Raw genomic sequence first — 72,089 nt, forward strand, 5'->3', positions numbered from 1 at the left:
TTCACAGAAAATAAAATATACATATGATGGCTCAATAGTAATGACATGATTATTATAGTGGTTCACAAAGGTATTTCTAAACACTTGCTATTCCTTGCCAGTTTGTCTTTGCCATTGAGGGATCTGCTATGCTGTTATTTAATGCATTTGACAGAGGATTATAGTAGAATTAAATGCTAGTAGAAAACAAAGTTCTGTTAATGGCTCTGAATAATCTAAATGTAGAAATTATTCTAGTTCAATGGAGGATAAAATTACAGGATGTTGAATTCTTTCCAACAAGATGAATTGGGAAGATGAGATATGGAGATTAAGTGCAAAGTACTGTACAGAATTATACTGTAACACCGGAAAGAAAATTATGCAGGGAGGGTGTGAAAGAAAGGCAGAATTCTAGAACACTGAAAAGGGAATTCCAGTTCATTAACTATAGGGCTGTCATGGAGCTCACAGACTTTGTGACAGTATAGTAAAGATAAATAGTTGTAAAGACTCCTCCTATTCAGTGAGAAAATTCCTAACTACTGAAAAAGATTTTTGCATTTGTGGATGAATGGTCCTGGCTGAATACAGCTTAAATGATGGCATGCCAGTTCATTTCATCTGCTGTGAGTGTTTTTTAAAGAAAAATGGTAGACTGGTGCTACATTGTTTTCTTAAAAAGTGTGATTTGAAATCTCGAAATGTTTTCTCTATTGAATATCCATAACTACTAAAGCATTGTTATGCATTCAAATTTCACTGATTAATAAAGATCAGTATTAAATTTCTAAACCAATTGTCGGCTGATAAATTGCATGTTGAATAAAGTTTGAATAGCCACTCACTATACAGCCCCATGAATGTACTGATTATGTAAAGCACAATTAAAGATTTTCTCTATTCTAAACAAAATACACTCTATTCCATCAGTGATATAAACATATATATTACTATAGCACTGTCCTAATCAAATTTGGGGGATAAAGGGAGGCAATTTTGAGACAAAAGCTTTGTTGATGGTTTGGGGTAGATGCTCCATGGACAATTTGGTATTGTGTAACATGAGTGGCACAAGGAGGTACTATAATAGGCATAAAGACATGGTAGGGTAGGGAAGCATAATGGATCTGAAGTGCTACTGAATGTGGAAGGTCATGGGGAAAGGATACCAGACATGAAATTTTAGTAGGACATGAGTCCTACCCAGGATAAAGGGTCCAGCATGTCAAACTACCATAGTTTTTATGATCTTATAATGATGGTCACTACGCCATACTATCAGCCATGTAAGTTATGCTATGGTGTTACAGAAAACATCATGTGCTTATGATCACAGATATTATTTTTCCTATCATAAAACATACTCAGTTCAGGTCATTCACTATCCTGGTTTATTGTCATATTTTCTTTGTCATATTTTCCAGACCCATGAACCAACCTGTTTCAATGCTAGTCATCCTGGTGCATCTATTCTTAATACTCTTCAGCAGAAATGACACGCAACTTTTCTCTCAGGTTGACGTCGCCAATGTACACCCCATAGACATTCAGGATTTCCTGAAGGAAAGGACACCATGCTAAGGAAAATGGATCACAGACACAGGGTTGTTTACATCTGAATAAGAGAGGATGGCAGAATAGATCAAATAGCTAAATTCAGAAATCAGAGATTGGAGATTTAAAGTTTATTTCTATGGTTCTGATGAGAGAATCGGACATCATCATTGAATAGAACTGAAAGAAAAAAATGTGTCTTATTTGAGGTGGCAAATATTTCTGGGATTTTCTCTTCAATATTTTTGGGCCATGGTTGACCACTTGAAACTGAAACCATGAAAAACACAACTGAGAATAAGGGAGACTACGGTACTTACTATATATGAGGCTATATAGTAAAAATCATCCAGGAGTCAGATTTACTTGGTTTCCTGTAATTGTTTCACTACCAAACAAACATTATGAACAATAGTAACATTACAATGATGTGAGCATTAAATGAAATCATGTATCATTACAGTCCTATAATGGATAATGGAGTATAGCATAGAAATCAGTAGGTTTATACATGCTCTGTAAATACAGTATACTACCAAACACTAGAGTTTAATTAATTTAAGGAGAATAGGCGAGGATAAAGCATTTATTGTTTTAATCTGGCCATTTTTATTTGTACTGACTGTATATAACATGACTTAGAGATGATTATAGATCATAATTCCACAATAGAAAAGTACTCATGGTTTAAGCAATCACAATATGCACACAGATATTTCTAGAAACATTGTGAGAAAATTTTAATGAACAGACATCATGTCAATTATTTTTCAAAATTCCAAAAATGTAAGTTACCAAGAACTTTCAAAATGTATACATTACAATTTTGTATTATTTCTAGTACTACATTACCCTTAAATGATCATTATTATTCTAAAAGATTTTTATGAGGCATAGCTGAGACACTAATTCATTAAGAAAAAAAAATTAGCCATTGTAATTAGAATTCCCCTAGGCAGAAATCCAGAATTGCACTATATTTCTCAACAACAAGTTTTGATGTATAATATAAATGTTCTTTCCCAACATTGATCACAATAAAATGAAGTGTGCTAGCACTCTACTTTGCCCTGTGACTTGGTCATTCCAGGTAATAGAAGCTACATAGAATTTCCCTTGTTTTGAATGGAAACAGAAGCATCATTAGCCTCAAAAACTTTGTGAAATTCCTTCTTTTTCTTTTTTTTTTAAAGCAAGTTATTATTCTTAGTATTCAAAACCTCATCCATCTCTTTTAAACAAAAAGAAAGAAGAGAAGGCAGGGAGCTTATTTGGCAAAAAGTACAATAATTGCTCAAACTGCTTTAAAAAAAGAAATCTGCTCTGAGTCATCTGTTGATCTATCTCCACTATTTCCTCCCCTGTGGTATAGCTATTCTTTGTTTCTTTCTGTCCTGTTCCAGTGGAACAAGCTGATCCCAACATATTTAATGAGGCAAAATGTATTCTTCTAGCCATCAGATTTTCAGCTGAATAGCTTACTCCACAACAGAGACCAAATCTGTCACTTTGTAGACCCAGGAAAGTACAGAAGGCCAAGGATAATTTCTACAGGATTGAACCCTCAGGGGGCTGAGTAGATAATTTTGTATTTTTGCTGGTCGGAAATGAAAAATTTTGGCATTCTCAATTCTTTTTTCACCTGTTTTAAAAATATTATAATTCATATATTGAGTTATTTTGCCTACAATAAGCAGTTGCTATACATTTTAGCAATATCTTATAAAATTAGGAGGTACAGGAAAATTTATGAAATTTCTTTCTCAGTATTCTCCTAAGAAAGTAAAATTATTCCATAATATTCCAACCATGTTGTCCTGGACTTAGGAATGGATGTGCCATGACCTTGCTGTTTGTAATCCAAAAATTTAAAATATTGTGGGAATAATTTTACATCTGGGTAGCAGGATGACAATGTAGTTCAGATACAAATTTTCTTTCAAGTTTGTTCTTTTTCAAGGGCTTCATAATCTGTCAAGATATAGTTTTACTTTAGTTTGAAACATCTCCCATAAGTTAAAAGAAAAAATAAAAGCTAATAAAATTCTAGTGGTACCATGTTTCAATAAAATTAGTATTTTATAAGTGCAGATTTCAGTTCTTCATTTCTTACTTTGTTCAATAAAGACTCTACTTAATTGTTCAACAAATGATTTGTACATATTTTTTGCACAGAGACTTTTTTTAAAGAAATGATTTCTCTTTGTATTTCACATGGAATTAGATAAGCATCTGCAAAAAAAGCATCTAACAAAAAAAGCATCTAACAAAAAAAATAAAAATAAAATGGCATGCAAAGCAGTGACAGAAACAAAAACTAAATTCCAAACGTGCCTTCATTTTTATTCAAAATAATTAATTATTTCAAAACTTCTAAGGACCCAGGTTATCTACAACTATGCATGCAAATATGCAGTCAGTCCTTAGTGTATGACAAAAATAAAACTCTAAAATTTACCTACTTAAAAAATTTGGGGCAAATTTATCTTTTAGGTTTCTTAGAAATTTGGAATGATTTAGAATTAGATTGTAAATAAAACCCTCTAGGCTTAAAGATCTTACACTCTATAAAAGAATAGTCAGCTATATTTCCCTAGTATTATCAATTTTCAATGGCTGTTTTAAGGGATTGAAGTATCTGAACTGAATACTTAGCTGATTTAGTAAAACGGATTTGGGGATGCATCATCTGTTCCCCCTCATTTTGTAGTTTATAAACAGACTTATCTATCCTATAACCCTCTGCTTACCATCTGCCCAAAGCCCACACACTGTGACTCTATAAACATTGCTAAGAAAAGAAGTGACATTATTTAGACCTTCACATGTATCTAATTTATAATTTAAATCTGTGTGTTTGTGTGTGTGTGCACACACACGTGTGGAGAGAGAGAATATACATTCAGGTTATTAAATGAATTATTACTAGCCTAGCAACATATCTACACTTCGGAAATCCATGAGTTTTGTATATGTGTCTGTGTTTAAATGTACACACTTAGAATACTTTTGCAAAAGGATTAATAATTCCTTATACTATATACTCCGTTTTTATATACTGTCCCTATTCCCCCCATGCAAAATAGACAAGTCCTAAAAATATAACAAACAAGAAATACTTCTCAGTTGTGTTTGATTCAGTGTGATATTGTTTATGTAAATATTGATTCTGGCAGTTGATAGCTGTAAAAATCAAAAATACTATTCCTAAATTCATAATAAAGTCCCAACTAAAAACAAAAAGGGGGAAATAGTGCAATGGCACTGAGTTAAGGAAAAAGATAAAATAACAAAACAAGACAATAAGCAACGACAGTGTAGCTCAGCCTATTGAACACTACTGTGATATTCAGTGAAACCACATTGTTTTCAGGACAATCTCTAGCCTACAAGATGATCACTCCATGAGTTTATCTTTGGCAAATGATATTTCAACAAAGAAAATTCATCCACTTACACGGGCTATAAAATCAGAAGCTGATATTTGACTCCTTCCCATCACTACTAATTATGTGACTTAATCAAGTTTATGAATCAGTAGATTCCCATTCACTTATCTGTAGGGATAATAATACATGGTTTTCTCCAACAGTAAGAATGAGTGATCAGATAAGGTCTACATAGAATGATAGCAAATAAAAACAAATAGCATAAATGACTTTACAAAGTGAAGGGCACATAGAATATTGATAAAACCTATTAAGTAAGAGAAAGGTTTTTGCATATTTATTTGCTATATAATAGACTAAGAGAAAGGACAAGGTTGGATTTTTATACATAGATAATTCCTGATAAGTGATAGGCACTCAGTAAGTTTTTTCTTGGGTAAATTTTACAGCCTACTTCATCGAACTCATCTTCTATTACAATTTCTTTCTTTGTTATTTCAACGAGATCCACTAGGTTTTATGCTATTCTAAAGCACATTAAACTCAACCCTATATCAGGTCTTTATATTTTATATTTCCTAGACCTAAATCATTCTTTCTCCCATATATCCAAATAGATTGTTCTTCTCTTCAGTGAATTCTTTACACAAGAGGACCTTATGTTCTCAGGAGAACCTGCCCAAATCTCAACATCCAAAACAAAGTACCATAATGACACTCTGCTCAGTACATACAGTCACATGATGATTCAATGATTTTTTTTTTCTTAGTCAGTTTGACCTGCTAAAACAAAATACTACATGCTGAGTAGCTTAAAACAACAGGAATTCATTTATTACACTTTTAGGGTCTTAAAAACCAAAACCTAACTCATCAAGTCATTGTCAGAATTAGTATCTCACGAGGGACAACCTTCTGGTTTATGTGTGGTGTCTTACAGGTTTGTCCTTGTTTTCGTCAGCTTTTCCTCTGCTGTGGCCCAAGATCTGACAAGATCAATTGGAAGAGAAAAAGTTTATTTTGGTTCTTACAGTTTCAGAGGTCTCAATCCATAGACAGCCACTTCCATTCCTTGGGCTTTAGGTGAGGCAGAACATCATGGCAGAAGCATGGAGAAAAGCAGCTTGGGACTGGCCCCAGGAAACAGACAGAGATCTCTGCTGGATAAGATAAAATGTCTACCCCAAGGGATGTCCCCAGGCTCCCACCTCTTTTAGCCATACCCTACCTGCCTACAGTTGCCACCAAGCTAATACCTATCAGGGGTTTAGTGCAATGATTAGGTTAAACTTGCTAGAACACAATCATTTCTCCTCTAAACCTTCTTGTGTTGTCTTGCAAATGAACCTTTGGGGAAACCCTAATATCTAAACATAAAAGTCCTAAAATAATTGAAGAGGCAAATAACCTCGCTTGGGCTGTTGTAAGAGCTTAATTCCATTTATAAGGTGTCTACCTTCATAATCTAATCACTTCCCAATGGATTATCTCCTAATATTATCAAATTGGTGATTATATTTCAACATTAGGATTTTGAAGGACTCAAATATTTAGACTATAGAATATGAGAAGAAAAATTCCATAAACTAAAAGACTTGATCTACTTGCTTTGTCTTTTATTTTTGGCTGTATTTGCTGATTAGCATGACCAATAAACACGTTTTAAATGTTTGGTACTATTAATGAACTAGAAAATGAAAATCAATATTATAATGCAATGCTAGGTAACTAAGGGAATAATATAATGTATCAGGTTTGTTAGCTTACTCAGGACATGAACTTAATTATTATTCTCACTTCTTTGCTATTTTTGATTTTCTGATCAATAATCAAGCTCTGTCTATTAAGATTCTACCATAACTCATGAAAGTTTTCACCCTTCTTCATGTTCAATGGCATCATTGAAATCCACCCCATCATTACCTTTTTGCATGAATTGGTGGGAAAAAAAAATCACCTCCTCTTAAATCACCCTCCACTGTGTTACTTAGCCCAAATTAGATGGTTTGGGTCTTATGTTCAGTTTACTTGTCTCATCATCTGCCTGTTCCCAATGTGTAAAGAAGATTTGAATGTAAACATTTCTATTACATGAGTTTTCCATTTCAGAACATTTCACATTTTATAGATCATAATCATCATTCCTCTTCTTCAAAAGCTCATTGAATGAACAATCACCACTTCGCCCTTTGTGTGGCATCCAATCCACTTGAACCATGGATTTTAGATCCCAGCCCACCATCTTACTTAGACCATACTTGGCTCTGAGTATTCTCTTACCCTTTTAAAGAAAGGATTATTCTTCCCATTTGTTTGCATCAAACTTCTCTTCTGCCATGAAACCATATCACATACACTGCCTTTTGACTTAAGAGTATTCTTTATTAATGAGTAATCTCAAGAACAGCATCATGAAGCTTAAAGTACATGCCTAATAATAGGAAACTTCTCTTGTTTGTGATTATATTTCTGATTTGGGGCATGGCTTCTGACATACAGAGGTTCTTCTGGACATATGTTTAATCAATTAACAAAGAAAAAGAGGTTTGAATCATGTACAATTAATAAACTTTCATATTTGCATGTGGGTAAAGCAAAAAGCTGTTTGTAACTAAACCTCTTCAATGAATATTTGAACACCTCTTTGGAGTACTTTCACTATTTCTATTCCTATTTGACTCATTGCATAGTAATTTTTGTTATTCAGCTGTTTTTTGCCTTTTAATCATATTTATTCTTTTTTATTTGTGCTTTTTAGATGTACATGACAATAGAATGTATTTTGACATATTACACATACATGGAGTATAACTTTTGATGCTGTTTGTGAACCTGGTTTTTAAATTTTCAAATAATTTTGAATAATTGAAAGACTGGAAAAAGCCTCTAGGTAATGTTCCATAATGCCAACCAAAAGTGATAATTGATAAAATGTCTATATGTATCTGTTTTATGAATATATACAAATATTTTGCAAACTGCAACCAATTATGTAACATAAAGATATATATACTCAAAACATACTCATTGTTATGACTATCAAATATTTTTTTACAAAATTAAAAGTTTTGTGCAAGTATGTGAGATAGAAGAAGTATGAGTAAGAAAATATTTAGATAATTTAGTTTTGGGTCTAGACACTAATAGTTTCAAGAAGAAATGAATATATTTTTATCTTTAAACTAACCTGAAGAAGGTATAGTTTGCATGCCCAGAAATAAAGGTGTTTAGGGCAATTCATGTGTCAGAGAGCATTCTATTAAGCAAATGCATTGAAAAAAAAAGTCTTTAAATGCCTTGTTTCACAATCATGGTGCCAAATTTTTTAGTGGTAATGGTTGACAAAATCTACCATCCACTCCCTTTTAATTTAATACTCACTAAAAGGCAATGTGGATAGAGTTTAAGAATTATATAATTTGCTTTGAGTCTCTGTGTACCCAGGAAGAGCACAGATAGCTTTTGTTTTGGGGTACAAACTGATCAATGTTTTCCAGTGAACAAACTCAAAAAAAGGAAAGCAAGTTTTGTCATTGTGCATTTGGCCTGTATATTTTATACAGAATTTGAAAACATTTATTAATGTTTATTAAAATGTACAGATGTATATATGAATTACTCTCCCACATTAACAGTATGCTATGAGAAGGTTTTTTACTTTGTTTAACACTGAATTGATAGTGCAAGTATGCTGTAGGTGATCAGTAATTTTATATTGTATAAAGTCAATGATTTAAAAAATCAAACTAGTCATTTTGTATATACCTATTACATTGAAAAAATAATATCTACATATACTTTGTGTACCTTCACACACACACACACACACACACATCTCCATTAACACTTGAGATTGAATACAGGCCTTCATGAGTGCTAAGCATATTCTCTGCTTTAGACTGAAACCCCCAGTTTATGCATTTCTTATATAGTAATTAGCCCAAGAGACTTGCCCATACTGTGGAAAGAGACTAGAAAAAGGGTTAGAAGTGAAATTTAGCTGCAGAAATAAAATGAGTGGAGATAGTAATCTCAGAGAATGTGAACCAAGAGTTCTCCAGAAAGTTAGAGTAGACTATGTTATTTTAATGAATGGATATAAGCATCCATTTAATTCAAAATTTTATTTACTTATTATAAATCAGTGGAAGAAAATAATAAATATGAACTCAGTAAAATAGATTTTATATAGTACCCTTTTTCATTATTTTATTATAACTCATGCAATGTATGCTAAACTTCACAGATGATATAGTGGAGAAAATGGCAACAATTCAGAAATGCCTGGGGATGAGCAAGGCCATAAGGAATAAATTGGCAACCCAATGAGGCTATTTATTAAGAGGAATTTGAGTATTCAAAAATAATCCATGATTCACATGGATTGGGTACCACACAATAGCCAAAGAAATTCAGTTTAGACCAAGAATACAGTTACTTGTGCACAGATGGTAGGAATGTTTAGCACTGAGTGAAAAAGGCAGTCATTCTAAAAAATTACTAAGGGACACAGCCAGTCAGTGATTGCTTGGTGTTCAGGGAGGTGCAGTCCCTTAGGACAGCAAGGAGGGAGGCAGGACTGATGCTTAAAGAGGGCTATAGATGTTATAATTAAGAGGGCCTTAAACAGCTAAACCAGGTAGACTAGGCCTAGACCAGAATGTATGCCAGGAACACTATGCTCTGAATGTAGAATTAGTGAAGTAAATTAAGTACAAAAATATCAGAGGTACTAAAGATCCTAAAATATGGTCTACATGGACTGACAAAAATTAGTTCAGATTCTGCATAGTCACAGTTACATTTGTAAATTTTCAACTGGAGGACTATTTATTTACTTTTAACTTGAAAATAAACTGATCTCCTGCCAAAAGGACTCTGTAATAAAGCTACAAGATCATTTGGCACTTATAGTACATGGTAGATATGGGTATAGAAAGACAAATGAATAGATTTATGCCTTAGGTAACGTTATGTAAATTAGAAAGCTATAGAAGTTGCCACAGCTTTTCCCAAACTGGAAATATCTTTTAATTAATTGATTAGTTTTCACTCATTCATTCACAACTGCTAGACAGTCAATGATTTAAAAAATCAAACTATTTATTTTGTATATTCCTATTACATTGAAAAATTAATATCTCCACATACTTTGTGTACCCTCACACACACACATCTCCATTAGCACTTGAGATTGAATAGAGGCCTTCCCGAGTGCTAAGCACATTCTCTACTTTAGAGTTATACCCCCAGTTTATGCATTTCTTATATAGTAATTAGCCCAAGTGGTTTGCCCATGCTGTGGAAATAGACTAGAAAAAGTGTTAGAAGTGAAATTTAGCTGCAGAAAGAAAATGAGTAGAGATAGTAATCTCAGAGAATGTGAACCAAGAGTTCTCCAGACTGTTAGAGTAGGCTATGTTATTTGAACAAAGATATCTGAGAAGGATTCAGATGACAGTTCAAAACCAGAAGCATGGGTAAGAAAAAGATTATGAATAATAAAAAAGGCAGAACTTAAACATTTTGAACACATCATATAGAAAGCATTACGTATAATCTATAATCCAGGAAATCATAAGGCGACATTTTAAATATAATCAATTGCAGGTTTTAATAACAACAACAACAAAAAAAGAGACTCACTTGACTAATCCCTACATATTTTGGGGTGTTTGGGATTAGGGCATATGTTTGGTTATAAATATATTAAAACAATTGATAAAGAAGGTTTTAACAATATGTGAATAAGGAAGAAAGTTTATTAATTAGAACCAAGTTAGAATTAATAAACTATTGACAAATTTGATAATATGTAAGTAAAGCTTTTTTAAAAATAAATTCATCTAAAGCAAGATATCAGAGGAATATGAGAGAAATTCTAAAATAAAATGAAATAAAAACAAATAATGGAGGGATAAGAATAGACTTGTTTTAGCAAATAAAATATACAATGGAAACTTAATATAAGACCTGGAAAGTTTAACCAGGATTTAGCCAGAGAATTCAGAGAACCCCAGCAGGTGGATAGAGATTAGTTCACTTACAGAACACAGAGCAACACGACAAAACTATCCAGTGAGACATTCATCTTAAATACTAGAAGAAAGAGATTTTGTAACAGAAACTAAATATTGAGGCCCCAAATTATTGGGTAACTGTGTATGCCAATACAAATGAGGTCTGTCAGCTGACCTTGGCACAGAGGGGTTTTGCACAGATCATATCCAGTGATCACTGATAGGCAGCAGAGGCAGAGATGGGGTCTTTCAGAGAATGTAACATTACTGAGGAAAGGTAACCATGTTTATAGAAGACTCCCTGGTCTTAGTGTAGAGGTTTAGGGTTGCATTCCAGTATTATTACATTAGCTAAGAAAAGTTGCGTAAGTACTTTGTGTTTGAGATGGAGGGAGTGTTGATGCAGATGGAAATATTTTATTTGTCAAAACTGATAAAGAAACAAACAAAAAAGGTAAAAGTGTTCCTCTATTAGTAGAATTCAGAGTCCTTCATACCTCCATGTACACTACTGAACTTCAAAAGTAAAATATCCCGTTTAGTGTACAGTAAATTTAATTGACCATAGAGTTATTTTTTATTTCCATTTTTGTAGAATGTATTGCAGAGCAATCATTTTGTAAAACATATTTTGGGAAATGCTGAGTTAGGAGTTATGTAAACTCTTCATCATTTGGAAAGTATTACTTTAAGTGAGTTAAATGTCAAAATATGGAATTATAGTATAAAATAAGTAAATATCTTAGCAAAGCAGATTGGTTCAGAATCAGTCATTTTACATCTACTCAATTATTAAATTCTTTATATTCTAATATTGTCCTGGGCATTATAATGATAAATATAATTAGACATTGTCTATTCTGTCAAAAGGTTTAATTAACAATAAAATTACGAATAGATATGCTTGTTAGTTTTCTATTCCAATATCTATTTAGATTTAATTTTCACAATAATTCTGCGAGGCAGGAATCATTACTCTTATTTATAATTGAAGAACCTATCATTAAATGACATACCTAAGATTCTGTATCTAGTACATAATAATGACATCGGTAAAATGTTACTTAATAATGTAAGGCAATATATGACTAAATGCTAGCCAACATGATATTTAAAGTAAAAGTAATTGAAGCAGGTAAATAATGAGAACAAACTAATATGCTCTGGGTTTCTAATGGGATCCAGTTATTTTTTGACACACATTCATTTGTTTCAACCTAAACCTTTCAGTGCATACTACCAGACCAATTTTCCAGAGTTGAAAATTCAGGCTAAAGATATTTAATAGTAAGACTCCACTGATGGTAATAAATACAGTTAGTAGACCTGTGTACATAACCAGATCCCCAGATCCACTGGAGTTCACACATTTAGTTTTTTCTGTTGCTCCACATACATGACTAAGTCAGGAAAAGTGGTATGATTTTGAACAGTAAAAATTAAAAGGAAGAAAAAATTGTGATCGTTTTTATAGTGCAGAAACAAAAATTGCCATATGAGAGAAATCCGAAGTGTGCAACAAATTTGTCTCTGTTTTTTAATTAGGACTAGTCCAAGAGAGGGCCCAGTGTCTCCCAGCCATTGCTCTGTCACTAATCTCCCTTCCTCAACTTTCCACTCCATAGAAAGATGTTGTTATCTAATTGGTAGAGAACAGACAGATGTGAGTGGTGAGAACATGAGGTTAAAATGAGCCCCCTGTGCTGACCCCCACATGCTTTCATCTTTAAACAGCAATTTACCTGCAGCCCTGTCTGATTTAAGTGGATAAGACATGTTACATTCCTCAGCAAACTGCCTGTTATCTGCAGGAGAAATACAGGTCCTAAATAATTATTATAAAAGGAACACATTTTATTCTGAAGAAGGACTTTTGTGACCCTTTGATAGACCAGATTTTAGAACTTATGGAGATAAAGAGAATTCCTCCTAACCATAAAATCCCTGTGACCAGGTTCCAATTAGAATCAGTCAGCATGGGAACTAGAGTGGTTATGGTAGCAGTGACTTGAAAGTCTGATATCATCCTGCAGTCAGTCAAATGTCAGGTGGTAGATCTGGGCAGGACTCTAGAAACCCAGTAAAACTGTTGGGCAGGAGAGCCATACTGTTCCTTTCCTCATGGACAAGAACCACTCTCTCCATTAAGCATTATCCCAAAGAGTGGGCCCAATTAAGTGCACATGCCATATTAATCATACCTCATAATTTTCTATTCTAATTTGGTGTTGAATTCATATGAAATAGCTGTGTATTGATTATGTGGACTGAATTTTATAACAAAGACAAGAAAATAATTAAAGTATTAAAATTTTATTTTTGCTCAGGAAGAACTTTCTGGGTTATTCCAAGATTCAATTTTCTTTAACCCATTGGATCTTCTGTTTCCTTGAATCTTGTTATCTTCCAAAGGATTTCCTACATTTGGCCAGTATACCACACTTTCCTGGATAACCTTCAAGGAAGATTGAAAAAAAAATACAGATTTTCTCTGTGTGTGCTTATGAGCAAAAGGAGAATAGTTTGGTGAGCATTAGGCAGAGGCTGCTAAGTTCCACCTTTCTTGACACAAAGTGTCTTTTTCTCTCTTCCTACACACATATAATAGACATTCATTGCCTGGGAGATGTATTAATCAAGGATGATCAGGAAATCAAAACCTCTTCAGAATTTAGAAAAGGAAGTGATTTAATACGGAAAATTATATGCTTTAAAGAAAGCATTTAAAGATCTAGAGGATCAAACATCAGGGAGAATTATTGCTCCCTTTGGCAAAATCAGAAAGTGTGTGAGTTTCAAGGAGGTTTTTTCATGATTGCAGTTGCCTGTAACAGTAGTGATTTGTGTGGGCTAACTCAAAAGCTTCTCAAAACTCATGTCTGCTCTTTCCACACACATCTCTCTTTCACCCAAAAAGTTTTATTATTAGCAGAATTTAAACCAGATCTCATTGTTGGGCAGGGTGAGAACTATAATTTCTAAATGCTTTGCTTTTATGTTACAGAAACTAGATGAAAGAGGCATAGAATCCTGTAAGTTATCAAAAGACAGTAGCTGGTACTGCAAAAGAATAAAAAAGCAACAGCCAATATATAGGGAAACATAAAAGAAAAAGAAAGCCCCCCCAATAGAATAACTGTGACCTTTTCAAAGTCTAACATTCTATGGATATCAGTAACATACTGATTGATACTTTGGGCTTGGCATATGGACTAAAAGTGTAAATTATCTCTCTCCATCCATCGGCTTCTCAATCATGCACACAACTTAGAATGTTCTCAAACTCCAATTTGAAAAGAGGAAGAATGGGAAACACAGAGCTTATGTGGATCCTCAGGAACTCTGGGATCCTGCTGGGTTTGGAATGGAAAAGCGCTCTAATTGCCACTAACAACCTGGCCCTGCTGTCTACTGGGAACCCCTCTCTTCATTGTCCTCCAAGGCCTGTGGCTTCACCTTTGCACATCATGCAGAAGCAGGCCTTGTGAAGTAAACTTTCCAGTGGTCCCACAATGCAGTGACACCACTTCCTGCTGGAGCAGATTCTCAAACAAAGCATTTTTAGGTATGTTCTGGTGGTGGTTCCTGAGGCAATAGGAGCAGCTCACAAATTTAGTGTGGCATTGAAATTAGTTGTTTCTAATCAGTTCAATGTGCTTGTCACTAAACTTTGAAAGTGGTCTGCTTTTCCCTTAAATTTATTTCCAAGATTGATTTATTCCTTTTTAGCATGCCTCTTAAGACATGTTTGTAGCTATAGGATATAGTTTAAGGTTATCTGACATATCTTGGGACTATATGGAGGTTATCTAAAATGGGCTCTAGTGGGAAGGTCACACTCCTAATCTGATCTTTGATCCAAAACTGAATCTTAATACACATTTCTTTATCACTGGAAACCATTTTCAGTCTTATCTCTTACTGCTTGCAGTCTATAAGTAATCTGTTTTGTAATCTTCCATGGGGCCACTTGCTATGACTTGTATTTCTCTCTAGTCACTTTCATTTATGTTTCCCAATTGGTCAATTCCTGTTTCAACCGATCTCTGTGTAATTATACTAGTGACATACCTAGCAATCAACACGCATTCTAACATTCTGATTTCTATCCTCTGCTCTTAGAATCCCAATAGAAATATGGTCTGACATCCAAGTCACTGTAGGTGCATTTCACATATACTTTAGTGTGTTTTTATTTGATTAAGGGTCACGTTAGTAGTCAGCTCTGTTGTAGTCAAAATATTTTCAATACTATAATAAACAGTTCCACATTGTCAGTGACTTCACTCCATACTATCTTACTTCAGTCCAGTCTATGTGGACAGGTCTCTAAAACAGTTCTTCTGCAAGCAATCATTAAGAGAACTAAGTTTGGAAATGATGGAATTTCTGCTTTGGGCTTAGAATCTGTAGGGTTTTCTGTAGAAGAAATATGTGTAGAGGAGAGATTAAACAGAACATTGTGAGAGATCTATATTTCTCACATGGTGGATTGTGATTACTTGACCTTTCCACTTAAAGAAAATGGGATATGTAGTTTATTCATATTAACAAAAGAAAAGAGAAAACTCTTAAAAATTATCCCATTTCTGCAACAAATTCTGTTCAAATTCTCAGAATGAAATGATGTATATTTTATATGAAGAATAGCTAAGAATGATAAGGCTACATTTTTTTAAAGGAGTATACATATGAATGAATGTGATCCACAAAAAATTATCATCATGAGAGATATATATTCATTTTTAAATTACAGAACTATAAAAATTATTTGAGATTTTCATTATAATTTTTACCTTTTGGGGTATCTTACAAAATCACATAAATAAATTTTATTACTATGTGATAGATAATACCTCAAAACCATCAGCATTTCCCTTTTTTGCATAAACAGATTTTTATTGGTAGATTAAACACTTTCCAACAAGATGAAAAATTGAATGTTTAACAAAAAAATATTATTTTCATTAACAATTCTTCATGAGTTTTTGTTACTGGTTTTCTTTTTCAGTAAAATAATGCATAAATAAAAATTATGTAAAAGGAATAAAATTTGGAAGTAAACTATTCAAAAAGTTAGCTGAGCTTTTACCATTAAATCAGTCTACTTGAATAAATGAAAGTGTTTTGAATTGGTGGTTCCCACATCTACTTAATAATGAGCCTGAATGAGATTAATATTTTTAGGTTGCCAAATAAAATAACAGATAATTCCAAATTTAGTAACTGAGAATTATCACTGACTATATGTTTGCTGTAAAACCTTACTTCAAACTTGCAAAATTTATTTTATTTCTAAACTCCTCTGTAGTATTAAATAGGATATATAAGAGTCACTAAACTCAGAAATGTAAAGAACAGCATTAGAGGGCTGGAGATGTAGCTCAAGGGGTAGCGCTTTCTCCTGGCATGCACGGGGCTCTGGGTTTGATCCTCAGCACAACATAAAAAATAAAATAAAGATGTTATGTCCTCTAAAAACTAAAAAAAAATATTAAAAAATTCTCTCTCTCTCAAAAAAAAAAAAAAAAGAATCGCATTAGAATTCTTAATTTGGCCTTTTTATTTTGCTGGAAATAAAAAACAGTTTAAAATGCCATTATTCGTTTGAAGAAAATGGATAACTTCCAAGGAAGAAAAAAAGAAAATAACTATTCAAACAATTTTGAATGAAAACAGAAGTTTATCAAAGTAAGATATGGAATACAATAATTTGAATCTAAATGCTACAACTTAGAGATTTTATAAAATCCTTGAAAGAATTCTGAACTAAGATTGAAGCCAGAAAGACTAATTTTGAAGGTATTGCAGTCCAGTGAGACAATAAAGAGGCCTGGATTCAAATCTAGACCATGTGCAAAAGAGACCAATGTGAAATGTATGTAATGTTATGTCCCTGTAGGGTTTAGGCATGAAAAGTAATGAAGGCAAGACATTTTGAGTGCCTTTGTCCCCATATACTTGTTTGAGCAACTGCATGAAGGGACTTGCTATCTATCAAAGTGGAGCAGATAAGTTGTAAGTACAAATATTAGGGATAATTTCATGGTAAGTTTTGGGAAACTGTGCTTGAATATCTCATTGTGAACATGGGAGAATAGCTTGATAGAAGATAAGGACGTGAGGAGGATAGTGTATGCACTTGGATGCTGTTAAATTCAGACTATGATTAGGTTTCCCAATCAGCATCTCTAGAGAGAGAAGGGAATCAGATAATGTATCCTTCATGAAAAACTACCACCCTGTAAGGATTGTCTCATAAAAAAGAGCAGAATAAAGAAGCAGTGCAAGAAATAATGGACAAGCAGATGGAGGAAAAGTATTAAGTGATCATATGGAGGTCAAGAAGAGTGCATTTCAGGAACATCTTCAGGATTAAGTTCTTTTGAGAAATTATAGAACAAAAGGATTGCAAAATGTCTCCTTCAGGTAAAAATAAAGAGTTTATGAGAAGTCGTGCATTTATAAAACCATTTAAATAGCTGGCTATAAAAATATGCTTATTTAATGAGAGAAGAAAATAAAAGTTTGTGCTGCTTTTCCTCTTAAAAAGAACAAAACTCGTTTATTTATATAATCATTTAATGTGAATTTACAAAGTGTGGATCAGTGAACATTTTGTCAATAGATTATCAGAAACTTAATCCTTTCATTTTGAATGATTAGTGAGTCCCATGGATCCCACGTCAAACCAAGACAACTATAAATAAAAGGCCAACAGAGAAGAATATCAAGCGCATTTATTTTCTAAAAATTCCTCATATATATATATATATATATAACATGAATTTATTTGCATCACTCTCCTGCTAAAATATTCTCATCAATTGAGTTTTATTTGATCATTTGAAGATTTTTAAAAAATCTTTCTGGTAACAAATTTATTTATTTTTTCCTTGGGATAATCATAGTAACTTCAATCCATCAAGGATTCACTTTACGTGGTAAAATGTAAAGTACTCATTTTAGTTATTTAAATTCTAGTAATTCCAAAATTATAAATGGGCCATATCCCCCAAATAAATTTACATTTGTGTCCATAGCCATTTTTAGAAAAAAAATTACAAAGGTTGTTTAGTTTCCTAAATTATCCTATATAATACCTAGGGATGACAGTAAATGCAAATCATTATTAACATTTATTGAATCTTAACATGTTAAATGCTTTAAATATAAAGGTACTTTTTTATTAATAGCAATTCCATTGTATGAGAACTGTTACTATCATTTCAATGTTATGTAGTGCAAAATAGAGAAGTGATCACCTTTTCTAGCATCACATAACTTGCAAGAGTTGATGTAAGAACTGGGCATGGTGACACACACCTGTAATCCTAGCTGCTAGGGAGGCTGAGACAGGTATCATGAGTTAAAAGCCAGCCTTAGCAACTGCAAGGTGCTAAGCAACTTAATGAGTAACTGTCTCTAAATAAAAATACAGGCTAGGGCTGGGGTTGTGGCACAGTGAGTTCATCCCCAGTACCCGCCTCCCCCTGCAAAAAAATAAAAAATAAATACACAAATAAATAAATAAACAAATAAATAAAGGAGTTGATGTAAGAGTAAAAATCTTGGATCTTTTTCCAAAGAAGATATTTTATGTCATTAAATATCTAATTGTGAATAAATTTTTAAATTTAAAAAGTATAAATAAAATTATAATTAACTTCCATATAGCCATATTTTAACTTCAAAACAGATTTCATCTTATGACCAATGTTCTTTCATCTGTATCTCCAAGAAACCTCTGCCTTCATCATATAATTTCATCTTAACATTTCAGTATGTATCTGAAAATATGTTTGCTTTATTTTGGCATATTTGTTATGATATTGTAACACCTAAATGAAAATAAACAGTGATTCCTTAATATCATTTCATATCTAATAATTAAATTATCCAAATTTCCTTAATTATCTCAGATAAAATTCATAGATGATTTATTGAAATCAATATTCAAATAAGAGTAACATATGCTATTTGGTTGGCATGTGTTTTCTAATATTCATAATCACAAACCCTCCCTTGTTCTACTTTTATTCTTGCCATTTACTCACTAATTTTTTTTCATATATTTTAGAGATTTTCAATGTTTTAGGTTTGCTGACTGTATCATAGAATTGTTTTAACTATTCCCTGTATTACCTTCAAACTGATAGTTGATTTCGGAAGCCTCAAAATCTCATCTTTATACTTCTATTTAACCTTACTTACAAATAGATTAAATATATTTCTCAATACTCAGTAAAGGATTACTTCAAAGAAAAAGTATATCAGTAACTAGGTAAGCTATATATTTAGCTACGTGTAAAGCTCTGAGCCAAAATAAATCTGAAGTACATTAAGCTTATATCTCATGTGAATATCAAGCTGCATGTAGGAAGAAAAGGAGAAATAGTTGCTGTGCTCCACAAGTTCATCTTGGTGTCCAGGATATAGATATCTTTGCTGTCTACCATTTCTAAACTGTTGCCATTCTCATAAACCATTATGGCTCAAGACTAGGTACTTATTACTACCAACAGGAAAGACAAAAGACGAACTTAGATTTTCTTTTCAAGAGCTAATCAGGAAATTGTCCACTGTACTTCAACACATCCAGAATTAGTAATATAAAATACATATTCCAATGGAAGAAGGAGATTCATTTTGCCAGCTAAATATTTAACATCTCTTAAGGGGTAAGCTAATAATTTCTTGCCAACAATCTGAAGCTCTACACATTCTAAGTCAATAAAAATGAAAGTACACCATTATAATTTTATTCACAAGTTCTCATTATTTCACAGTTGTGATTAAATACTAGGCTAGAGAGGCTGAAATCCGAGTCTAAGTTTAAGGGGTAGCCAGAGCAGGGGTGCAGACTAGGTAAGACCTCAATTTCTTTACGTTGAAAGTTACACAAAAATAAAAACACAATTAACAAAGTACAGAGATATAAAAATTGTGTGGTGATACTAATTTTTAATGTTTGTATATGCATTGTATGTTTTACCTATCTACTCATATGTCATAAATATGTATATGTGTGAATATATATGTGTGCCCAAATATATGTATATGTATGTGAATTCCTATTCTAAACTCTATAGCTTTTTTAGTTTTGCTATTGTTTTCTTCCCAAAAGAGAATTTTCATCCTTGCAGGTGATTTGTAATGTGTCAAAGCATGCACCAAACAGGCACAGGAATAGGAGGACTCAAAGTAGTATTATGGATATTTTAGAGTTGGTGATATTTATTTTCTACTTAACTTTTATTAATTTGAAAGGATTAAAATTCCAAGATCAAATGTTTCAAATGTTAGCTTGCTCAAGTCTTATCTTCTTGATTCCTGTACATTCCTGCTTTATTTACTGGGAAGAGGATGTAGTAGAGTTGGAATATAAGTTACCAGGACATGGAAATATTGGGAACATTTTAAAAATAACCATGTGAGTGCTAAGTGAACATTTTGGGGTACTATTACTTGCTACATTAGATACTTAGCGAATAGATTTCATATACATAATATTTTGAGCGATGTATCATTAACCACCTTTCACATTTATGAAAACCGTGATTGAAAGAAATAACATTTCTTCTTTTTTATATTGCTCAAGGAATTGATAGTCCAGAATATGGATCTAGAACTGTAATATGCCAAATTGCATTGCATTTCAAACATGCTTTAAAATACACATAGTCCCTGGCTTGCCATAAAGCAGTTTGATACTTAAAGATAAAATATATAAATCTATAGAAGGGTTTCACAGAGTGAAAATATTCTTCCTGACATCATGATATAAATACAGTCACGTCTAATTACCTTGATCAAATAAGTTGACAAAATTCTGGTTTCATGTAATTTAAGTATATTTATTTTAGAATATCTCAGCATCTTTATAAATAAAATTATCTAATATTATCCAGCCTTTAAAAAGAGAGATCTTGCCACTTGTGCTAACATGGATGAATTTGGAAGACATTAGGCAAAGTAAAATAAGACATATACAGAAAGAAAAATATTTCATGATCTTAGAAGTGGAATCTAATAATAACAAAGGCAAACATATAGAGATAACCAATAAAACAGTGTTTAACAGAGGTGTGGTGTGTGTGGAGTGAGGATATATCTGCTACTGTATCACCAAGCAGACATGTACAATGAAGAAGTCTATGTCTCTATTATACAACAAGAGGACTGTAGTTAGTAATATTGTGTTTTATTAGAAAATATTGCTAAATAAGTAGATTTAAGCTACTCTTGCCACCAAAAAGAGTAAATAATTTAGATGATGAATATATTAATTTGCTTCACTATAGTAAATATCTTAATATCCGTATTTATCACTTCACAATAAAATTCATTAAAATAAAACAATGGAAAGCCTTCTCCATCACAAAATATTTATATACTCTTGTGGGAAAGCACTCATTATTTTTCATATACATTTGGTATATCACATTGTGTATATTTCAAAGCTAATTGAGCAGGCCCAAACTGACATTACAACTTTTAACACATTTACAGACAAATTTCATGCAAGATTCAAATTTGCAACAACCAAATTTAACAGACTTCAACACAGTGGTCTCTCAAAAAATGATCAATTTGTGAACGAATTTACTGTTACTTAAAGCACTTATCTACAATTAACGAATTGAATATTGTGATTATTGAACTTTATTCCATGAAGAGACTGGGTATATAAAACATTTCATTGCTTAGCCAAGTCTTTTGGAAAAGACTACCTGAGAAATTACCTTTTCTTAGATATATTAGTTCTTTGTTGTGCCTCAGGAGAGGCAATTTACCTTTCAAGTATGAAGAACTTGCTTTGAGAATGTATTTTACTCATTCTGACTCTCTGGAAGATTGGGCCAGATTTAAGGAAATTACATTTTATTTTTAGCCTGTGAGGGTCAAATGTGAAGGATATCATACAGCTTTTGCCAGGATCACCTGTTTTATCTAATTCATCTTACTTCATGTGCAGTTTCTACATCTCTGCCATGACATGAAACTCATAATTAATCCCAAGAATTTATGCCATTAATTTGGACTGAACACATACAGTAATGAGTTGTTAACCCATTTCCATTTGGGACAGTCATTGACCACATAAGTTCAAAAGTATATACCATTCTTAGATATCCCATAGTTATAAAGTAGCTTTATAGACATTTATCTCATTTTCATTAGTGACAGATCTTTGAATTAAGACTGGACTGAAAAGAAGTGATATTTTCCAAGGTCATCTGAGTATCAGAGTCACATTTTGAAATCAGGAATTCTAAGTTTAGATTAGTGTTGTTTTGAAAAGATTACAAAGCTTTTGACCAAATATTTAAATGTTAGGAGAAAGGAGATCAAAAGAATAACTGCAATTAATTGCAATGCTTTCAATATTTTTAAACAGAACAATCTTAAACTAGTTTGGAATGGAAATTATCTTTCAGAAGTATGAGATCACACTAAACATTTTCCTTTTTGATTAAATCTATCTTCATCTATTCACTTAGAGAATGTGTCTTCCTTTAAAACACATAATCAATTAAGTTTTCATACACCCCCATTGGATATTTTGGTTGCTCAATTTTGATCAACCATGATAGGGAAATGCAACTTGTGTCATTATACTATTAAAACAGCTCCAACAATTGCATAAACAAGGGAAATAAAACAGTTTAGGTAGTTGGTCTTAAAATTTAGATTGGTTAATTAAATCAAAAAGAAACAAATTATTAAAATATGTATTTACATTCTTTCACAAAGTCCTTCATTGGTATCCAAATTTTGGATTTGATATATGTCTTCCAAAGGGTCACAAAAATGCTTGAAAACATATCATCTTCCTCGCTGTCCATGAGCTCACAGTCTATGCACAATTTCTTGTTCCTGTGTAACTCCATCTCTGTGGAGATAGGTTGTAGGAGGAGTTGATTTTTTAAATATATCTATACATATAATATTACTCAAGAACTTATTGAGTACACATTTCATCTACTTAATTTATTAGCAAAAATAAGAGAAAACTTTGAAAAGATAAAGGAAGTAAATATTCTGATAATTCTGAAACACATTCATGAATGGTTTAATCATTTTTTGTATTTTCCATTTTGCTTGCTAAGTGAATTTGGTGGTGTTATTTGAAAATAATCAAAGCATGATTTCACTGAGGAAAAACTGTCTGGAGCCACAGGAAAATACTAATTCATATGGTATAGCTTTTAAGAGCTAAATTACTAAAATGTTAAAATCAAATTACTGTAGAATGTAAATGCAGTGATATTTTGAAATTATAGTTTTTATATTTTATTTTAAATATCACACTCTATTTTCAATTATGATTCTATAAATGGAGATGATAAACATAAGAATGTCTATATGAAAACAATAAATGGGTAAAATGCAACACTAATTTTTAAATATTAATTAAATGATAAAACAAAAATCCAGGCACAATTTATGAGGCAAGAAATGAAAAATGAATGGTAAATAAATGGTGATGTAGAGATGGCTGGCATACACCACCCTCCTCCTTACCAGAGGAGAAAGCACTGTGTGATAGAAATCCCATAGCACTCCTAAGGGTGCTCACAGTTGGTTTTACAATTCTGTGTCTTAGTTGCACTTTTTCAGCAATACAACAATCATATTTGTTCACAATAACCAAAAAAAAAAACACAAGAACTATGATCACTCTGTTGTGATTAAATTGAATACATAATCATCACTTTTCAAATCATGCCAAAATATCTGTGTTGAATACTACAGGTCATTCTTTGCATTCCAAGGGTTAACAGCCTAGAAACTCCATTGTCCAGCTCTTTTTACCAGGAGACTTAATATATGAGGTCAGTGAGAGCCATTAATGTGAGATTTGGAACTTACACTTAGAAACAAATCATTATTCTCAGGTGATAGCTGCAAACAGGTATGTGGACTGCAGACTTGTGGAGAAATAGCCAAGCTATGGAGCTGGAATGGAAGCTGGGATGTCCTTAAACTGACCTGGGACTAATTTGTGGATACGTGATTTTTACACAAGGAACCAAAATTTAAAGAGTAGAAAGTCTGAGGAATTATTTACAAGATTGTACTGTTTTAATATTTAATTACAGGTACACAGTGACACATTCACTCCTTTAGCAGGTTAAAAACTGTTGTTTAGTGACTACTCATAATTATGTTTCAATTCCCTCCATGCTGTAAAATCTAATCCCTTACAACTGTGAACTCCTATGCACATTACCAAGGTGATTTTCACATTGCCACTGGCACTTGATGACTAGTTCACCCTCTGGCTTAAAGGGTAGCTTCAGGATGACAGTCACATATTCTCTAAGTCCCATCTGTAAACAACCAAACACTGTGCCACATAGACTGGAATTAACCTAGTGTAGGCTTAGAATGTGTAAGCACTGGAGCTTTTTGTATTTTACAATTCAATTTTAAGCTTATCTCAGTCAGTTTTTCCCCCCTCTTCATTATTTTCCCTAAATATCTTCCACTCCTTGGTTCTCACTCCACAGCTTTCTTTCCGCCCATATTCCTTTGGCTTAGTGAAATGCCCAGGGTTTCTTATTGGATTTTCTGCATTTACTCATATATTTGGGGGGAATTCTGAGATGTTGATTTTGATGGATTTTTCTTCCTTATTGTGAAGTTTCTTTTTTAATCCTTTCTCTGCTATGGTTTCAATTATCACTGATCTGTCTAGGATATTAAATAATAGCCACCCAAAGGTAACAAGTTCTCATCCCTTGCATTTATAATACCTTATTGATAGAAAGGACCTTTGCAGATGTAATTGAATTAAAGATCTGGGATAAAATTAATCTGGATTATCTGGATGGTCCCTAAATATCATTACAAGTGTTCTTTATTGGAGAGAGGCAAAGGGAAATAGCAGACCATCTATTCTGGATATTTAGAAATACTAAGATTTCTAATAAAATGCATTTTGATTATGCTTTCTTTGATTATGCTTTTCTTCTCTTCAGGAATTACATGGTTGGTTTTTCTCACTGAGGAACTTCTATTTATTTGTCAAAGTTGAACTTCAAAATCTGTTCTCTTCAGTAGGCCCCTATATTTTCTCACAAGCCTGCAATAAGTTCTTATATTGTTTTTATCCTACATTTGTTTTTTGGGCAAGAGATGTGCCTTAGCCATTTTAGTATTTTTAAAATTTCTGCTTACTACATATCAGGCATCTAAAAGCAGAGTATCAAGTGGTGGTGTGCTGATAGATGTTTAACAACTGTGTTTTTTTAAATTGTGTTTTTCTACGGAGTAAAGATCCTGAAAGCCAATTTCAAGCCATCAGTATGATATCACTGAAAGTGAAAGCACAGTTGGTAAAAGTTTTATGCTGTGGCACACCCATAGGTATTATTTCTACCATGCAACATAAACTAAGTGTAAATAACCTCATGGCCAAATATAATGATGAGACATAGAAAAAAATTTAATAGGAAAATGATGAGTTTTGCAAATTTATTTATTTATTATTTTTATGTTATATATTTAGGAGTAAGTTTATATAATTAATTTTAATAATGGCTGTGTTTAATAACCAATGACAAATTTCTGAAAAATGAATAATAGGTCCTTGTGAGCCAGTATGAGCTGGCTTCAGCACATTATTGAATTTATGATACAATACACTGGTCCACTCAATGTAAACTCTTGTTTACATTTCAGAACCATCCTCAATATATTGAATCAAGAAAAAAATGTCTACTGCTCCTGGTGCTTACCATTGTATTAGATTTTTGTTGTTGTTGTTTTTGTAGACAAATAAATGGAATAAATACAATGCAGGATTCTTTTTAAAAGCAAACATATAAAACATGCAAAATCATGGTAGACATTTTCTAATTGAAAATATTTCCTGCAAAATAAAAACGCATTTTTTAAAATATTTGGTAATAAGGTAGAAATAAAATTTTGAAAATGTTTCTAATAACTCTACAAAACCAACCATGATCCAGAGAACTTTCTCATTTGATATTACCTAATATGCTTCTAAAATGACTTTAAGATAGTAATATCAGTAAAATGTCAGTAAAACTTGTATAATTCACACTTAAAAGTGATTAAAAAATTAAAAAACATTAAAATGTATTTTGTGTCAATATTCATTTATTTCAATGTCATTTAATGTTGATATTCTCTCCTCTTCTGCAGTTTTTTTAAATTCTTTTAACACTGTCCTTTGAACAACAGATTTTGATTTTGAAGTTCACTTACTTTTTTTTGGAGGGGTGGTACCAGAGATTGAACTCAGGGACACTGAACCACTGAGCGCACACCCCTAGCCCTATTGTATATTACTAGACTATATTTCAAATATTTTTTAACTCCCTCATTGCTACTAAAAACTGGTATGATGGGCTGGGGATAAGGCTCAAGCGGTAATGCGCTTGCCTGGCATGCGTGGGGCGCTGGGTTCCGTCCTCAGCACCACATACAAATAAAATAAAGATGTTGTGTCCACTGAAAACTAAATAATAAATAATTTTTTTAAAAAAATTATCTCTTTCTTTGTTTTAAAAAAAAAACTGGTATGATTTTTATTTTAGTATGGCATAATTATAAAATAGAACAGATTATTTAAAATTATTAAGGTTATTGATTATAACTGGACAGTTCCCAGGAGTGGTTAAGGCTACCTTCAATAGTTTCTAAAAATGTGGGTTAATGTTTCTGTGTACAGTTAAATGAAACAGCTTCTTCTAAACCTGGGGGAATAGTGTAAAGATGGATGGATTATGTTCTATTTGTTGCTGTGCCATCTTCTCTTTCTCCATTTTATGGGACAATGAATGTTTCTAGGAACATGTGAACATTTCATAAAGTTTTTCTCATCTTTTCCCCTTTAGCTTGTATTTTCTAGAATATTAAATAAATTGGATGATATAGTTTGCAGGAATTTGTGTCTGGCTTTTTTTCATTTACTATAATATTTTTGAGATTTAGTCATGCTTTTGCATTTTTTAGCCATTTGGTCATTCACATTGCTTATCAAAATTCCATTTTATAGATGCATACCTCATTTTTATGATAGTTCATTCATGATGGATTTGGAGTGATTTACATGTTTGGTGAATATAACTAAACTCTTGAAAATATTTGTTTATAACTCTTTGGAAGGGCATTAGTTTTGCTTTCTCTCAGCTAATACCTAGGGATAGGTTTACTTGGTGTTATGATGAGTTTATATGTTTAATTTTATGACCCTACTGAAATCTTTCCAAAGTGGTTGTAGCAATTTACATTTCCATAAAAATGTCAAAATTTACAACTTATTACATACCTTTGCCAGCACAAGTCAGTGCCAGTGCTAGTAGAAGTCCTTTTGTTTTAATTTCATTGTTTGCCAATCTAGCATGAGTAAATTAATAAGCAATTAATTCACACATTGTTTATTGTTTGCTGTGTTAGTCAATTTTCTGTTACTATAACAAATACCTGAGCTAAACTTACACAGAGGTAATTTTACTTTATAGTTTTGAAGGTTTCTGGCCCTTCCTTATTGGGTAGAACTCATTGCTCTTGGCCCTCTGATAAGAGGGTAGTACATCATGGCAGGAGGACATGGCATAACAAAACCACTCACTTCATGGTGGGAAAGTGAAAAGGGAGATTGAAGAAGCAGTCTGTGGGTGCCAGAATCCCTCTTAAGGTAATTCCCCCAATGTACTAAAGCCTTCCACTAAATTAAATTAGATTAGGTTAAATTGTATTGTTTTCTTATTATTAAAACTTGAGAAGTCATCATATATATTGGATTAAATTCTAACAGATATATGCTTTGCAGGTATTCTATTTGGCAGGGTTTTTTTTTTTAAATTCTTTTAACATTGTCCTTTGAACAACAGATATTAATTTTGAAGTTCACTTACTTTTTTTTTTGGGGGGGGGGCTATACCAGGGATTGAACTCAGGGGTACTGGACCACTGAGCCACATCCTTAGCCCTAATTTGTATTTTATTGAGAGACAGGGTCTCACTCACTTGCTTCGCGCCTCCCAGTTGCTAAAGCTGGCTTTGAACTTGTGATGCTTCTGCCTCAGCCTCCAAGCCACTGGGATTACAGGTATGCACCACTGCACCCAGGAATTTACCATTTAAAATTATATTATTAGTGCTTTTTTGAAATCCAAAAGATCACAAAAATTTACTTATTTACTTCTAAACAATTTATGGTTTTAGATCCATGGTCCATTTTAAGTTATCTTCTTTTTCAAGTGATATGATTTAAAACCTACTTTATTTTTATTGTTGTTATTTAATGCATATTAGTACCTAATGTTTCAGGCCTATATGTTGGAAAGATCATCTTTTCTGTGCTAGGCATTAACTGACTAATCATTCAATCCCATTCTATTACCATGTTAGTATGTTTGGAATATTGTACTTTCATAGGAAGATCAATCAGGATGAGCTGTCCAACATAAACATGTTAGGATGTTGTCCAACATTATTTCTTATTCCAAAATTGATTTTTGAGGCCAGGTAATCCCAGCGACTCAGGAGGCAGGAGAATTGCAAGTTCAAAGCCAACTTTAGCAACTTAGTGAGGCCCTGTCACAAAATAAAACATAAAAATGCCTCAGGATGTAGCTCAATGGTTAAATGCCCCTAGGTTTAGTCTCTGATAAAAAAATAAATAATAATAATAATTGATTTTTGACTCTGCTAGATCCTTGATTTTGATGTATATTTTAGAAACATTTTAGAAATTTCTACAAAAAAAAAAAACTTTCTGTGATTTTGGTTGAACCTGCATGGAATATATGGATACTTAGAGAAAAATGAGAATATTACAGGAGAGATTATGAAATGACTTTAATCTTATTGACTTTAAAATTCATGTACAAGTTGTATCTCTCCAATTTTTTATATTCATTTTTATTTCTCACCTTACTATTGTATGGTTTGCAAATCACAAAACATGCCCTGATTTTGTAAGATGTATCCGAAATATTGTTTGCTTTAATGCCATGATATGGTGCCATTTTAGATTTTAGTTACTTTTTTATCACTAATATAGAATAATGTAATACAATTCTGTTCTGTGTATGTACATGCATGCACAAATACATATATACACACAATGCAACTCTTTCGAGGATATTTTACTTTTTAAAAATTTTTTGAGTTGTAGTTGGACAAAATATCTTTATTTTATTTATCTATTTTATGTGGTGCTGCGGATTGAACACAGTGCCTCCCTCACATGTGCTAGGTGAGCGCTGTACCACTGAACCACAACCCAGCCAGTAGGATGTTTTACTTCTTAATTTAATTCTGTTGTTTCCTTGCATCCTCAACCCATTGATGGTTAAAAAGAAAGACAAAAAAAAATCTATGAATGTGTTGTTATGTAGCTCATTTCTGTTTTTAGGATAAAGATAACAACCTCTTTATCTTTTCTATATCAGAATTAGAAGAAAATACACCACTTTTATATTATATCAATGTCTTAAAATGAAGTTTATAAATTTATATTTAACCACATAACTCTTTGCTCATGTAGTGGCTTTCTAACACTTTTTCTCCATCTAATTATAAATTTGGCAATAAACCCTCATTAATAATTTTATCAAATGTATTGTTGAAAATTTAAAAAAATAAATAACTGCATGATATAATTTGTCAAACAATTGATTGAGTGTATAAAATTAAATATTGTCAGATCCATGTTGTTTTTTTCCCTTTTACATAGTATTTATATTAAATACCATGCATATGTACAATACCCCATATACTAACTTACTAATCATTTCTTCACTGAAAACGATTTGACCATAAGGCCATAATGTGATTGACAGTCACTGCTAAAATTCAGATAATGATATTTAAGGAAAGGAATATTCAGATTAGGAAGGCTTACTCTGATTATGTTGATGATAGGTTTATACTTTGGGGAATAATAAGCAAGAATTTTGAGATAAAGTCCTAAGACAAATTCTCTTCCTAATGATGAATTGTAAGTAAAAATATACAGTAATTTGTGTAATAAAACCAATATGTTTGTAATTGTTGATAATTCATTTATATACTGTTTACTTAAATTATCATTTTACTAAAAATAGATATTTACTAAAATGGTGGTTTAAAAATGTACCACCAACAGCTTTTTAATTTATTACTATGTGTATATCAGCAGAAGATTATTAATATTAATTGTAGATGCCCAGAATAGATAATATTAGGACAATTCCATAAACTGGTAAAGAATTCTCCATGATATGTAGGCTCTATGGCACATAGGAATATAGTTATGTTCATGCATATATGTATGTATAGGTGTAAGATATATAGAAATGTAGTCCAGCTTAAGAACAAAAACAATGGAATAGAAATAATGCTTCAGAGACTTGCTGAACTGCTGTTGTATTCTGAATTTCAAGTTGTAATGATCAAAAGAAATCACTCAAACGTCTTGCTCCTATAGGACACAATGCTACAATGTAAAACCTCACTTTCTTTTCTAGCTCCAAGGCAGAGGAGATCTATTACAAGGAGAACTGAGGCCAGAAGTTTTATTTCTATTATTCATTTGGGCCAGTTAAGATGGTAAAATGATTTTTACTTGGTTACAACACAGAAGATACTCTTTGGAGTATACAAAATTTATGCTTAGTATCTGTTTTAGTTTAGTTGCCTTCTCTCATTCTCCTATCACCATCCTTTTGGTGATGGGAAATTCCTGTCCATGTTACCTTAATGTATGTAACTCGTGGCTATTCATCATGGCCTCAGTGGTGACTCCTAGCCACAATTAGCTCTTGACAGCATTTGAATAAACGTCTATGGCCTCTTGTTTCTATCCTTACATTTTATTCTGTTTTTTTTTCCCCTCTGGAGTTTTCATTCCCATTCTACCCTTTAAAGATAAACAGAGTAGTTTCGCCCACTTCTTAAGTCTCCAAAGCATAGGCCAGTGCATACCAAGTAGTGAAAACCCAATAAATATTTGTTGAATGGAATAAAAAAACTGGTTCTGGTGGGTGTTGATGAACACACACAATCATGGAATTGAAAACTCCCATCAATTTCTGCTTCTCATTTATACCCTAAAAATTTTAAAAAGCAGCTTTTCAATTACACCAACCACAAAACTAGCTAATTTTTCAGTGTTTGTAGTTTCCAGCTAGAGAATCAATAAATGTAACATGCCAAGAGAAATTATTCATATTTAAAATCTCAGAGAATGGCAATAAATTCCTCTCTCTCATTGGTCACAGCGAAATACTTCCTTTACCATTCATATTTTATAACAAAAAGACAAGTGGCATTCATGGTATGTCTCCTTAAGGATGGAACTCTGTCTTTTTCAACTGGTGTATTTTTTGTAAGAATTAAGCCTTAATGTCCTAAAGTATCAATCATATATAATGACTTACTAACTTATCTCCTACATTTAGTGTGATATTAGTTAGGAATCAACTATAAAACAATTGGGAAACTAATCATTCGATTTCTTATCTTTCTTTTCTGCCATTCAAAAAAGAAATTCCGGTTGAGAAGAACCAAGTGGAAGTGATAAATTGTCATGTCATATCAACACTTATGACACTTTATTCAGCCTACTAGGTGAGCTCTATAAAACCTTCCAACATAGGCTATCAGTTTTAAAGTTTAATTGGCATTTTACTGCTGAACACCATCAGCCATTATCATATAGAGCTACCTTTCTGTTTTCCTTTACCTTTTAAAGACCGTTTTTCGTTTCCTTTCTCAGTCAAGCACATTGTACTGAAAAGATCCTAAGTATTTAAACCCCCTGTAGACTTGCAGAAGCTCTGCAATTTATACTTGGCATAAAATTGCTCTCTTGCATGAGAATCACACCAATATATATTTTCAAAAACTCTATGAAAATTTTATCACCACAAATATTATTCCTTAATTCACTTTTACAAAATTTCCCTTTTCTATATGCCACTTTTTAACAAGTCTCTGGAGAAGACAAATGCTCAGTTTGGGTAGCTAGCACAATTGCCCTCTGAAACTGTGTGTCAAAAGGAATGAAAATTTTCACAGCATGCATTCTGTGATTATTTAAAAATTGGTAAATCAATGTAGTTCAAACTCCCTTGTTACTTGTGTCAGTAAGCATCCTGATATAAAAGGCTTAGAACTGTACTTATGGCTTTTCTGGGGAAAAAAAGACAGAATTTATTTGGTGACTTACAAAGGAATATATCCAAATATATGTGTGTTCCATGAAACACATACACATATTCACATTCTTATTTTCTCAGAATTATTCAGCTTTCAGTAATTACACTATAATTAATAATTAATCACAGGACAGAACTTTTGTCTCTTCTCTCATGAATGTACATGGCTAAAGAATAAATCAAAGGACGGTTCTTTTAAGTTTTAATAGACAAAGTATTTTAATTAATACAAATGCATGAGAACAAAGATCCTTAACCCAGTATAAAAACAAAACAAAACAAAAATGTGTAAATCAACAAGGCATGCAACATAATTCTTTAGAGAAGTTTCATCTAATTAGCGAAGGGATTGGTCGTCATCTATGAATTAGACAATTTCAAAAAATTTTGTAGCTTGTTTTGTTTTGTTTAAGCCCCAGTATGTTTTGATCATGCAAAGTGGGTGGCTTATGAGTGAGTCATCTTCTGGATGTTCTTTGGCCCAGACTGCTTTCACAAAAGCTAATTTTCTTATTTATCATCCATTCCCAAATACTTGTTCCTTTGAAATACCCTTTTCCACTTTACTCACAATGCTAGCAGATTTAGAACCTTAATATCATAGTTCAACTGCCTAACCACATAAAAACAGGGAACCCAGAGAAAACTGCACTCTTTCTTATTCTTTTGATGCTGAAAAAATGGTCATGTCATTCCAACTTAGAATACAAAAGACAGAAACCTAAACAAACAAGAATGTAGGTTGGACCTATGCCCTCTAGTCCACTTCTCTGGTTTTCCAATCACAAACATTAGGTTACCTTGAGGTTTTCGTGATAGCTGTAAAACCAAATATGTATGTGTGTGTGTGTGTGTGTGTGTGTGTGTGTGTGTGTGTATATATATATATACACACAATTTAATTCCAACAGAGAATAAAGACAATTCTAAACAGAGGGCTGAAATGAACAAAATGTTCATGTAATGAAGACCTTCTCTAATGTGTTGGAAAGATATCTGGTGTTAGATATATTACATAATCAGCATTCACATCAGTTACTTTTGTGTATAGCAATGAGTTACTGTCTTAATTTTGTTTTCCATGACTTAGAAGTTTAATAGTAACAATGATTTGGCAAAATTTTTGTGTTGCTTTGTTAATTTGATTAAGCATTGTATGCCAATAAACAACTGTATAATATGCTGTGCAATAATATACAATGTTATATTAGTTAAGAAGTATAAAATCAAATCCCACATTATTTTAAACATGTCATTAAAGAAAATATTTTAAAAAGTAAAAATGTAAGCATTTCCAAATAGAATTTCATTTTTTCTTGCTTTGTTCAAAATATTAAGTAATATGCAGAGCACATTTTTGGAGACACATTGTTCACTTCAGAAAATATGTGATCCTTTTTATTCTCATAATGCTATTTTTCATTTTATTCTCACATTTTTACTGTGATTTAAAAATAAGGTTACCTAATGTATAATAAAACTGTGTTCTGTTGGCGTCAATGTGATTATTCTATATTATGAAATGCCTGCTCCAACCAGATACCATGAAAAGAACATCTTGTCCTTTGTACCTTACCCCTAGATGCTTGTTGTTTAAGTGTGTATATTAAATATCCATTAACTATTTTAGCAGTAGATATAAAGGTAATAAAGTAGCATTTCAATACTCACTTTCATTCAAATCCTTTCTAATGAGATTAAATAATGAGTAATTTAATATTTACTATTCGAATAGTTGAGACATTTTTCATTAAAATGGTTTTGTCTTACAATTTTAAAAGCCAGGAAATAGAAAAGTAGAATGACAAAAAGAATCCCATTCTTTAAGTCAGTCATTTCCTTGGTTATAATGGTTGTACTTCAATCACAGAATGAAGTGAATGCTCTATTCCACAGGATTTTCATATTCATGTAAAACTGACAATTCTTTCCAGAGGCAAATGTGCTATATATACACTATTTGCTACATATCCCATTGAATCTTTGAACCAAAATATTGTCAAGCTCCTGAGTGCTTTTTTAACAGTTAAAATATTAAATGTATTAAGTGTTACAACATTGTGACAAAAGTACAATTTCTTTTCTCTGGATTTCGATTTCTGTTTTCACCGGTAGAAAACACTTCATCAAGCTTGAGATTCCCAAATGGGAGGTAATCTCTGGATATTATTGACAATAAGGAGAAAAATCCTCTTCTATTGAGCTGCCTTGTTGAAAGATCGGGTATCTATCTCTACTGCCATTCCTATCCCAGGTGTCATCAGTAGCAGTGGGTATTGAATATACTAGATGTGGCAGCATACTTAAATGGTCCCTACTGGCTAAGAGGATGCTGGCATGCTTTAAGACTGATGCATGATTTTCACATTTTTTTTCTTTGGTATTCTCTCTTCAGATTTTTTAATTTTACCTACAGTTAAGTTTTAATTTTACCTACAGTTAAGTTTTATTTTCTATTTATGTGATAACATGGCTGTTTTATATGAATATAGAAATAAAATGAAATATGCTGTTAGATAAATAATAATTTAAAAAGCCCCTTAATTCCAAAAATGATTTCTTGGATCATCTTTTTTTTTAATAACTACTAGAGTGGAGTTGCTGATTTATTTTATTGTATATTTCATTTAAGTCCACACTCACATATCCCTGTCTGCTACAAACCTTTCCAGCTCTTTTGTATGTATGGTCTCATTTGATCTTTACGGCAGCCTGTAAAGGAGGTAGCCTATTAGAAATTCTATATTGTAGATGAGAAAGGTAGTTAGTATGGGCTGAATTGCACACTCCAAAAATTTATATGTAGAAGCCCTAAAGCCTAATGTGGTATAATCTGGAGACGGGATCTTTGCAAGATAATTAGGTTTAGATAAAATGATGAATTTGGGTCCTCACAATGGAATTAGGATCAGAGTCTCTGCCACCCAAGGAGATTGCAAGAAGGATTTTACCTTTGTTCTCACCAAAACCTGTGAATACTGATACCTGATCTCAGATACCCAATTTATAAAACTATGAGAAAGCAAATCTTTGTTCATTACGCCACTCAGTTTATAGTATTTTTAATGGCAGCTTATGTTAATAGCAGTGCTGAACAACAACAGCAAAATGACTTGCACAGAGTTACACAGCCAACAATGCAGTCAGGTTGGGTCCAAAATATTTTCAATTAATCACTTTGATGACAAGTTCAAAGTAATATCAGAAAACAAATTGGGAAGTTTTTAAAAAATTCCATAAAATCAAATATATATTACATGGTAATTAAACTGATCCTATGAAAAATCCTAGCACATATCTTAGTTCTTGTTGTGCTTTTCTTTGCTACAACAATTTTTCTTTCAATTGAATGTTGGTTCAATGTATTTCACCCCACCTCCACCCCATTTTCCTTAGAAGTAAAGCATTTCAGTAAGCTATACTACGCTATTGTTACACCAGAACTTTTATATATATATATATATATATATATATATATATATATATATATTATATATATATGATTTTTTTTTAGTATGTTTTGAGATAAGTGTTCACCAAGTGGCCTATGCTGACTTCTAGCTTGTGATCCTCTGGCCTCAGCCTTCAAACTAGCTAGGATTATAGGTGTGTGCCACTACTCCAAGCTAAGCAATTTTAAATATTTGCTGATTTAGTTCCAAACCTAATTCTATCTTAACATTTGTATTAACTTTATGTACTGTTCTATTTCTGATCCTAACATTAACCCACCCAGGCTCAATTTCTTTCTGATAATCTTTATTCTTTTGATGTCTCCTCTCAAATTTTCATGTAGGAACTTGAGCTTGTTCTCTATATCACCAATTTGTGCTTTTACATAATTCATTCTGTTTCTTATAAGTTTTAAGCATTTTGGATATTTTTGCTGTAGTTTTTAGTTTTATTAAATCACTATCTTATTTCATATATTTATAAAGTTCTTTTCATTGTGCCATAGATTTAATACTTCTTTTATTTTACTTATAGCACAGGTAAGAAACTCTTTGACTTTTGTTTCTGACAATATATTCTTTTCCAATAGTATTATTTTTTCAAGGGCCTAATTGTCTAACTTTGGTGTCATAGCATTTCAAAACGTACAGTTTAATTTTCATTTTCCTATTATTTTACTTTGATGAAATTTTTACCTGAACTTCATATTTTCCACAAAGGCAAAGCAAGTATCTTCTTAATTCCTGCCACTCCATTTACATTTCATTATTGTTCTATAAAATCTTAAGCCATCAGCTGATTATCAGTTAAAAAGAGATTACAGTTGTAAAAAAGTGCTTAAAAAGAACTTGAACTACCACAATTCAGTACATAAAGCAAAACCTTTTTTTTTTTTCAATGATTGACTCTCCACCCTTAATTTGAGCCATATTGAACAACTTGCCATTTTCATGAAGAGTCAGGCTCTTTAGCAAATCAGTCTCTGTGCACTTACTTTTGCTCTCACTAAAAGTACACTGCCATCTTTCAGCAATCAGTTAACTCCCACTCAACATTTAAAGGCAATTTTAAGCGTTAACTTTTGCAGAATTGTTCTGTAATGTCTATGTCTGAATCAGATGATTCAAATCTCAAAAAATTCCATGGCAACTTTGTGTGCTTCTGTCATGTACTGTGCCATAAAGCACTTACCACTATATATCTCCAAATAGAACATATTTGATTTGCTAAATCTTATGAGCTTTTGATTAATATTATAACAGTTCCATAAATGTATTCAAATGAAAACACATGAACAATTTCACATTGAATTTCAGCAGTCTTATACATTTTCTAATATACACCTGTATACCACCTAACATTCCGAGTACTTACACAAATATTCCAGGTGTCATGCTTGTTGCTACAGTGCACCATGCAGGAATGCCCTGGGAGAACATGCTTTATTTAGCCATGAAATGAAACTAAAGAAATTTCATCCAGACTGGGGTGGCTTCCAGACATGCAGCTCTGGAGGGCCTCAGACAGAGAAATACCCTCTTGGATATCAGAAACAGACAACATCTTTGTGTCTTTTTCTTTTTACAGACATCCAGGTCCACTGACACTTAAATATAACTTGGTATCTGTGAGTTTGCTTTCTTACAGGGAGGAGAAGAAGAGTCAAACAGCAGGAAACAGACCTTGATACCTCTCTAAGTCTTCTGTTGTCTAGTGCTCTGAAATGAGGATCCTTATGATGGTGCATAGATACTGCAACAGTCTTTCTGTTAGAATCTTTCTATTAGAATCTCTTCCAAAGGATTCTATGGTTTCAATATCAGGTCATAAAAGACAATGACTTATATTTTGAATAGGGAGTTTTCAAATGAATTAGTTTCGTAGCACTAGGTTATGGCCTAGTTGGGCAGAATTAAATAGCCTTTGTCATTTGGTTGTCCTTAACAAAAATATCAAAGGATGTAATGTTTCTTATTGCTTTTTACCCACATTACAGTATCTGTGAGTGATATTAATTATTTTCATTTAATAAAGAAAAACTGAATGAACAATAATATTAATGTTTATTATCTAAATTGTGAATTATTATGTTATAATTTATTTATAGATAAGTTTTTTATAGATACATTTATGGTTATGTAGATTCAGTACCTAGAAAATTGAAATTAGGTCTATGAGAAGCCAGAGGAAACATAAAACAGCTATAATTTCAAATTGAATAGTACCAGAGAATTAGTACTCTTAATGTCATTAGCATTGGTACTGTATAGCACTAGGATATTTATTTAACTTAGGTAGTACCTGGACAATTTCCATTCAAAGAGTCAAGGTGTCATCCATACACACAGACACACACACAGACACACACACACAGACACACAACACACACACAGACACACACACAGACACACAACACACACACACAACACACACACACTATATATATATTTACATATATATGTATATATATATATATATATGTATGTATCTGTATAAATAAATATATAACTGGAAAATTTTTATTGGCTTAAAAAGTGCATGTTTCTAATTTTAATTTGTGCCAGTGGAGAATGAGGACATAACTATGAATACTTAAAAAATTGCTAATCAGATGGCCATCATGACTGCATGATCCTGAGTTCAAAGTCAGCCTCAGGAACTGCAAGGCATAAAGCAACTCAGTGAGACCTTGTATCTAAAGAAAGTATAAAAATAGAGCTGGGGATGTGGCTCCATGGTTGAGTGCACGTGAGTTCAATCCCCCATATCCAAAAAACAAAACACCAAAAAACAAAACCCCTGCAGTACTGTACTCAAGTCTACAAAGTTGCTTTATTGTATAGAAAAATATGAATAAATAATAATTTAGATTTCAGTACAAAATATAGCTATTTTACTTAAAATAACAGTAGCTTATACTTACAACAGCTTTTGTTGTTCCATGAATTATTCAATATGCTCAAACTCCCTTCATACTTATGACAACCCAGGACATAGACTAAGGTTGTTAGTTTCCTCATTTTATAGATGATAAAATCAATTACAGAGAGAAAAAGAAGAGGAGGAGGAGAAGACAAAATAATTTATTTGTGTGTAGTTATACTGTTTAAGATGCAAAACTTGAAGTTAAATCCCAAATCTTCAACTTAGTATTCTTAGATATTATCTGTTAGTAGCTTACTTTGTTTTTAGTAATACACAGAGGATTTATAAAAATACCTTATATTTATTAGCCTATGAGATAGGCACTATTTTAAGTCTATTTTATATGTAATTAAAGGTCAAATAAATTAACTCCTGTGTTTAGAGTAATTCAAATAAATAATAGAGCAAACAAGTTTAAATATGAAGCCCTGCCCTGTGAATGTTAAATCCTTACATTGGAGCAGTAGTAGTGCTAATGTTTTACATCATCTAATTATCAAATGATTTCTTAAATACTCACAGGTATATCCTTATTATTTCTTGCCACAAATTAATATTAAAACTTTGTAAATGTTAAAGATGTATTTGTTAGACAGATAAGTGTTTTTTTCCAGATATGTTCTTTCACATTTTCTGTATAATTCTATTAATTTAATGATAGTAGCTCTTATCAAAATGATTTGTTAAAATGCAAGGTACTATTACTTCAAATTTCACAGTAGAAATGGTACACTTTGCTTAGTCATATGAATTACTAAGAATCACATTTCTCCATGTATTGCATGTAATTCTAATGCAGGTTTTTACTGGAAGAGTTCAAGAGTGTGAAATCATAGAAGGGCCCCTTGTGTGGAACTGGAATAGTTTTAAGCACCATTTCAGAGATTGCCTGGAAATGGAACTTGTTGCATCAGTGCTAAGGTACCTTAAGCAAGGTTTTATTTTTTCTCTTAGAACATAGAACTTGGTGCCTCAAGAAAAGTTGCTAATTATTTACTTGGATTTTTGCTCTGATTTTTAAAAAGTCTTATTTCAAAAATGTTTTATCCAATGTCATACCTGTTTGAGAAATCTAAACAAATGTTGCATGAATATTTGAAATGAATGTTTTATATGTATCATCATAAGAAAAATAATCTGAATAATAAAATTTAGGGCAATCATTTAAAAAGGTGCAGTGCAAATAGTTATACTGAAGCAAAGGAGGAATGCTGCACACTGCATGGAGAGATGTCTGAACATGTTCACATATCAGTTCATATATTTAATATTGACCTTCACATGTCAGAAAAATAATTCTTTGTTATGTGCTTCAAAGGATTTGTTAGAATAAAAACATATGGCATGCTTAGAAGGCATTTTTACATAACAAGCCTAATCAATGTGAAGTTTTTTGTTTATTTATTTTTATTTTTTGCATGCTCAAAGTCATGCTTTCTTTCAGGAAGGTAGCTGATTAGCATTTCTGTAACTTTGATTAACTGCATGGGAAAATGTTGTTCTCTCACAGAGTAGGGAAATATGATTGAACTGAATCAATGTACATCTGAACCAATGTACATTTACTCCTACATGTGAAGAAAAATTAAAATGGTCATGCAATCACTGAGATCTAGCAGTGTAATTTTTCTGCATGAAGAACAACCCTACACCAAGTTTACAAACAGTGCCTCCCAACAACACATTTTTCAATAAATGTTAATTGTTGTTGCAATATGTCAGGTATTATGTCAATAATCAGTAGATGGCAATCTTAGCATTATCCTTATACCATTGAACTAATTGTCACAACAAATCTACAAGATCCTTAAGTCAATTTTATAGCCAAGGAGAGTGAGGACAAAAAAGTCAAGGAAATTGCATGTAACGCTTCAAAACATAGGCATAAAACAACTAACATTTGTCTCACAATTTTGTAGTTCATGAGTATCAGTAGGAATCATATGATATTTCTTATGCAGCAAGTCTCACAAATTTTGGCCCCTAGGATAATTGATGTGATTGTTAATTACTGTCTTGGTGAGGTTCAAGAAGACCACACACACAGGGTACCCAGTGAGAACAGCTATAAGACAGGCCCAAATGAGGCATCCCTCTTTCTATGTATTTTATATTCTTTCCTCTTGGTATCTCCATAAGGTACTTGAGGCTTCTAACATGGTTATTTGGAACTCTAAGACAGTGAGAGAGAACTTACCAATGACCTGCATAATCTGGCATAAAGTCATTCCACTGCTCTCATTTAGACAAAAGAGACTCACTTTGAAAGGATTAAAATTCACAATTTCCCACTTTATAATATGTGGAAAAGAAATACACCTATAATTGGGAAAATCTGAAGCCACATTTAATCGATTACAGAATTTAAGCCATTTTGGTCAGAATGTCATTTTCCCTAAATTGCTCTGTATTAATATGGTTTTCTAGAAAAATAGAACAATAAAGTAGATAGAAGAAGTATTACAGAAATGAGTTCATGTAAATATGGAAGCCAATATGTTCTGAAGGTATGATTCAGTCTGAGATCAAAGGCCTGAAAACGGGGGAGCTGAAGGTCTAAAACCCTGCCTATAAGTCCCAGAATTGAAAATCCTAAGAAATGGTAGCTTGAATGTCCAAGGGCAGGAGAAAATTAATGTCCCCATTCAAGAAGAAATGGAGAGTTCTCCCTTTCTTTACCTTTTCCTATCAGGCCCTCAATGGATTGAGAGATGCCCATTCATGTTATGAGAACAGATCTTTTTGTTTTTATTTGTTGATTTAAATACTAATCTCTCTCAGAAACACTCTTTCAGAAAAATTCAGAAATAATTTGACCATTTATATAGTTATCTTTAACCTGATCAAGTAGACACATAATATTTACCATCACATTTTTCATATTTTATGTTCCTTTACAAATATGATTATTTTTTACTAGGGATTGAACCCAGGGAATGTTCTATCTCTGAGCTGAACCTCCACACCATTTAGTCATTTAATGAACACACACACACACACACACACACACACACACACACACACACACATATATATATATATATATATATATATATATATATATTTTTTTTTTTTTTAAGAAAGGATCTCTCTAAGTTGCCCAGGGCAGACCTTGAACTCCTGATCCTCCCATCTAGCCTCCTGAGTCACTGGAGAACAAGCAGGTACCAGTGCACCCAGATTTCCACTTTTTAGTGAAAATCTTTGATTACTTTATTTGAGGGATTCTATTAGGTCATTCATTAGAGTAAAATCTTAGAATTTTTTGCCACTTTAAAATCATACCCATTCACTGATTAAACCAACTCTCTTTGAAAGCATGATTTGAGTGCTTACATATATTTGGCCAAATTGCAATTGACCTTAAAATTGATTAGTCAGAAAAAAATATTTCTAGGCCAAGTGTTTTATACCTTTATTCATAAGCATTCATTTGAAGGTCACAAATTCAGAAGATGTTTTCCCCCATGGTATTTTAAGTTAGTATATTAAAAATCCAACCATTTTTTACCTTAAACACTAAATGTATTAAGAACACCAATATAATTCTCAAAATGTTCTGTATGTTTTACTACATAACCTTCTAGTTTCTATTTTAAGTTTTGGGAAGAAAACTATAAATAATTTATGAATGAATTTCTATTAAATTAGATTAAGTAAGCCAAATCAACAGTATGTTTTTCATCAATCTTTATCTCACATTTTCCTAAAAAATAAATAAATAAATAAATAAATAAATAAATAATAATAATAAAAAAAATCCAGAGTGTTGGTTTCAAAAGTTACCTATGTGATTCCCTGAAAGTTAAACTACTAAAATGTATTCACTGTTCTAATCTTTAACTTTCATACAACCTTGAGTTTCCAGAAGACAAACCTTCAAGATTTTCTCCTTTTTTGATTATTTTCTCATATCTTTTCTCTCCTAATATACATATGTGTTGCATTCATAATTATATGTGGCATTGCCTATGGCCCTAGCCAGCAATAGCCTCACAGTGGAAGGTAACTTTGACATGTGGGTTGGGAAATAGTAATGGAACCTGAGGAAACTTCAGTAGGGCATTCCCTAGACACACAATGCCTGTACAACTCCTTCAGAAATAGGTATGAACACTGCTTTCACAGTTGCTTGAATGTCCTTTGGTACTTTGTTTATGAAGTCTGATATTTTCTCCAAGCTTATTTGTTCTTGGGTACATGTCTTAGTGAGAAAGACTTGTACACACCAAGATCCTTAGAACATGAACATGTTTCATTCTTTTCCTGAAGTAAATAAGCCTGTTCCTGTTCACAAGTAACACTATTACTCCACCTATGATTTCTTCCTTCCTATAACAAGTATACTATCAACATGGCAATTGGATTGCTTTGTAGCTGTGAATCGGTATTTTGCCTTGACTATGCACAATTTTCTTTTTGTAAAATTGAGATGATAATGATAATATCCAACTCATAGGGCTGGTGTAAGAATCAAATAAACAATGTACAAAGCTCTTAGCACAATACACACACACACACACACATACACATACACACATTGCATAGTGAATGTTATAAATCTTAGTGATTTCCCTCTTATTAATATGCTACGCTAATAAGTATTTGAATGCATTCAACCACTGTGACATCTTTCATAAATTATAATGCTTTTATTCTTATTGTTAGAGAATTTCAACTAATTATCATAAAAAAAAACACCTATCCTTCCCGACAAGCTTCTAATTGAATGCTCACTCTTCACTCAACTGTTTTCTGAATCAAGGACCTGGCAGGTTTCTCACTTATATTATAAATGAAAATAATGTTTCTTTTTCCTTCAAGAATACTTATATTAATTTCCTACTCTGCTGCAACACATTTTCACAAACTTCGTCACTTAAAGCAACACAGGCTTATTCCTTTATACTTTCAGAGGCCAGAAATCTAAGTTCATGGTGGTGACTTCTAGAGGGAATCTTTCCTCCTCTTTTTCAGGTCTACAGGCTGCTCACATTTCTTGACTCTTGGCCCCTTTTGGCATCACACTTTCTTCTTGCATCTGGGGACTTATTTCCTACCTCAAAGTGACCCTCCTACTTACCTCTTAGAAAGATTCTTATGGTTATGTTAGACTTCCTGTTTAATAGAGGATTATCTTCCTATCCATTATCCTTAATTTAATCACATCTTCAAGTCATTTTTAACACATAAGGTAACATATCCTACATAGACTCATGGACATGTTTAGTGTGTTCATTATTAAGCCTATCATAGTATATTTTCAAAATCCTCAGCATGTTTTTGGAGGCCTTTCGTTCTCTGGTCTCAAATTGCCTATTATTATTCTCCTATACTGGTATTCTAATTTTATCTTATGACTTTTATATCATAAGACTACACTGTTAATTCACCATTAACTTGAAAGCTGTTTGAGTTTCCTCTGGATTTTCTCCATAAAATCATTCTCTTGTATTTTGCTCTTGGCAAAATTCCACTCATTTGGGGATTTTCTGTGCTTCCAGAATATACTAATATTAGAGAAATGTTAGGGTACATCATGCTTGTATGGTAATAAAATATGGATTTGTAGACTTTCTGTAATGGTTAACAACTTGAAAATTGGGGACTTTCTTACTTTTCATTGTTCTTCTCACATTAAGTACAGAACCTGACAAAACTTACAGTTTTTATGAGATTAATGAATCCACTTGCCACAGCCTGCCTGAAAACACAGACAGGGCAATGACAGCTGTGAGGGCCACAGTTTATTGATTTGTTACTCTTTATATCAGTTGGGGGTCTTACTTACAAAAAAGCAGAATCCCCTACAGCTGATTTGTGGAGAAAGTGAGTATAATAAAGGATGTGAGAGAGCTCACAGAATCTCCCAAAAGACAGAGAAATAGGCTTGGGGGTCATGCAGCCAAGAATAATAACCAAATCATACTGTTAGACTGCTCCTGTGGGACCCAGTGGGATGCAACTTACACACAGACACCTAAAATCACACACCACAAATGTTACCGGACCTTAGCCACTGTTGTCTCTAAAAACAGGCTCCTCTTGTCCCCTTTGCTGGAAAGATTTCCAGGGGTTTGGAGGATCTAATTCTCTCCAAGTGAACATCTTACACACAAAGCCAATGGTACATGCTGGAATTTCACCTGTGTGTAACGTTGGAATAACTATTTCTGACCACTATTTTATATGAGCAAGTTCCATGTCTGAGAAATGCTTTCAATTGAAATATATTTAAAATTGTAAAGAAGCTAAATAGTTTGTTAATTTCAACTATGCCTTTTAGTAATGAAGAATCAGATAAGCCCTTCTCAGAAATTTGACTTAACGCAAGAAAATCAAAACAAGAGCTTATAGAATAATGACTTTTGTTTGTTTGTTTGGAGAAACAGCAAGGGAATGCCTTCAGTTTTTCTACATTTAGAATGATGTTGGCACAGGGCTTAGCACAGATAGCCTTTATAATGTTGAGATATGTTCCTGTTATCCCTAATTTTTCTAGTGTTTTGAACATAAAGGGTTGCTGTATTTTGTCAAATGCTTTTTTTTTGCATCTATTGAGATGATCATGTGATTCTTATCTTTAAGTCTATTGATATGATGAATTATATTTATTGATTTCTGTATGTAGAACCAACCTTGCATCCCTGGGATGAATCCTGCTTGATCATGGTGCATAATCTTTTTTATATATTTTTGTATTTGATTTGCCAGAACTTTATTGAGAATTTTTGCATCTCTGTTCAATAGAGATATTGGTCTGAAGTTTTCTTTTCTTTTCTTTTCTTTTTTTTGATGTATCTTTGCCTGGTTTTGAAATAAGGGTGATATTGGCCTCATAGAGTAAGTTTGGAAGTACTCCCTCTTTTTCTATTTCTTGGAAATTAGTTGGAGAATACTGATACTAGTTCTTCTTTAACAGTCTTGTAGAACTCAACTGTGTATCCATCTGGTCCTGGGCTTTTCTTGGTTGGTAGACTTTTGATGGTGTCTTCTATTTCGTCACTTGAAACTGATCTGTTTAAATTTTGTGTGTTATCCTGATTCAATTTGGGCAAATTATGTGTCTCTAGAAATTTGTTTTCTGATTCATTCTTTATGTTTGGTAAATATTATGCTATTATCTTATTGAAATAGATATTGTGCATTTCTTTGGTTTGAAACTCTGTGCCTTCCTCTATCCCAATAACTCTTAGATTTGGTCTTTTGATGCTGTCCCCAAATTCTTGGATGTTCTGTTCATGGTTTATTAGTATCTTCACTGTGTGATCAACTTTATTTTCCAGATTGTATACTGTGTCTTCATTATCTGACATTCTTTATTCCAAGTGATCTAGCCTGCTGGTTATGATTTCTATTGAGTTTTTTATTTGATTTATTGTATCCTTCATTTCAAGGATTTCTAACTGTTTTTTTTTTCAGAGTCTCTATCTCTCTCTTGAAGTAATATTTTGCTACATGTGTTTGCTTTCTTATCTCTTTGTTGGAGTGATCAATTTTTGCCTATATTTGCTCATTTAGGTCATTCTTTTATTCACAGATCATTTTATAATGAACCTTCTGAGCTTCTTCTGTACATTTCATCAACTTCGCTATCCATAGGTTCTATTATTATAGTATCCTGATTTGTTTGGGGGCACTTTCCTCTCTTATATTTTTATGTTTCCATGTGTCTTCCTTTCTGACAGTGTGGCTCTTCCTTTCTTACAGTTTCTTCCCTATATTCTTGTAGTACCCATGCAGATTGTCTGTACCTCACCTTGATGTTGGACTTCCAGACCCTCCTGGTGTCCCTCAATGCATGGTACTGAATCTAAAGGTGGTGGCAGCATAGCCAAGGTAACTCAAGGTAAGGAGCCCCAAGATGGAAGCAATGTTTTACAGAGAAGGGGCTGAAGGGGTGGGCCTCACACTCCCTTTCGGATGCCTTCTCTGAGATGCAGCTGCTCTGGGCCCTGTCTGCTGTCAAAAAGTAGGGGCTACTGTGTGGGGAAGGCTATGGCAATGAATGTTGTGTCCAAGAAGGAAGTGGGTTGGGCTTATGCTCCCAGGTAGTCAGGAGGGCGGGGGATTCGAACCTACCCTGGACCTGGGTCCTGTGTAAGGTGGTGTGGACAGATCTAGGCGGGGCCTGGGCTCCCACAGTAGTCTATTTGGAAGAGTGCATCCTGTTCCAGAGGTTGTTCTCTGGCAGGTGCCTGCCAGTGAAGGGGTGGACCCGGGCCTACTGTGAGCCTGGGTCACACACAGGAAGGTGTGTGTGGATCTGGGCTGCTGGGCTTGACCTCTAATGGTAGTCTACTTGTTGGAAGGGGCGTTCTGTGCCAGAGGCTAGGCTCTGGCAGGTGTCTGCCCTGCTGGTAGAGGGGTGGACATGGGCCTACTGTGATCCTTGGTCCCTCAGGCTGGTGAGGGTGGGTCTGGGCTGGGGCTGGGCTTCCATGGTAGTCTACTGGTCAGAAGAGACAGTTCTGAGCTGGAGATTGGGCTCTGTCAGGTACCTGCCAATGGAGGGTTGGACCCTGGCCTATTGTGAGCCTGGGACTCATACAGGTCTGTATGAGTGGATCTGAACCAATGGGCTTGGCCCCCTGCATAGTCTGTGATCAAAGTGCAGTCCTGTGATAGAGACTAGGCTCCAGTGGGTGTCTGCCCTGCTGGTAGAGGGGTGGACCTAGGTCTACTGGGAGCCTGGATCCCTCACAGGCTGGTGTGGGTGGATCTGGGCCACCAGGTTTGACCCTGATTCATGTTGTTGAGGGAAAATTTAAGGGTTAGACTATTTCTCTTAGGTACCTGTTAAATTTAATATTCTGTGAATAATTGGAAAGGTACATTTATATGCATATATTTTATAGACTAAAAATTGAAACACCTAACCAATTGAGAATAGAATGTAAATGTTTATATGAAATGTAGTTCTTCATTTCCTGCACTCACTAAACACTTTTTTTTTTTTGGTGTTTTCAGAAAATCTACTTTAAAATACACAAAAAGATACACAAAAAGTTTTGGTCCTTTGTCCCAATTCCTCTGATCTTGTGCAAGGAACTAAAATTTCTACTAATCAGCACATCAGCAAAGAGGATATTACTCTCTTGGTTTCCATATGGCACAAGATATTGATGAAATCAAATAATGCAGAAGGAAGTAATTTATTAACTAAAATATTATATTACTATAAGAATTCTCCTTATGTACCTTGCTTTTCCAGGTCAGTTATTACAGAGCTCCACTGATAAACAAACATTTAACAATTTCTTTAAAATAAGGTAAAAATAGATGAGATTAGCTTGTTATAAATAGCTTTCAAATACCAAATGCTGACAGAGACATGGGGAAAGCTATCAGTGGAATCATATGGGCTACATTTATAATAAAATGGTATAGCAAGACACATAAGCAACAAGACAAAATAAGACAACGTAACTTACTGCCCACCATTGCATACACACACACACACACACAAATGTAATTACATGCCTTATGTATTCATATATCTGCACATTTAGAGTGGGAGTTGTACATAAATGTATATATATACTAATGATGTTTTTATAATAGTGAAAAAGTCAAAATAATTGTTCAAAAATATAAAAATGTTTGATCATATTATGGTCTGTATATATATGTATATGTATATATATGTATACATATAAATGTATATATGTGATAAATTTTATTTGCAATTTAAAATTATTTAGAACTTTATTAGTTTATTTCGAGTATGAATGTGCGCAAGGGAAGCTGATCAAAAGGGTTTTTTTAATCAAAGAATGATGCAGAAAATGCATCAATGAAATACTGATTAAAAGGAAATGTATACAACCTTTCAATTTAAAAGATTATATTATATGCCTTTAACATATTAAGAACAAGGAATGAGTATAGATGTGCTGCATATGTGAAGGAGACATACTGGAAAGTGCCACAGAAATAAAACAGAGTGGTAAAATGATCTGAGGTGCACTTTAAATGGGTACACTTCACAACTGAGCTACAAACAAAAATGCATGTCAATAAGAAGAAAGTTTATGACAGAGAGCAGTCCAAGCATCCTGTCAAGAATTACAAGACTCAATTTACTTTGTTCTAATTTAGAAGCAGTGAGGTATCTGGTTATTTGATGAATGGGTATATTATTTCTGTGATAGTTCTAAAATAGACCAAAACAGAAATTAACTGGAAGTAACTTGTAGCTTGCAAGTGGTACATGGACCATACTCCATGTAAGTGAACCAGGTTCCACACTCTACATATTGAGGTTCCCACAAGGACTGGGTTCCATGGGTTGTTATCAAAATGTTTGGTTCCAGCATTAGCTTAAGCTACTTAAAAATTTTTCAATATAACTAAGACTTGTTTAAATTTTTTTTCTAGATTAGTGGTTCAATGTTTATAAACATAGCTTTATTTTTTCAGTATACAGGGTTGGGTGTAATGGATTAAATTACATTTAAGGTTAATTTAGTTTTGTGTTTAGTTTGGTGCCACTTTTTAAAAATGTTTTAAAATTTGTATTAAGTTGAAAGCTCCTTAAGATCTATAAATTTTCCTAGAGGAACAAAATGAGGAACAATTATAAAATATGAGATATTGGCCTTGTCTGAGTACTGTCTGACATGCAAATGATATTGCAATCAGGAAATCTATAATTTTGACCTTCATGAATCTAAACAGCAAGGTCAATTTATTGAGTGTAATAACTCTGACTTTGTTATCATAGACACCCATGTTCAAGTTCTAAGTGCACTATTTACTATTTATATCATCTTGTCTGACACACCTAATTTCTCCAGAGCAATTATCTTATTAAATATTATTACCTCAGATGAATGTCCTATGCCTTAATGAAAATAATGTAAATGAAACATTTTTAAAATGTGTTACTAACTAATATATGGCAAAACTTATTACCATTTGATGTGTTTATATAATTATTTCAAACTTTAAGGTCCATAAAGTTAATTTAATTTTAGGCAAAAAGGTAAAAAGTCTTAGAATTAAGGCAGTGAGCAAAATGAAGGAAAGAAGGATTGGGGAGAATTTTGAGCCAAACTCCATGTGTAATTTACATGCCTTAGGACTTGAAAAATGTCATTGAAATGTACTTAAGGTTTATCTTTACAAATGAGGTAATTGGAGTGTTTTTTTTTTCATTTCTTAGCTTTAACTCAAGAATCAAGTTACACAATGTGTTGCACAACTTTTAAAATTATAAGTCACTATACAAATTTGAGCTTATTATGATTAGGGTTCAAATGTATCTATGTTGATACTTTCAAATGCCAGATTTAATAGGTCTTTAGGAAGTTCATTCATTTGACTGTTACATAGTTTAGAAAAGCTGGAGTAGGTGCAACATCATGAAAAATGTCCAAAAGCAAGGGCAACATAGGAAATAAAGACAGAATTTTGAAGAGAGAAAGAGGTTATCTGGTAAAATTTAAAACCCACTGTGGCCTTGGGGAAGAAATATCAAACGAGATGGTCTGCAAGAATGTCTTGTCACTTCCATTTATTTATTTCAGAAAGATATTTGCTCTTAATCATTGTGATATTTTCATAGGGGTTTACCACTTCATGGTATATTATTTTAAGGCACTTCCGCATAATCTGTCATACCACCCTGTTTTTAGACAAATGTTTGGAATTATTTATTCCATGTTTATGTGCCAAATGTCTTTGCTTAGCCATAGTCAGACAAAAAGAAATAGGAAGAATTAGTTGCAGCATTATGCAGTTATCCATTGATACCCATTCATAAGTGCATTAACACTAAATTAATCATTGAAATAATTTTACAGCCATAGATGAGCTTTCTGTTCTTGGATTGATGAACCAAATTTTATGTAACAAAATGCTGATTTAAATTGGCAGCAGAGTAGTTATGTCTTCCAAAAGGGCACAGATACAAACTGGGTGTCCTGGGAGACATCCATATTTAATTTACGATGTTACACTGAAAGTCCTAGGTAAAAATTCAAAGCAATCAGAAGAGTCTGGACAAGGACTGTCTGCCCAGTTCTCTACTAGGATTTGTATGATCAAAATGCAAACAAGCAGGGGCTGGGCTATAGCTCAGCGGTAGAATTCTTGCCTCACACTGTAAGGCACTGGGTTTGATCCTCAGCACCACATAAAAATAGATACTGTGTCCATCTACAACTGAAAAATATATTAAAAATGCAAACAAGCAAAAGGAACACTTGCTTTTTCTAAGAATGTTATTTTCTGCAAATTCAAAAGGATTGCCATCAGTTGCATTATTTTCTTCAGCATTTTGAAAAGCAATACCTTCACAAGTAAAACTCAAGGATTACTGGTAGTTTCTACAATTACCACCAATGACCTCTTCTAAACATAGCCCCTGTCTACCCACACTGACCCATTTATGAGTTACAGTTGGAGCTGTGGCTATTGAATAAAGAATTAGTGGAATCATTTCCATGCCTTGGCTGTGGAGAATTACATAAACCAAGCTGGACCAGTAATATGCAATATATCAAATGTCTGATCTACTGCTTCATCCAAAAGTTGAACAAGTACCCTACACTGGACCTGTAAGCACACCTTCTTCTAATACTTGGAAACTAGAATGAAGTGTCATTTGTCTCTCTGGAGGTATGTTGTAAGGTTTTGAGCCTAACACTTGCTGCTGGGAAGATAAAATGCTTTGAGGAAGAGGCTTGAAGGAAATGTGCACTTGGTCACAAATTCATGACTTTGATACCACTCCTTTTTGTGTGAGTCATATTAACTTTCTGTGTGTTCTACTTTTGTTAGCTTTAGTACATGAATATAAATAATGCATAAAGTAAACAATGTTTGTCTCCTTGAATGCTTACTTCATTAACTTCTCTTGAATGAGTGGAAATAAGCAAGAAAAAACAGTAATATTCGTTAGAAATTTTGGATAGCTGTAATCTTCACTGATAAATATTAGCAAAACTATTACATAAACATTGTTTAATTTAATCGACTAAACTAAGAAGTAAAATTTATTATTAACTAAAAGCAATAAATTTCAAAGGTTAAATTTATTTTAGCAAAAAAAATTATTTTAGTAAATGCAGGAATTAGAATATAACCCAAAGTGTGGGACTCAAAGTGGTTTGAAAGATTAATGAATCTGAAATATGAGAAATACGATGTTAATATGACAATATAGCCTGTCTATGGATTTTAGGTAACTAGAAAAATACATTAAGTACTACCAAGGATGGACTTCTTCCTGCTTACCTGCCAAGATAGAGATGGCGGGTGCTTCCAAAACCCAGTTCTCCTCCCCTGGATTCCTGGCTTTCAGAAAGGGGCATGTGACTACTTTTGAGTAATGGGAATTTGCTGTAGAAAGTAGTGGAAAGAACTTAAACATACTGGGCTGTTGCTTAACGAAATTTAATTTAATGTGCAAGAAGCTAAATTTTTTAGGTTATTTTTCACATTTATCCTGATTAATATATTGATTCTCAAATAGAAAAATAATTTTGTTGAAAAGACATTGACTTGTAAGGTACAAATCCAATCTCTACATGTGCTCTTTGGACATTTTTTAAAAAAGTTAAAAATGAAAAATAATTATGAAATTATAAACTATGAAACAAAATTTCATTGGTAAAATGAGAACATTAGTTAATAAGAACTGATACTTATGTAGAAATATATAGCTTTTGTATTTTTTGAATGAGGAATAATCTATTATATCTAAGGTAAATTTTTGTTCCAATATTAATTTTAAGAATAAAAAATTAAAATGAAATTATGGGGAAAGTTGAAACTTGGATTTAGATGAAATACTATAACAATTTATTATATATCTAATATAATAAATTCAAATAATATACTAAAAATTTTAATATTTAGATGATATTTGACAAACACCTAAGACATAGTTTAGGAAAAATAATCTAAAATTGCTTATAGTTGGATATTTTTTGTTGTTATTGTTACAAAAAGGAAATATTTATTCTTCCCAGAAACAGACATTTAAATATACTATGCATTAAACATAGATTGTTTATTCCACGGTAATTCTCAAGCAATCAATTTAGATATATTTGTATTTTCTTAAACTATGACCTACTAGACAAGTTAAAATATTACATATTTGTCATCATTGTATAGATTTCTGCTTATTTTTCTTTATAGTTTGCAAAATTATCTCATAAATACTCATTTCAAGAATTCTAGAATTGAGGGGTGGGGTTGTGGTTCAGTGATAGATCACTGGCCTAGCACATAAGAGTCCCTGGGTTCGAACCTCAGCACTATATAAAAATAAATAAATAAAATAAAGGCGTTATGTCCAACCACAATTTAAAAAAATAAAAAAAAAAGAATTCTAGAATTGAGAATATATGATTGATGACATTGGGAAGAAACATAGCTTTCAAAGTTTTTCAATTGCAAAGTACAATATACACATAAAAAGAGTTAGTCTTACTTCCAGAGACCTTTTTTTTTCTCTATAAAATTAGAAGACTTTTTCTTTTTAAAATCTGCTATTAGTATGTTTGTGTTTGAACAGGCACTTATTAAAATTGCTGGTGACATTTTCAGAACAAGAGGAAAATTTGTGGGCAAGTTAACATACTTAGAGGCAATTTCAAACTCTATGAGCAAGTTCATTTTTTGGAGAATATTAATAAATGAATCAATGTTCTCTTTCCCCTAATTCAGTTCTCCAAACTATTTTTCTGGAGACCAGCACGTATGTGAGTCACTATTTAAATCACCATTGGTTAAAATACACCACAAAATTTTTTAAAATTAGTAATAGCTTGATAGTGGCTATTACTAATAGCCACTAACAAGCAGCAGCATGTTGTTGCAGTGATCATCAATAATCAACTAACGTGGACAGAAGTCTGGCAAGTCTTATGGGAAACACAGATCTGTCTGACAGAGAACCAGTAGAAGGTTTGTGGTGGCGCTGAGCCTGAACATGGCAATGACTCCATAGACCACACTAGTGGTTAAAACAGCACATTTATGATAGCATTCTCTCTCTCTCTCTCTCTCTCTCTCTCTCTCTCTCTCTCTCTCTCTCTCTCTCTCTCTCTCTCTCTTTCTCCCCTGCTTATGATTTTGCCTCACATCTGATCATCTCCAAGCTACATTCAAAATAATTTTTGGCCTTTTTTTTTTTTGTTTTTCTTCGCAGGAATTGAACCCAAGAGTGCTCTACAACTGAGCTATATCCCCAGTCCTTTTTCCATTATTATTTTGAGACAGGTTCTCAAATTTTCAATTCTCTTGCCTCAACGTCCCGAGTCACTGGGCATGGATAGAGTAAAAAAAATTTTTTAAATTCAAACTTGTTTATGTCTTTCTTCCTCTTACGATTTTATATAAAAATCCTAATCTTAGTAAAAAAAAATCTCAAAAATTTAACTTGCAGTACAAAGACTCTTTGACAAAATTAACTTCCAAAGTCTAAGCAACCTCATACCTTGGTACTGTGGTCCTGGTAATTTCTTCTGTCACACACTTTTTTTTTTTCTTTTTTCTTTTTTTTGAGCCAGAATTAAATGTCAGGGCATTTTACTGCTGATTTACATCTCAAGTTATTTTATTTATTTATTTTTATTTTGAGACAGAGTCTTGCTAAGTTGCCCAAGCAGGCTTTGGAACTTGCAATTCTCCTGCCTCAGCTTCCCCAAACTTTGAGATTAATGGCCTGCACCACCATTCCAGCTCAGGCACTATCTTTCTTCTAGTATCAGTTTCCAATCATCTGCTATAACTCATGTTCCAGTGTATCCATTGTGTTTGTGTGTGTACACACACACACACACACACACGTATATATAAAGGAATAGATCTTATCGTCATAAATTACTTATCATCATGAATCAAAATAAAATCTATGTATTTACTATACTCATTATTCTTTGTCAGTTTCCTCTTCCAGGGATGGAAACTCCCATGAATGTGCAGTTCTTTGTCTATTTGATTCACTGCTACAATCTAGTATCTAATAACCCTCAATAGATTTCATTCCTTAATTGCACGTTGAGTGGATAAAGTTAATTCCTAACTGAGTATTCATTAATAATCCTAAAGATGTTTATAGCTAATGAAAAATGTTGTTTTCAGAGGAAATACTATTTCAACAGCCAAAAAGAGTGAGAGAAATTAATTTTTTTTAATCAGAAGAAATATTATAAAAAATTTTAATCTTGATTTAAATGAAAACATAAAAAGTCACATAGTAATGCAAGTTTTAGTTTTTCATAAACACTTTTTGTTCTCACTTCCCACATAGATGTTTGGACATTACTTAATAATGACTGTGAACTCTAGACAAAATGGGAACATTAGCATTACTATGGGATAATACTAAAATTATTTCAGATATTTTTTTCTGAAACATAGAACAACAGAAAAACACATTCTTTAAGAGTTGTAAGTGCTCAATTCAACAAAACTAATCATTTTCTTTTTTGACCTATATTTCTTTGATTAGATTATTTCATTATAGAATTCTTGTACTCCTCTCTCTAGTGTGATTTTCCCTGACCCCATTGACATGTTTCCTGTGAAACTGAAAAGTTCTTTGCTAAAGAATACTTAGAATTAATGATCACTGCTGAATTATGTCTCAAGGATTATTATTGATTTTTAAAAAATTTTCTTACTTAATCACCAGAAAAAAATTCTTCCCATAAGTTAAAATTTACTTACTTTGAAGGAACAGAAGAAGCAGTTATAAGATAAGAAAGTTATTTAATATTTGTACTATTTAGGTTCCTGATGTTTAATATTAGAATAAAAGTAATATTTACCACATAGCATAGGAGATTGAATAAAATAAGTAAAGAGCATTTAGAAGGTCTAGAAAATAATAAGCGTGGTTGTTTTTGTTAATTTATTCTTTCCATGGATAAAAGCAGTGTACATTCACAATTGAGCAGACTATGTGACAATGAGGTTATTACTGAATGAAATGCAAACAAAATCCTGGGGAAGAGGAAGCTTCAAGAGATTATCAAATTTTACTGTCTCTGAAACTGAATTTCTCATTATATGTAACAGAGAGATAACGTGACCATTACTCGTCTCCATTCATGAACATAGAAGTTAATGGCATGAGCAGAGGACAAACATTGGTATAGACCAAGAAGTCACAATTCTACAATGGTCATTTGCAAGTTCTCTAATTATAGCTTTGCTGCTTTAATCTGTACAATGATGTAGATTATTGGGAAATTTTTAAAGAATATATGTAAAATTGGCTTTTAATAAATGAGTTTATGTATTCTTCTTTTCTCATTACAAATAAGACCATTGATCTCATCCCCATATAATTCCTAATTCTATGTTTAGGATGAAATCATAAATTTAGCAGAAGTTGAGGAAATCTGAATGAGCATACTTTAGTTATTTTTATCTTTTTAGGGTGGTGGTCTAATTATTACCCTAGAAGAGTTATCAAAAGAAGAAGATAAATCTCTCATAATAATTTTTTCTCTTTACCTTTAAAACTACTAGATATATTCTGGATCCCATCTAATAGTGAAGTTTACTTCATTGAAGTAAAACTTTGTTTAAATCCTAACTTACAACTACAGGTAATTGAAAAACTGTTAGACATTAATGTGGAAAATAACTTAGTAAAAAATATGGATGAACTTATGAATAAGGTAGAGTTGGGTTCAAGTTCTCCATTCTTTGTGTCCTCATCTGTTTAAAGGAAATACAACAAATTATAATAATTAATAATATATACCTAATATTTATTTATAATAATGAGTACTTGTAATAAGTAGACAATAAATCATAGTCATAAGTTGACATTTGATAACATTTTCTAGAATGAATGAGTAAATGAGTGAGCCAATGAGATCTGTCTTTGTACCTGACATCAAGTTTTCATTTTATTTCCAATTTCTCTTAAATGAAATAACTTCCTCATGTTTTTCTTCTAGGATTAATACAATATAGTGTTCTTGGCAAGCAAAGCCTGGAGAATTCTATTCTTGCCTAGGAAATTTTGCTTTGAGTCTATGATCCTGTTATAACTGATAGATTTCCCTAGTGTGAGCAGCCACTATAATCTACCTACTGATCTGAACACATTTTTAAATTTCTTTATTCTCTCAGTGCCAGATGTTTTCTAGCTTCCTAAATGCTATTTCCCGACTACCCACCTACACTGTGTTCCAGCAGTGGTCATTGATTTGTTCATCAGCTTGTGCTCCACTGAGTTTTCATCCATGCTTACTGGTCCTATTAAATATAACCTGATATTATGGGTTTGCATCCTCCAAAATCACATGTGCATGTCCCAAATCTGACTATAACTGGATATAGGGCCTCAAAAGAGTCAATCTATTTAAAAATGAGGTCAGTAGCATGGGCCAAATCCTCTATGATTAATGTCTTTATAAGAATAGATTAGGACCCAGACATACAAAGGAAAGACCCTGTGAAAAACACAGAAGAGACAATCACCCACAAGGCAGAGAGAGTCCTCAGGAGAAACTAATCCTGTGAATACCATGATCTGACTTCCAGTGTTCAAGAAATTAGACCCATTGAATTTCTGTTATTTAAACTACCCAGTCTATGATCATTTTTTATGGTAGTCCTAAAAATTTATCTTGCAGGTTTCCAAGCTGTTACAGAAATGTGTAATAATCAATTTCAGATATTGGCTTTAAACTTCTATATGTTGTATGTTTTTAATTTTTCTTTTTAATTTTTGCTTTTTAACTTTTTTAATTGAAATTTTGAATATATTTTTATGCTGAAAAACCTATAACAGATGATATAAATAGAATCACTTCAGGGAATATCTCCAAAGAAATTGAAGTCATTATATAAAAAAGACATTTCCTCCCACTGTCATTGCATCCTTGTTCACAATAGCCAAGATACAGAATCGACCTAAGTCCATTAGGGTTGAATGTAGAAAGACAATGTGATACCCCTAGACACAATGGAATATGGTTCAGCCTTAAGAAGGAAATCTTGTCATTTGTGACAAAATGGAAAATCCTGGAGGGGATTATGCTAAGTGAAAACAGAATAAAAAAAGTGGAATATAAAGTTGTCAACCTCCTGAAAGTCAAGAGTAGAACAGAGTAAACAAGTGGCTGGAAGCTGGTGAACCATAGAGATTTTTGTCAAAGTGCACAGTTTCAGTTAGGATGTAAGTTGGGAGATCTATTGTATGGCATATTGACTATAGCTAATAATAATGTATTATATACTTGAAAATTGCTAAGAGTAGAACTTAAATGTTCTCACAAGAAAAAAAGTATGTTAAGTATGAGAGGTGATAGATGTTAACTAGTTTAATGTAATAATTTTACTATATATACATACAACAAAGCATCACATTTTTACCATATATATATATATATATAACTTTATTTGTAAATTAAGTTTTAATAAAGAGAAAACAATGAGAACTGCTATACAATGATCTGTAGTTTATAATTTCAGACAAACTACAGTCTTTATGTAAAATAAACCTATAGATATAATTTTAGGGGCAGCCTCAGCAACGATAAAGAATAAATGGAGACTGCAAAACAGCATAGGATTTTCAAAAATGTCAGTGTCATAAAAGGTAAAAGTAAATATAAAAAGCAATACAAATAATGTTTTTTATGAATTCTTTATGCATTAATGAATTCGGTATTTTTATAAGTAAAATGAAAGTATGCCTCTTAAATTTGCAAGTTAGAAGGCCACTATGAACAGTGTTTTTGAGGAAAGATGGAGATTTTCTAAAATAGATTGCAACTTAGAGAGCAGCAGAATCTTGTTGCATTATCTCAGTTTTATAATCATGCTGAAGTTATATAGAAGAACAAATTGGTTCTTAGGCAGTACATGATGAAATATCAATATAGGCAACTAAAACAATTTTAGCAAAAATTATATATAGATACACATTTTTCTACAAATTATTGTGTAGATATATGTATATACACACATATGTATGTGTGTATATGCATATATATGTAAATATTGCTCCATACATGGAAGAATATCTATACTTATAAACACATACATATGTATATGTATAATCAGTCATCATTGTGAATGGATTCTGTATCTATGGATTCAATGAATAATGGAAAAAGAGCTGTATTTGTACTAAACATATAGTAGAACTTAATTGTTCTCACAAGAACATAGAGAAACAAATATGGCAAAATGCTTGAGTGAAAATAGGTTATTTTCTAAAAGTATGATTTTGTATTTAGATTTAAAAACCAGAGAAAATGTTTTAATCAAGAAATTATCAAGAGGTAAACATAAATTTAACTCTCATCTTGTAATCCTACCCTAAACAACACAGGATATCAATAATGTATATAATATTATATTGTTCTGGGTATAATAAGTAAGCAAGAGATTATTTAAAATATACAATAGGACATGAATAGCTTATGTGCAAATATTATGCCATTTTATACAAGAGAATTCAGCATCTGTGGATTTTGGCATCTACATGGGTTTCTGGAATCAATCTCCCATAGATATTAAGGAATTACTGTATCTCTCTCACAAACACACACACACACACACACACACACACACACACACACACATACACACACGTACATAACAAATATATATATGCATCTATATGTGTATATATGATATGGGGAGATTAGAGAAACATATGGCAAAATGCTTGAGTGAAAATAGGTTATTTTGTAAAAGTATAAGATAATTTTGTATTTAGAATTAAAAAACAGAGAAAATATTTTAATCAAGAAATTATCAAGAGGTAAACATAAATTTAACTCTCAAACAAATATGGAATAGATCATTAATAGTCATTTATAATGATCTAATAGTAAATATAGCTATCTATTAAATAAGCATGATTTATCTTTTCCCTAAAAATTTTATGATATTTTCTTTATTAGGGAGATGCCAAAGTTATATGATAGGTTAAATTCATCCCAAACCTTTTTTGGTTAACACATAGGTAAGTCAGTTAAATATGGGATATGTAATAAAGGAATTGGTGAAAATTGATAGAGACCCACAAATGCATTGTTCTGAATTTCTCTTAGCTCTGTAAGTAAATGTATTCTGTAATTTTACAACATTCTTGTTTTTTCTATACAATAAGAATTATATACTTGGTGGTTTCTCTGAGATCACTTTTTTTTTTTAGATTTCCACTACTAGTGTCACATGTGACATTTAAACAAGAGTAAAATTACAAATGAAAATTACATAGTTAATTACGATTTTGCTCTTTAGCTTTCTCTGCATATTTGAAAGTTTCAATTGCATGTGGACAAACTATAAGAAAGTCACATTTAACATATGGTTATATTGACCAGAGGACAATTAAAAGCCATTAAAATGACAAACAATGGACATAACATTATTAACCTGAGCATAAACTGGAAAAAATCCATAGTGCAGCAATTTAAAAATAATTTAAATGGGGAAAAAAACTCTTGCATTTAAAAGTATACTGCTTCCAAGGCAATAAAATTCACTCACATGGTAAAAAATAAAGAGAATTGCTTGTTTACTCTGCAGCTGAACAAATTGTTTTAGATTTCCAGGCAAATAATAAACTGAGTTGTAACTTATTTAGGAAGAAACTAAAGAACAAAAGTTTGCTCTGTAAATGTCTTTTCACCCAGTGATGAAATTGAAGAACAGGGAGATTAAAATTTTGATTTTGGTCTTATCTGATTAGGGCAAAAAATAGGATTTAAACTCATATATACTTTTTTTGGGGGTGGGTGAAAGATGTATTTATTATCTTGATTATAATGATGGTTTCACAGTAAATACATATGCAAACATATCAAAAAGCACAATTTAAATATGTTAAGTTTACTGTGTGTTACTTAAAACTGAAAGCTATTCAAAAAAGAAACTCCTAAATCTAGTTAAGATTGTAGCAAAGCTAAGGATCAAACACGTGTTTCTTTGACAAAGAAGAAAATCTTTTCAGTAAAACGGTAAGTGAAAAATAGCAAAATAGAAAGTCTATGTATTCAATAATGGATAGATTTTGTAGAAGAGAAAGGAAATACAAATAGAATCAATGGTTGTTTAATAGTATTACAGATTATTCAGAAATTATGTAACACTGCTTATAAGTTCCATTTTCAACTAAAGCATTAATTGTAATAATACTGTATTTAAAATTTTAAACATCTCCACATCTCTTTTAAAGTATAATTTTGAATATTAAAACTTATCATAATTTTAAATTCAAAATTGCTTGTTTATAAATTCCCTTTTATACACACTCTTAAGCAGCAACTACTTGTCTAGTGCTGGATAGAGCTTGTGTAGTAAAAATCAAGACAAATGCTCAAAATGTACTTAAAAAATACATTACAGATTGTTATTAAATGCTGAACAAACCGCAAGTTGTATGATATAAATGAACCTTCTTTTTCATGAGTGTAAAATGGCAAACTTGAGCCAAATAAATTTCAAGTTCCCTTCCTCCCTTCTTCTCTCTCTCTCTCTCTCTCTCTCTCTCTCTCTCTCTCTCTCTTTCTGATGGTGGGCATTGAACCTAGGAGTGCTTAACTGCTGAATTACATCCCCAGAACGCACTCGTGTGCGCTCTCTCTCTCTCTCTCTCTCTCTCTCTCTCTCCATATATATATATATATATATATATATATATATAGTTTTGTTTTGTTTTTTCCTTAGCTTTATTGAGGTAATATATATATGCCCATATTTTAAATATGCAATTTGATCAGTCTTGACATGTATGTAACCAATATAATCAACATAAAAGAACACTATCAAAATACTTTTTTTTTAAATTTGAAATCCTGCAGACTGAGTTTCCTGCATGATTTACTACATTAGAAATCAATCACCTTAAGATATATAGAACCCCACTCCCACATATCAATTATTTCAAAGTTAAATGACACACTTATAAATATCTCAGAGGTTAAGGAAAAAGCACAAGAAAAATAAATAAAAAGTGTTTTGAACTAAGTGGTAATAGAAGCTTAAAATATCAGAATCTCTGAGATGAAACAGTACTCAGATGAACATTTATAACTTAAATTACTTGTGTCAGAAGCTAGAATAACAAATTATTTCAAATTATGTAGGGGAAGGACAAAATAAAAGTAGAAGCAGAAATATATGAAATAGAGAAGCAATAATACAGCTAACATTTGATACAAAAAATAAACCAAGTCTAATCACAAAAAAGCAAGAACACAAAAATTAACTATCAATGGAAAGGAAGCTATCAAAATAATCCTACAAATGCTAAAAATATATTAAGATAACATTATAATTGTACGCCAATATTATGTGACAGCTTAAATAACATGGTCTATATTAGAGAAGAATCTGTGTGCTGATGGGAAGAAAGTGTACTCATTGATGGATGAAATGTTCTATATATGCTGTTGAGTCTAAATTATCAATTGTATTCTTTTACTTCAATAGCTTCTTTGCTTAAGTTTTGTTTTGATGATCTATCCAGTGGTGAAGGAGGCATGTTAGAGTTAACTAGTATTATTGTGTTGGGTGTATTTGATTCTTGAAATTGAGAAAGACTTGTTTGATGTATGTAGATGCTCCGTTGATTGAGTCATAATATTTCAGATTATTATGTCTTATTGATATATAATTCCCTTAAGCAGTATGAAATGTCCTTCTTTGTTCCTTATGATTAACTTTGGCTTAAAGTCCACTTTATCTGATATGAAGAGAGAAATCCATTCTTGTTTACAGATTCATGTGAGTAACATGTTAAACTCATATATACTTGATGTGTTTCTGTGTCCCTGGTCGTTGTACTACTACAACTTAGCAATAATGATATTGTGAAGTTAGCATCTTGGGCCACACAATATCTACACAAATTTAGAAAAGTTTTCACTTCTTCACTGTGAGATAGTTTGTAGGACTATAATAGTTATTAAAGAGTTGAAATGAATACAAAGTAATGTATAATTAAAGCAATTTTCATAATGCAAATATTCATAACAATGATTACATCCAAAAATGTCATCTTACATATCAAAGATTCAGCCAAGTAGGCTTATGGCAAAATTTTTAAATTCTTAAATGCAGTGAAACAGAATGTTTGTACTAGACACACATTTTTTTTCCCCTAGAAAAATGCAGGTTGACCATTTTGAATGCTATCTCATTCCACCTCCAGCACTGTGTCCTACAATAAAAACAAAACATAAAAATAATTTTCCTTAGAGATTTTGCAAAATATTGAACATTGAGACAATGTAAAATACAAAACATGGAAATACAAAATATACAAAATTTTAAAATAGATAAATTACATGATTGAAATAAATGTAAGGCAGAAATAAAGTATATAATATAAATAAATAATAAAGTAATAAATGTTAAATATATATAAGAAATATATGTATGAGCACATTTTTAATATATTATAAAAACAATAAGGCAAATGACCTTTTCGAAAACTAGTGTTTAAAGTTGGCCAAACCCAAAATATGTCATCAGAAATTTCCCTTTACTTACTTTTATTAACTACTGTTTCCTGGAATATCAGGTAGCATTTTTTGAGTACTGTAGTTCATGCTGTATTTTATGTACTGTGATCTTGATATTTCTTTTATTCATCAACTATCTTCTCACCAGACTCCCTACATCAAAGTGTATCAATGCTTTGATTTTAATTTCGTTTGTATCTTTTTCTTTTTACTCTTATCATAGTTACTTTCCTTTAAAACGATACTACAGGACTTGTAATTTCATAAAACACTTTAATTTGGGACTGTCTCTAAGAGAGTATAAAATGAAATGCTTTACATCAAGACCTAGAAGGAAGTAACATTAAAATAATCCACCTTTCTGGAATGGATGTCCTCTATTTACCTGTGTCAGTTGCTTGCTGTAAATCCTGTGAGATTATTCTATGTGAAAAAAAAAAAAAAAAACTAGGCAACAAGTTTTGATGCTTGGCTTTGATTAGTGGAGTGACTTTCTTCTTGTCCATCCTTTATTTCGATACATTATCAACTTCAGTCATTTTAAAGACTCATCTGGATCTAGGTATAGAAATATTGTTCCATATTTCATTTTTATCCATCCATCCCTGATGTAGGAAAGTCAACAGTAAAATTCTTCAAATTGGGAAAACTGACAATTCTACCTAAAATATAGGTAGTATTATATATAGCAATCCCAAAATGGAAGCATGATATTCTCAGAAAATTGGATATAAAATGTATGGTCTAATTGCAATGAATGTCTAGGTATCTAGAACAAAAATTGAGTGGACTATTGGAAAAACAGACAATGGGTTTTAAATAAGTTTCTATCAAATTAATTCTATTTGGCTTTCAACAACTAAAATCATTCCATCATTTGTATAGTAAGTACCTTATATTCTCATCGCTAAAGTTATAAACCCTGCACTGTATACAATGAAAACTAATACATATTTGAAAATTATGTTATATAATTTTTGTCTTCATTATTTTTCATGGCATTTGTAAGACATTCTTTCACCTGAAGGAGCAAAACCTTACAGTAAGTTCAGACTTCTTTTGAGGGTTTCTGTGAACATTTTAAAAACACAGTCAAAAGTGTCTATATTCCTATTTTCCAGAATAATCTATTATACCTATTCCTACTTATATATACATTAAATGAATTCTGCTATACTTTGTTATGAACACAGGTTCAAGTCACCTGAAAATGCAGAAGTTTTGATAGGGAATGTGGATATTTTTTCATATCTCATATTAATATTAAATGTTACTAAAACAATGTTTCAAATGAAATTTCTTTCAGTTCTAATTTCTTGAGATGATTGATCCTGAACTCTGCTTGAAATTGCATAATTTGAGGTATTAAGAATTTCATACTTACCACTGGATTATCAAATATTTTAATGATTATGAAATATTTTAATGATGAAAAATCTGTATTTGTCTTCTAATCACAATGTATTTATTATAAAAATAAAAAAGGAGAAAATATTGATTTTTGCTCAGGGTGTTTTTGCTGCCACCAACTGTATGTCTAAAAGGAAAAACAGTTAAGTCTTCATCTCTTTTTTTATCTTCATAGAATAATATATTGTTTTCCACTCACTACATAACAATCCATAGATTGACATTTACCTACAGCTTCTAATGTACTGCACAATATAAAGTTCCCAGAAATCCTATTCAGGAAATGTGAACCATGATGATATATAAGTGCTATTTTTAAGTACACTTTAATTTTTAGTGATGTTTTAGTTTCAAAGCCAAATTTTGCAGAAACCATATAGTTTTCATATACTACTTACATAAACCCTCTTACCCACAGGCTCCCGATTTATAACACTCTCCTTCAGAATGGTATATTATAATCAATGAATCTTCATTGAACCATCATTATCATCCATAGTCCATAGTTCACATCACGGTTCACTCCTGGTGTTTTACATTCTATAGAACTGAACAAATATTTAATATCTTGTGTTCACCATTACTATATTATACAGAATAGTTTCACTTCCCTAAATTTCTCCTGTGATCTGCCTATTCATACTTTTTACCCCTCATCCCTGGCAACTACTATCTTCATAGTTTAACCTTTTCCCAAATGTCAAAGTTTAATCATACTACCATGTAGCCATTTCAGATTAACTCCTGTCACTTAGTAATTCACACATAAGCTTTCCCCCTACATGATAGAATGATTTGCTTTTAATTCTGTGAGAAATCAGCAAACACATTCTTATGCATTGCCCTCAGTGATGAATGAGGGTTATTTTAGTGGCTCCATTCTTCTTCCCCAACATTTGGCATTATCTGTGTTCTGGATTTTGGCCATTCTGATAGCTATTTAGTGGTATCTTATTACTATTTGGGTATTTTCCTTTTCCAAGTTGGTTAGGTAGTAACAGAACTTCAAAAGTCTAGGCTCTAGTAAAATTGCTTCCAGTGAGAAACAACATTGACTGTTGTTTTCAAAATGGTTAGTTTTCCTCTCTCTTTATATCCTAAAACATGGTGGACGTTTGTCTAATATTCCCCTTGTGAAGTTGATAGAGTTTCTAGAAGTAAAACTCACAAACTTACTGCAGTCTCCCCTGTGGCCAAACCTCCCTGGACTTTTTAACTGTTGACTTGTCAATTATGGTTCAGATGTTTCTGTGCTGGTGCTGATTTACCTGAAGGCTTATTCTGAGTTTTTGCCTTTGTAGGTTGAAATTCACTGTATCCACCTGTTTCCCTTCAAATATAGAGCACCACAGTTTTTTCTGTGACATTTCTTTTTTTAAAATGGATTTAAGAATTGTTGATTTTCAGTTAGTTTAGCTTTCTTAATTTTGGCTAGGATAGATTGGAGTCTTCCAAGCTCCTTACATGCTTGACCAAAAACCAGAATTTTCCATGTATGTCATTTTCTAATTTGGGGCAATTCTAAATATGCTATAGATGACAATATTTAGCTGTTTAAAATGCTGGTTATTAATTCAATTGATAATTTTAATGATAATAACTGAATCATGAATTAAGAATGGACATAGCTTCAAGAATAAAAAAAATTAATATTCAGTTGTTATCAATTCCACATTTTCTTACTCTAAACTATAGAAATATTCCAAATTTTTCCAATTTCCCTGTAGTTTAAATGACTACAAGTATTTTAATATTTTAAGAATAATTTAATTTAGTGAGTAGAAATGTTTATACATATTTCTCATTTTTTTCTGTACTTACCTACTTCATATATGTTAAGTTGAGGCCATTCAAAAAGCTTTATCTTCCTAATTTCCCAATCTTGCCAAATGTCACAGATTTTTCATTTCCCCCCAAATAAACTTATTAGATGTTATTATTTATTAATGAGTTGTGTTTATAGTACTTATCATTCTCTCTATATTTATCTATGTATCTACCTATGCAATATCTATCTTCCTATCTACATACATATCTGTCTATATTTCATTTATTCTACTAGATTTCTTATAATATATTTTCTAAGTCTTTAATATAAAGTGAGTAGTACAGGTTACACAGTCGGATGATTTCATCACCATATATCTGAGTGCTAATCCAGCATATAGGTATAAAAGCTGTTAATGTAATCAAGGCACAGATTCAATAAGTGAGAGATGTGACTAAACTTTTCAGGTTGAATGCTTAGGGATTTACATGGATATATTATATATATATATATATATATATATACACACACATATTACATATATATAATATAATATAATATAATATAATATATATTTTATTATATATACTTAACATTTTAAACAATATTCAATTGATTGCTTGGGTACTGGAAAACATATATACTTTCTTAAATAACTTTTTCAAACTTTTAGTAAAGCTGAATGTGAATTCATTAATTTTTTCTTGTTTTTTTATTTTTTATTTTTTAATCTGGATTGTAGTAGAGTCTCATTTATTCTCAGATTTATGTTGTAAGGGACTTACCATAACAAACACTGCAAACTGAGCAGTTTAGAACAGCAGATATTTATTGTCTCTCAGTACTGAAGGCACAAAACAGAAAATTGAGGTATCCTCATGGGCCCTCTCTCTGTGGAATCTGGAGGTGAAGGCTCCTTTCCTGCCTCTTCTGGTTTCTGGTAGCCCAGATATTCTTTGGCTTGTGTCTGCATAGCTCCAGCTTTGTCTCCTTCTTCCCCTGGTATTCTCTCTGTGTCTTTCCTAAGGACACCGGTGACATTAGATGAACACCATAATAAATACATTTTATCTTGATAATCTCTCTGAGAACCTTCTTTCCAAGTAAGGTCACTTTCTATGGTATTAGAGGGTAATACTTCAGTATAACTTTTGGGGGTACACAATTTACCCCCTAACAGTCACTATCTCTTTTTCTCTTTGCTGAAAACTCTGGTAACCAAGTTGAAGAGTATTTTATTCATTTTTTTGTTATTTTCCAGACCTACATAAAAAATGTATAAAATTAAACTGTGTGTGAGAGAAATCTAGCTGACAGCTAGGGTTGTTGTCTGTAGAAAAAAATGTGTTATGGAAAATCAGCTTAGAAAGAAGTTTTCTTATTCTGTAATGCTGAGTTATATAAAATTGCAGTTAGACTAAAATTCTCAACTATTTCTCAACCATTTCTCCAGGTAGTGAAATCTCAATTCTTTCTTAAAGCAAGTGTGTAATGTCAAAAAGTCAGTGCCTACTTAGTAATGAGGAACTGCAGGAAAAAATGTAATTCCAAAATAATTTTTTTTGTTTTATCTATGAAACTTTACCTATTTCACAGTTCAGTTCAAAATCCTATAGCTTAGATTTAACATTCATGATCATTGATCTGTTTGCAACCTGGGATGCCAACATCCCCTTTAGAATTATTAAGTTCAGAATATCAATATTCTGGGGGAAAAAGTACACTTACTTCTATTTTATCTATATGATATAGTTTTAATAGACTGGAATGTAATGATGAGAAATTGCAAGTAATTAAAAATACTACAGTTTAAATTAAATTAGAAACCTATCATAACTATTGTAATCATACACACACACACACAAACACACACACACACACACACACACATATATATATATATATATATATATATATATATATTACCATACATATATAAGGAAGATATACATTTTGCTTATATTTAAATACAACACAATATACTTCTCATATATCATTTTGTGTTCTATATAATTCTACAATCAAACATGAGATAGATTACTTGTCAATGTCAATAAAAACCTAAATTTGATTATTCTGGTAAATCAAAACATTTTACTTTATTTTTTATATGGTGGTTAGCATTTTAATATTATGTATCTTCAGTAATTATAACAGCTATTTATCTTCTTAATAGAATATTTTCTATATATAGAAGTAAGACTATTATATGTATAAGTGATTAGAGCAGAATTTTTATATTATTATATTATTTATATTAAAATGAACGATTTATTTCAGTTCATTAAAGAATCATTTAGAATTTATTACTTATTAGGTATTTCTGAAAAGATATTTAGTCGACATAATACTCAATAAAAAGCCATGTGGTAATGAGAGCCATGAATTGAAATAATAAAAACATGGAATTTTTTTTAAATTTAATTTTTCAATGTCCTTTGTTAAATAAACACTCATCCACAAATTTTACATATATTCTGAAACCTGATTGTGTGGAAAACAATGTGTTAGATAAAATATAGACTTTTTTGTCTCAAGCCAATGACAAAAACTTATTTTGATGGTTCAAGTAAGATAATACATGAGTTTTTCCAAGCGTGCTATATATGTTAGTTTTATCTTTCACATACATCATAGTGTGATTTGTTCTAAAACTGATAATGTGAAAAAAAGTAAGATTTCTTAAAGCATCTTATTTTAAGTCAAATCAATTTTCTGATCATTCCTGACAAGGGCAGAGGGAGAAGAACATTTAGAGTTTGGGGGTTTTTTAAAAAATCATCTTTTATCTTGTCCCACCTTCTTCCTCTTCTTAACATCGAAACATTAAAGACTTTAGGGAAAAGTATAGCTCACATACCTTTAAATACACCCACTGTACACTTTGATTTTTTTTAATCTTTTTTCATAAGGCTAGGTCTTCAATAACAAAGGCTTATTAACTATCTTTTAAAAAATCCACTTTAAAAGAATAATATCAGATTATTTCATTTCCTATTTTAAATTTCTTCTCAAACTTCCTCTTACAGTTAAGATAAAACACATTCTTTATCTCAGCTTTCAAAAGCATATCTGAGCTAGCCCCTACCTACCTCTTCCACTTCATCTCACATCACTCCCCTGGCCCAGCAAGCTACAGCTGAACTGTCCCTTCTGTTCTTGCAACAGTGTAAGTTCATGCCTTTGCAATACCTAGCAGGAGTATTCTTCTCATATATATTTGTCTAATTGATGTAGTACATATTCTTGAGGTCCCACACAGACCACTTTTATCAGGATATTACACCCATGAACCAGCTACTGTACAATCCTTTCTGTTCACCCTGGAAAATTGCCCTTATCAAAGGAAATCACCTTGCCCAGTCATACCTGGAAGGTAATTATCTTTTCTAGTGGGAGTGTCTGCAGCCAATGACTGATTGATACAGGGTGTGAACATCCCATCTTCTTCTCTCTAGGAGATAACAGCCTCTGCTACCATTCAAGCTTCAGAGTTTTCTGTGGGATCAGGCTGAAATCACACACCTTAACCTAACTTCTTATCCTGACTCACTCTGATTTTCATCTCCTTTCATGTTTCGCTGAAATCATATCTTCCAAAATCCTCTTGTGTAAAAATTTTCAGCTGTGGCACTGCTTAAAGAATAGGACCTCAGATAGTTGGTGCAAGCCTAGTCTGAGAAAGGAGATGTTAAAGATGAAATTCTAGAGTCCTGTAACTTATTGCTGAGATGGCGATGTCTACCTTACAACATGTGCTACTGGAATACTGATTGTGCTTGGCATGCCCCAGCTCTGAGACTGCTGAAGCTTTTCCTTTTTTGTAAATTAGGATAAAACACAGTGGAAGAGATATACTGCTTTGTGCAATGTCTCTGGTATTTGAGAAGTCCGAAGGAAACAATAATCCTTCAGAACTGAGTAGATACTGTCACATCTGTGGCTTTCTATTATACACTATTCACACATTGTTAAGTCAGAGGGCCTCTTTGGAAGCATTTAAAGTGAAGTTAATTTTCTGTAGCTTGAAATTGAGGTTGCAGCTACTTCACAGAAACAGAAAATACCTCTACTCCAATTTTTTTTTTTCATGTCGAGACTGAGGATGCCAACCACAACCAGTGTATGAAAAGGTGTGTTACTTCCATGATAAGACTTCCTGAAGAGGGCAGGGTAGTTGCCCTGCAAGTCTAGTGTCTTGAGATGCTGGGAAATAAGAGTGAATTGGAAGTGTATGTGGTAAAGTGGTGAGGGGCAGACATGGTATGTCTGTATGAAATTGTAATCTCCCACCAGTACCAATTGAGAGAGTAACCAGAGTTTATATGTTCCTTTAAACTTTATGTGTGTGTGTGTGTGTGTGTGTGTGTATGTGTGTTATAGATGGACCCAATACCTTCATTTTATTTATTTATTTTTATGTGATGCTGAGGATTTCACCCAGTGCCTTGCACATGCTAGGCAAGCGCTCTATCACTTACTTGCAACTCCAGCCCTCTTACCAACATTCTTGGATATGGGTAGAAAGGGCAAAGGGAGAGAGTAGACTAAAAATGTGTCGAAAGTCAACTTCAAATCTGTATTTAGGCGCTTAGAATACAATATTGCTAGAGTAACCAGTATTTAGAAAGGCTGTATTTCTTAGACCACTCAAATCTTCCATGCCAAAGTCATGGACCTGATACAGAACAAAGTACAATAAGATTGGGATAGAGATGTCAGAGTAGATGATCTTGAGAGACTTTAAAGATGTTTTTGAACCTTACAAGTTTACAAAAGTGGTTTGCTCTGCTTTGTTCAAAAAGCAAGGTTTCTTCAATGTCTTTGCTTGAAGGATATAGGAAAGTTTTAAATAAAATAGGTGACTGATGATTCTTGTCTTTCTAAGGATTTGCTTCCGCTTCCTCTTATGGCATAATAGCAATAACTAAAGTCAAATTTCAGTATTATATAACTGAGCAAGTGCTGGACCTTAAAAGAGAGAAAAGGGATTTTATGTCAATAAATATGCAAGACACAGTTAATATGTATTCAGAGTGTAGCTAAGTAAGACTAGAAGAGACCACTTAGACTGCTACATCAAAGGCAGGCAGAACAGAAAGTTAGATCAGAGAAATAGATATTCCTAGACTTGGAAAAATTGAACCTTGGCTATACTTTTTTGAAAAAAAAAAGTTTTCCTTAACCTTAGCATTATATACTTGGGGTTTGATTATTCCTCAGCTTTTTTTTGTTACTGTGACCACAAGACTTGACAAAAACAACTTAGAGGAAGAAAAGTTTATTTTGGCTCATGGTTTCAGAGTTTCAGTCCATAGTTGTCCAACTTCATATCTATGTGTCCAAGGTGAAGCAGAACATCATGGCATAAAGGTGTGAGGGAGGAAAGCAGTTCAGAACATGTTAACCAAGAAGCAGAGAGAGAGAGAGAGACAGAGCTCTGCTCACTGTGGACCAAATATAAAACCCAAGTCATACCCTCAGTGGTTTAATTTCTTCAGCCATATCCTATCTGCTAAAATTACCTACAGATATGCTATTGAGATGACACTTGGGAGTTTAGGAAAAAGTGATGGTTGACATTAAATACAGCATATATGCCAGAATTGTCATATTAGTTAGAGTAAGAAATATCAAAATGCTTAGGGAAATGGATATTCCTAGACTTGGAAAATTGAATCTTGACTATACATTTTAGAAGAGTTTAGACACAGGTTTCCTCATTCTTACCAAGATATTCTTGGGATTTGATTATTTTACACTGTGAAGGGTCGCTGAATAACTTTATTAAGGCTTGTGGAATGTTTAGTAGCAACCTTGGCCGCTCTGTTAGATATCAATAGCCTCTCCCAGTTATGACAATCAAAAGAGATCTAAACTTTGCCAATTGCATCTTGGGGTGAGGTAAAGACAATTGCCACAGGCTGGAAATAACT

This window comes from Ictidomys tridecemlineatus, chromosome 9 (genome assembly GCF_052094955.1).
Source record: "Ictidomys tridecemlineatus isolate mIctTri1 chromosome 9, mIctTri1.hap1, whole genome shotgun sequence".
Lineage (NCBI taxonomy): Eukaryota > Metazoa > Chordata > Mammalia > Rodentia > Sciuridae > Ictidomys > Ictidomys tridecemlineatus.